At 43.0% G+C, this 60,948-nt stretch overlaps 2 protein-coding genes across 4 annotated transcripts; one reads left to right on the top strand and one right to left on the bottom strand.

The window, feature by feature from the left end:
* Positions 1–5,828: 5,828 nt before the first annotated feature.
* CD40LG (CD40 ligand) lies at positions 5,829–27,620 on the bottom strand. Of its 3 annotated transcripts, XM_025460902.2 has the most exons (7): positions 27,442–27,620; positions 25,713–25,871; positions 17,509–17,559; positions 15,222–15,353; positions 11,754–11,808; positions 9,830–9,892; positions 5,829–6,992 (listed from the first exon to the last, which is right to left on the bottom strand). In XM_025460902.2, the coding sequence occupies exons 3-7, from the start codon at positions 17,557–17,559 to the stop codon at positions 6,616–6,618; spliced, it is 678 nt and encodes a 225-aa protein (XP_025316687.1). In that variant the 5' UTR covers positions 25,713–25,871; positions 27,442–27,620; the 3' UTR covers positions 5,829–6,615. The 3 variants fall into 3 exon arrangements, with proteins under 3 accessions (XP_025316687.1, XP_025316686.1, XP_025316685.1); XM_025460901.2 differs by lacking the exon at positions 25,713–25,871; XM_025460900.3 differs by lacking the exons at positions 25,713–25,871; positions 27,442–27,620 and having other exon boundaries at positions 17,509–17,781.
* A 1,063-nt stretch (positions 27,621–28,683) lies between these two features.
* LOC112668592 (succinate dehydrogenase assembly factor 1, mitochondrial-like) lies at positions 28,684–30,054 on the top strand. The gene has a single exon (XM_025460976.3). The coding sequence runs from the start codon at positions 28,684–28,686 to the stop codon at positions 29,014–29,016; it is 333 nt and encodes a 110-aa protein (XP_025316761.3). The 3' UTR covers positions 29,017–30,054.
* Positions 30,055–60,948: the final 30,894 nt, after the last annotated feature.

The raw sequence follows: 60,948 nt of genomic DNA, 5'->3' as shown, positions 1-60,948 counted from the left end.
CTAAATAAAGGGGGAAATGTTTTATTTTTATTTTTTTTTATTTTTTATTGGTGTTCAATTTACTAACATACAGAATAACCCCCAGTGCCCGTCACCCATTCACTCCCACCCCCCGCCCTCCTCCCCTTCTACCACCCCTAGTTCGTTTCCCAGAGTTAGCAGTCTTTACCTTCTGTCTCCCTTTCTGATATTTCCCACACATTTCTTCTCCCTTCCCTTATATTCCCTTTCACTATTATTTATATTCCCCAAATGAATGAGAACATATAATGTTTGTCCTTCTCCGACTGACTTACTTCACTCAGCATATTACCCTCCAGTTCCATCCACGTTGAAGCAAATGGTGGGTATTTGTCATTTCTAATAGCTGGGAAATGTTAAAAAGATCCTTGCATGGTCTTGAAGTGTTTCCCCTAAGACTGCTCACTTAGTTACAAAGGGGAAAATGGTAACTATGGGGTACAGAGACTGGATGACATCTTCCTTCACTGAGTGATCAAAATTCACATCAGTGACGAGAGACAGATGGCCAGCATGTGCTTCCAGATGGGATCCACTGAGAACACAACATCATGAATGTGGTTTGCCATCTAGGAAAGCATAACTGGGATTTAACCCTGAGGAAACTTCAGACAAATTCAGAAAAGGAACATTCTTTTTTTTTTTTTCTTTTTAAAGGGGAGAGACTGTTAGTATTTTAGGCAAAAATGTCAAAGTCATTAAATGCAAAGAAAGGCTGTGGCAATGTTCCAGATTAAAAGCAATTAAAGAGACATGACAGCTGAATTTAATACCTGACCCCAGACTGGTTCCTGTACTGGAAGGGCAAAGTGATAGCAAAGATATTATTGTATAACTTAACTGAATTAGAAGACAAATGGCAAATCAGTATCAATGTTAAATTTATGGAAGTTGATAAATGTACAGTTGGCCTTTGATTAATCTAAGGGTAAGAGTGCCGACCCCCCCCCCACAGTCAAAAATCCACGTAAAGTTTTGACCTCCCCCACACTAAACTAATGACCTACTGTTGACTGGAAGCCTTACTGATAACATACAGTCAACATATATTTTGTATGTTCTATGCATTATATGCTGTATTCTTACAATAAAGTAAGCCAAAGAAAGGAAAACGTTTTTAAGAAAATCTTAAGGAAGAGCATTTATAGTACTTTATTTATTGAAAAAAAAATCCAAACCTGTGTTATTTGGGGCTCACCTGTGCTGTGGTTATAAAGAATATCTTTATTATCAGCAAATACATATTTAGGGGTGAGACCATGATGTATACAATCTCATGTGGTTCCAAAAAAAGATACACTGTTATTTATACTATTATTTTTCAACTTCTCTATAACTTTGAAATAATTTCTTTAAAAAAAAAAAAGTGAGCTCACGTCTTGCCTCTTCAGGGGATCCAGACTCCCAACAACCTTTTTCCTGCCACTGCACTGCACTTCATCTACTGGGGTCTTCTCCCACACTAAATGTTAAGTACTTGAAGAGGAGAGATTGACTCCTTTCATCTGTGTAAATTCAGGGCCTGGTACAGGGTCAAGCCCACAGTACCTACTCAATAAATATTTGTTGAACAAGCAAACATTCCAAATAATTTGAATGGGAAAACTGAAAACTTGCCTTAGTGTCTATAGCAGAGGCCAACCGGGGGTCCAAGTTTTCTGTGTCCTTGTAGCCTGCACTGTCTGCTCTGTGACCAGCCTCCTGGCCACCTTCTCGCAACATGCCCCTCAGGCCACCTGAGCCCCACAGGATGCTGCGGAGCCAGCCACTTTGGAAAGCATGCCAGAGGGCAGTTTCTGCCAAATGAGCGCTGGGCCTCTTCCTAAACTGGGCTTCCACATGAGCTCTGCGGCCGTACACCAAGACCGTTACTCACGTGAAGCCCCCTGTGAACAGACACCTGCCCCCTGCTGTGCTTCTGTGTGTTCTGCTCTCTTCCTCCGAGGCTCCTTCCCTCCCCAAAACACCCTTTAAGACTCAGTCTGTGCCACCACTCCCAGAAAGCCTTTCCTGACTCCTACTTTCCCCTGCGTGTCTAAGTTGTAAGTCCTTTGCATATATCACCTGTAACACTGGTCCCTAACTCCTGCTGCAGCATTAACTCCAGGCTTTAAATGTTTGTACACCTGTTATGTAGAAGGCTGTAAGCTACTTGAGGGCAGGCACGGGATCACATTTATCTCATGTTTAGCACAGGATGTATAACGTCAATCAGTGTTGGATGGGTGGGTGGATGGATTTAAAAAAACCTTGTAAGAAGAAATGTGAATCAAATCTGAGTTCAAGGTTGCATGTTGGACTTCAAAGAGGTTTACAGCAGAGAAGTAGAACAGATAGTAGAGTTTGTGACAAAAAAAAAAATCATTGGACTTTAAGTGGGGTTACATTAGCAGGGAAATGGGAAAGATAATTCAGTGTAACTCCAGTAGTGGGCAGTGGGAAACCTCCTCCTGGAGCCTGGGAGTCTATATGTTGTTTTCCTTTTTTTTAAGATTTTATTTATTTATTCATGAGAAACAGAGAGAGAGAGAGAGAGGCAGAGACACAGGCAGAGGGAGAAGCAGGCTCCATGCAGGGAGCCTGACGTGGGACTTGATCCCGCGTCTCCAGGATCACTCCCTGGGCCGAAGGCAGGCGCTAAACCGCTGAGCCACCCGGGGATCCCTATATGTTGTTTTCCTTTAACTGGGGTGCCCTATAGCGACAGCTTACTAGGGCACACTGTTTGCCTTTCTCAGACATTTGCTTCCTACCAAGTAACAGAGTAATATTTTGTACTTACTTCATTTTCTCTTTATCTGGAAATCAGAATTATTGGTCATTTCCAGCATTCCTTTCCCCTAACCCTTAGATGGAATGTAAAAGTAACATGTTTATAAAAATGGGATGAACGTAGATAATTTATGATCAGAATATTATAGGTAGATCAGAAATACACTCAAGTTCCCATCTTTGATTAGAACAACTTTGAAAGTGTTCAAATGAAGTTCGGGGCAACTTCACGTACTATTTTGCAAACTATTATGAACCATATAATAAAATAGATGATTTAATTTTTAAAGATTTTATTTTGAAGTTATCTCCACACGCAATGTGGAGCTCGAACTCATGACCTTGAGCTCAAGTGTCACACCACTGACAGAGCCGACCAGGCATCCCAGGAAAAGAGATTTTTTTTTTATTTTTATCTACAGTATAATTCCCATTCTCTACTCCCTGAGTACAGTTTTATCATATACATGTTGATATAAAATATTTTTACAGCATAGCAAATTTATGATTTTTTTAAAATTTTTATTTATTTATGATAGTCACACACACAGAGAGAGGGAGAGAGAGAGGCAGAGACACAGACAGAGGGGAGAAGCAGGCTCCATGCACCAGGAGCCCGACGTGGGACTCGATCCCGGGTCTCCAGGATCACGCCCTGGGCCAAAGGCAGGCGCCAAACCGCTGTGCCACCCAGGGATCCCGCAAATTTATGCTTTAATCAACACACAATTATTTCATGAACTAGTTAACCAAGTTACAAGCAGGGGCATTTACTCATTTGTTATTTTATTCATGCAATAAATCAAGGGCCAATTCTATGGTAGGTCCTGTAGCAGGCACTGGAGGCACCATGAGCAGGTGAATGGGACAAAATCTTGGTCCTCAAAAAGCTCACAGCACAGTAAGGGAAGGGAATGGATGTTCCAAGAAGATCAAACAACATGCCTGGGTCCCAAGGCAGGAGAACATGTGTAGCCTTGCTTAGCGGAACTGAAGGTTGGAACGTAAGCCATTGAGAGGGATGTTGGCAGGAGATGATGAAGCAGGGGAGTGGAGAAATAGACTTATTTTAGAATTCACTTTGGCTTTGCGTGGAGAATGAATGAGAGGGAGAGAGATGATGGTAGTGTGGACTAGGATAGCACCAGTAGATATAGAAAGAAGTAGATTCTAAGGACTATTTAAGGAATAGGGGTGATGTGTTTATGCTGGTACAGTTGGACACGAGTGAGGACAGTGAGAAGTCAAACCAGGCTTGGGAAGCAGGGTAGATGAGGCTGCCATTCACTGGAATGGGAAATACTGAAAGTAAAGGGGGAATGATCAAGAGTTCCATTTCGTTGCATTGGGTTTGATGGCCTGAGCTCAGTGTCAGGAGAGGCAGGCAGTTGGGGACAAACTCCAGGGAGCAGGTCAGGACTAAAGTTTGGCATGAAGGTGGTGGTTGAACCCAGGGGCTGGTGGGGCAGAGGAGATAGCCCGCTGTGGGCATGTAGGACAGGAAGAGAAGAGGGTGAAGGATGGGACTGGAGTTCTCAGGAAGGACAAGGGGACTTCATGAGGAAGTAGTCTGATTGGTTGAAGGCAGTTGGCTAGGTGAGGCTGATGCTCAGGGGAAAGTTCTGTACGGGACCTATGGGAGGTGTCTTTTAGTGAGCAGTAGGAAGCATGAGAGCAGAAGAAATACACTAGAAAATGGAGTTTTTGTATATCTAGCATTCCTTCTGATAGAAGATATTGTTAGCAACTTGGTTGCCAGGGGCAGAGATAATTGGGAGATATGATAACCAAAGAAGAAGGTAGGGCCAAGTGCAGGGGCAATGTTTAGATTAGAGGGTGCAAGTATATGAAGACTATAAAAGTTTTGTCCAGGCTGGATGTGGATTCCCTTTGCAGGAACCCTTAAAGGGTTGATGCCGCTTGGCCACCGCTGCCCCCACATCTCACCCGGGCAAGCTGGGCAAATACGGCTGTCCCTCGGAGTGGGCCTTCAGCTACCGCGAGGGAGGGGAAGTTATGACCTGTGGATTCTCTTCTTTCTGGACTGGGCCAGGCCCTCTTCTCAGGTGGACCTGGGGTCCTGACCTTCCTTAGGGAGCCCCCTACCTATGAGGATGCCGTTACACTGTCTCCTTGCGGCCATGGCTGCTGCCCCGCTTCCTTCAAACGTCCTGTGCAGAGGACAAGGCCGTAGAAGGATCTTTCTCCGGAGGACAAGACAGCAGTGTAGACATATCTGTGAGTCCCTGAATCAACAAATGTCCCCTCTGCCCAAAGTTCTCTCATTGAAGACAGTATGCAGCCAGGTGAGTTCAAGCAGCACAATTTCAGCCCTGTGTTGGAAGTTCATGCTGAAACATCTTCAAAGTCTCTCAGCCCAAAAGGGGCTGTGTGGTCCACAGGAAGGGCAGGGCCAATGGGCAGAGCAGACTCCTCATCGCCCCCACATTCCCCCCTTCCTATTTCTACAGTAATATATTTCTGCTTGAACCTATGGTGTTTGCCTTAAGCAACACTCTACCAGTATAGACGAACCAGCCATTCTGAGTTTCTTCTGTTTCCTGGTCCCTCTATTGGAGGTGACCAAGAATAGGTCTGCTGGCTTTGGTGGAAGAACAGAGGACCAATATTTCTCCCCAGTTCGTCCCAGCTCCATTTCTTTTCACCCCTGAGGTAGAACCACCCAGACAGCTATTAAAAAGGGAAGCCGGTGCTTCTCATTGAACCCTCCCTCCAGCCCCAGCTAGCTGCGATGAATCAAGAACGAAGAGGCGCTATTTAATCCCCTGCAGCCTTTCCAGAGCAGGCAAGAAAGACCCAGATTGCTCTTCCCCAAGGAGCTTCACGTCATCCATCAAATCCTATCACAGGCTGTCAGGAGGGTGCTGTCGCCAAGATACTTGGTGGTGCAAGGAGCTTGAGAACCAAGTTTAGGAACACACCACAAAAGTTGGGAAGAATCCCTCCGAAGGATCCCTCCTCCTCCACCCCCCCTCAACCTGCCCCCAGGGGCTTCAGGTGCTAGATAACAACAATAACGTTAAGGGCGCTTTATTATTCAAAAAATAAATAACAAGATAATCACAAGTTCACTCTGGAAACAATGGAGACTGCAGGTAGGTAGGAGAGATTTCCTTTAAATACAGTCATTTCAGGAGGAGGAGTGGGCAGCCTCTGCTCTCTCCTCCCGCCTACACTGGTGGAGAGGCAACAGGGTTGAAATAAGATAACCGATTAGCAACAGCCTGACTGTGGGGGGAGGGGGGCGGAGGAGGGAGAGAATGAGTGTCAGGGTGGCTGGTGGGGGCAGGGTTTTCCAGTTCTCCGCGCCATCAGACTTTCTGGAGCCTGTCCCCTCCATCGGGGCCCCGGGGACCCCGGGTCAACCGTAACTGACTGTGAGCTGAGGCTCCCTGTTGCCCTTCAGCATCTTCGCGGGGAAATCGAGTACATTCTCCAGTGAAAGACACTGCATGCAAAGAAACAAAACGAAACTGGACTAATTATCTGCCGTTTACTGAGGATTCAATCTGTGCATAATAGTCTCGTCTTTTTCATGGGACTCTCTGGACGTCTGCATCAGTGGGGCGGCTGCTTCCAGAATATCAACTCTTACCGACCGGGGCCTGTTGGCGCTGCCCCCGCCCTGTCATTCCCTTCTTGCAGCCCTCCACGCCTGGGGGTGTATAATAAATAGTTCTCCACGAGGAGGATCCTAGGGTTATAAATAGGCAGTTCAACAGGGGTGGTGGTCTTAACTGCTCGGCCGTATTACGAAGACCACCAACAGGAGCTGAGCTGCAGCCTGTGAGGTGCCAGCACTCAGAGTTTGAGTAAGCCAAAAGACGTGAAGCCGGTCCCGTGGCTCACTTGGCTTGGATCAGTCACGTTGACGAACACCGAAGCACCTGGATGCAATTCAAATACTCCTCCCAAGTGGATGGACTGTTGGCCGCAAGGTTTGGACGAGCCGCGGGAGCTCGCGGCGCGGAGTAAGACTCTCTCCGTTCCACTCGGGGAATGGAGGCATAGGCTGGCGACGAACGGAGCTTGACTCGAAGCTGCCCGATTGGAGCAGAAGGTGACTTGGGCATAGACGTAATAGAGTCCTTGTCTTTTCACGGCCAACTGTTTCCCATTCTCGAGGCTCACCAGGTTGCTGCTTATGGTGTAGTACCCTTTTGGCGCCCACCGCAGAACTGCAAGGAGAGGGGGAAATGCGTGGTGAGACGAAGCGTGCATGGCTCCCATCCCAGCACGACACAGGCCTTAATGGTGGATACTGGCTTCACGCACACAGGAAAGTTTGGGGTGCCAAGCATTCTCAAGGGCCCCTCCACCCCTCCGTCTGGCAAATCAGTAGGGGCTGCGCAGTCGGTGAGAGCTGGGTTCCAATCCAGACTTCAGTCACTTAATCTCCCTGGGCTGTTTACCCCCGTCTGTTACCCTCGTCTGTAACACGGGGATAGTATTATTACAGCGTCTTACAGACTCATTTTGAAGGTTAAACACAGCTGCCAGGCACAGTGAGTTTCCTTCCTCCTTTGGAGCCTTTAAAGCCAATTGGTCCTCGAACTTCAAGTGTGAGTGATTTCAAAGTGCCACATCCTACACTATGCACCGTCAAGCATTCACCGTCAAGCTGATGTGAACACTGCTGTCTTGCCTTCCTTGGATTCCAGAGTGGAAGAGTTGCCAGTTCATCTAGCTCAGCCTCCACTGCCGAAAGACCCCATCTCTTCCTACCTGCTCATGCTGTCACAAACCCAGCTGGCCTCCCACAGCAAGGACTAAAATTAGGCAAGGAAGTATGAAAATGAACCTGTCATTTCACAGTGTTTTGATCTTCCATTGTAGTGGGCGCCACCAACTTGAAAGTACCTGTGTTCTTGTGGCTAAACCTGAGTACCCACCAACGGTATGCCATTTTCTCGGCGGAGATGTTGAGTGGGTTCAAAGTACGGTGTGCGCCTGATTTCAAATCTCAGCTCCCACAGCGAGGTAGACTGCTGGGCATGGGGGCTGGGGAGAAGTCAAAGTATCGATCCTTAGCTTCCTTGAGCCCTCTTTTTAAGTTCCTACTTGGCCATCTATCAAGGTATCAGATTCAAGCTGTTAAGACTCCTCTTTTAGTAATAGGGAAGTCATCCTGAGATGTCTGACATTTCTTGGCCCTCCTGGCCACTCCAGAAATGATACTTCCTTATGATGCTTTCATTTTCAGGCCATTTGAGAAGCCAAGGGCAGGTTCTCTCTCTTTTAGTCCACTAAGATTATCTGTCCTAATCTTTTGCTGTGGGGTGCAGGTCAAGCCTGTGGCAGTGTGCCCGGGCAGGGGCAGGGGGTTTGGGACTGGGATGCAGTGAGGAATGTTGCTGTCCTCGCACCTGCGGACCTTCTGTGAGGCGGACTAGGAAATATGCTGGGACCAATATCGATCCTGGGCCCTTTGGCAGAATCTGAGTGCTGTGAAATATATCCAAGGGCAAGGATTTCTGTACAGGTGGCAAAGACCAGTGGGAAGCTACTCTTCTAGGTGGTGTCTCTGTCGCTGTTATGCAATCCAGGTGTGCAAGTGTCATGTGGATGGCCACCCTGGACATGCCAATACAGCTATGATATTCTCCCATTTCTAAGAATGGCTACCCAGCAGGGTTATTATGTATGGTAGGAATAACTGGTATTAATGAAAGGCTTTATGTTACTCTTCTGACATCTAGACTACAGTAAAGGAAGCTAAGTAATGGCACCTTACATTTATCTAGCACATGACAGTAAAAACTTCTTCCACATTAGCTGATTTGACACTGAAAGTCACCCTGTGAAGTCAGTGAGGCAGGAAACAGCAGTAAATGGACTTGCCCAAGATCACTTAGCAAGTGGTAGTCACTGTTCTGGAATCTCGTTTCAAAAACTTCCTATCCAGGGACACCTGAATGGCTCAATGGTTGAGTGTCTGTCTTCGGCTCAGGTCATGATCCGGGGGTCCTGGGATTGAATCCCACATTGGGCCCCCCACAGGGAGCCTGTCTCTCCCTCTGCCTGTATCTCTGACTCTCTCTGTATGTCTCTCAGGACTAAATACATAAAATCTTTAAAAAAAACTTCCTCTCCAGTGCTCTTCCTTCTGTATTATGATCCATGATAACCATTTATGTTACACTCACTGAGAAGCCCATGCCACCTCAGAGATAAGATGGTATCTCCTCTTCTCTCTCTTTGTCTGTCTCTATCTCTCTCTTGTTGTGTGTCTCACTCTCATACACACACACTGTTTAGAACTTCTTTCTGGAGCACTGTGCTAAATTTTTCCAAGACTACTCTGATGCCATCAGACTGCATTTATATCGCAAGGGGGTTTCATGCTCGCAGGCATGTTTCCATCCATTTATCAAATTCAACACATTCTCAGGCACCAGCTCTCTCAAGGTATATAGGTTTGGGAAAAAAAGATCTAAGAGCTAGAATGATGGCAGAATGTATATGGAAATAAACTCAGAGTTGAAAAGATTATAGTATGTCGTCTGTTGTTACTTCATTGGAAAATCTAACATCCTGGCACCTATTGATCTTTGCAGAATGATTTTACCTTTAATTTCCCTGAGGTTGGCCCCTGTGAGGCTGGGGTTAATCATACAGGGATTGACAGATGGGAGGAAGTACCCCCTGAGGCCCATTTACACACAGCGAAGAGGGGTTAGCATGAGGGATGCTCCTAGCCAGGAGGTCACTACCTGCCATCTCGTCTATGTTCTCAGACTAATGGTTCCTCCATCCAGCAATTCATCATTTAGAATCGGCCATTGAACAAGAACATAATGAGAACATCAGGATTGCTTCCCACCTCCTTTTGTCCCTTCAAGTCCCATCTGTGCTCCTGAGCTCACTTTGAAGACAAAGGAGAGCATAGGAGAGAGGTATGGGTGGATTGGTAAATTGGACCCCAGAGGAAGAGAGGAACCTGATCATTAGGCTTCATTGCTTCCACATCCCAGCTTTCCCACCTGGGTGACTGACTCAGATGTTTTGGACTTACCGGACGCTGGGTTACTACTAGCCTCACTTATGACATGGGCTGCAATTCGAGGATCCTGATCACCTGAAATGAAACCAGAAGTCAACTGTCAGGCCAAAGCAATACAAAACTTCCCACAGAACTATTTGGTCCGGTTCTACAGCTGTGTAATAGAGACTGGGCTTAAGTAGGCTATGCAAAAGGAAGAGCACAGCGGCCTGAAGTCCCTGTCACAGGGAAAAGCTGGTTTCTAGAATCTAAACACCGAATTGACTATTTTCACTGATCCCATTCTTCTAATGGTTGCTCAGTACTTGACTCCTCTTTACCGGATTGACGCAGGCTAAAACTCTGGTGTTCGTGAAACAGATTTTGAATCTTGCTGTTAGAAACAGCTCCCATCCATTGGGACCCTCACTGGGCCCCAATGTGGCGTTTGCATACCTAGCTGGCATGGTGCCAATTGTGTCTGACATCATCAAGCAACTGGCCAAACTATTGTTCCTAGCTCAAGTTGCTTCTCATGTAAAAATCTTGCTCTTTAATTAGATGTGTTCATATCCCATGTGAGGAGACTGTGTGCAAGTTTCTTTCTTATTTTTGTTCTCCAGGAATGAGCCTGGTGTCAGACACTTTGTAGGTGCCCTGTAAATATTGAATCAAATTGCATGACCAGAATAACCAGTTTTGTTCAGTTGATCCTTTTCCTGAAGACTGGTGGGCAACATCTACATGCACCCCATTTCCTCAAATTTCACTGTAAGTCACAGACAACATGATACCACTCAACACATTTTAAAATCATTCTGAAGACAAAACCTTCATGGAGATCAGATGACCCATGGCATCCAGAGCAATAGTTAAAGCAAGCTCTAAGTACTCTCTTTGCCTTGGAAAATACTATCTGTATCTCTGTATGCATATATTTCTTAGTGTGTACTAATTTGCACAAGCCACAGCATCATTTTCACTGGCATTATGAATAATACTGGTCTCCCAATGATGCCCCATCTCTCCCATGCTCAGCTGTTTGGCTCACTCCCGGCATTATTCTTGTGTTTGGGATGCTAAATTCTAAGAGGAACAGGGAGAAGAAAAGCCTTGGAAGGAGTCATGGGAGGAACAGTGGAAGACACGGGGAGGTTTAGCCTAGAGAAAGGGCCATGATTGCTGCTTTCAACATCTGGACAGCTGCTGTGTAGAAGCATTCTACTTTGCCTAGTATGGCCCCAAAGAGCAGGACTGGGTCCAATGAGTGGAGATTAAAGCAACAAATTTCAACTCCAGAGGAGAAAAGACTTCCCTCTGAGTAGTATAGTAATCTTTTTATAATTATTAGAGCCATTCCAAGATGGACCAGGATGAATAATGAGCTAGAAGGCGCCTAGGCGTGTTAGATCAGAGGCCAGATGGTCAGTGCTGTTAAGGAGATTCGTGCTCTGTGGGTGGCGCTGCATTGGAGAACCCTGCCTTCCAGTCAAGATCCCTTCAAGCCCTGAGATGTTCGAGATGTTCTGACATTAAGAACAGGGCAGAGAATAGAACGTTGTCACACAGAATCATTCCTTGATTGCAGACACTCAACTGGTCATGGTTCCCCACAAAAAAACAATTATCACTGAGCGATGAATGCCAGTGATGACTTTCTTGTCATCTTATCCTCTGTAGGCGGCACCAGGCTGTGGGGTTGCTTTGAGGAAGATACTGAAAATAGTGGCATTTCTTCATAGTTGGTATTGTTAGCATTAAAGGAACACAGCCTGCCTCATAAATGTGTACATATAAAGCCCTTCCAAATCACAGACATTAGAGAAGGTGTCGATTTAGCCATTGTGGTCCTGTTTTATTCCCAAGGCTAAAAGTTCCCTAATTCAACAGCTGGTTTGTTCAGTGTAATCAGCTTTAGGTTTTAAGTATTCAAAAAAATTGATAAATAGCAACCTACCTTTTTGCATTGCAATGTTTTCTTCTTTCTTCATTTCGTTGTTTAGCATTATCTCCTAAAATAAGAATTATTGCAAAAGGTCATTTTGACAGGAAACCTGGGGTTTTAGAGGCATCATTCATTTGGCATCTGTCATGACTCTATTGCCTGTTCCTGGTGGGGATTATCACATGGACTTAGATCCTGTTATTAATTCCATCATAGCGATTGGGAGCCTGTGGCTCTGACAGATGAGCTGACAACCCAGAAAGCCCAGGGGTGAACCTGGAAGCAGAATCTGGACCCTATTATTTCCACTGCAGTGCTCTCCAGACCAGTGGCTGTGATGCTGACCCTTCCTGTGACCCTGGCCTCCTTGCCTTTGACAGGTATTGACAAATAATGTTGAATGAGGAGATGTTTCTACCCTGGTTACCAGCATATAGAATATTACTAAACATAAAGCATGGCATGTATCTATTAAAATAAAACTGGTCTGAAATCTCTTAGGAAATGGTAAGAGTGAGTTTGACCTTGGGAAGAGATTCCGGACTATGAAAAGACCCTCAGACATTTTTTATTGTCAATGGGATGAGGAGATTCTCTCAATGCTGATCGCCTTATGTGGCCTGTATGTATAGAATATCAGCATATAGGAAACACAGGTAATCTCCCAATGATGCTGTTGTTCAAAGGCAAATGCAACACTTTTTAAGTGGTTTCTTTTCACTTAGCAATGGGGGAAGGCTAGAGGTGCTCAAAGAAATTTACAAGCATGGCCATCAACTCAAGTAGGAAGGGAATCATGGGTACAGCTGCCATTTTAAAGATACTGAATACAAGGCCTTGATGGCTTAACTGGCTGGCACGAGGTCAACCAAGGAGTCTGAGGCTGAAGCCAAGAGCAGAAACTCTGAGATCACATGCAGAGGCCGGCTTAGCTCACACCATCACTCTGGGCTCTAAGTACGAGGGCAGAGCACAGGAGCATTTTCATATCTGATAATCAGTCTTGGGCACCTTTCCATTACTGGACTCAATTTTCTACAGGGCCTTTCCTTTCGTCCTTCCCCAGGAGGAATCAGTGTTGGGACTGTTGAGCGTCCTGTTGTAGGCTCAGCTAGATTGCCAGATGGGAAGATGTAAGTCACAGAGCCCTAACGGGGAGCCTGTGCCTCAAAATGCTCACAGGGGCCACAGGGCTTCAACTTTCCACTTGAGCTAAAGTGTGGCGCTGAGAAAGTGCAGGGACAGGAAAATGTTTGTGAGACAGCCAGTAAACAAATGAGTATTTAGTGTCTTTTAAAAAATGGAGTGTGATGATCAAGGTTGAGATACTTTTAGGCTACGTGGTTTGCGCTGGTGTCAGGGCTTGGCCAAGATGAAAACGTGAAGTCAGCAAAGTCTTTTATGCACCCAGCCTTGCCTTTCTGTGAACTTTCCCTCAGCCACACTCCCCAGAGGCTTTTTTCTCCCCCTTGCTTCACTCTCCACCTTGACTAGAAGACTTCTTAAAGTTTACTTCCAGAAAATCTCAGATTAGTTATTTCTCTCTTACTGGGAAGTCTACATGAAAGGTATGGACAGGTGGACATTGACCTTGGAAAGGAAATGCTTTGACACCCCCCCCCCCATCAAAGACCGCTCAGGCCTCGGTGGGCAGACAACCCTGGAACTGACCAGTCTAGCGGGGTAGGGAGAGTAGTATGTTTTACTATGAAATTACACTATTTAAGACGCTGCCTGAAGTTACCCAAGCATAAGCCCATCTTCCCCTCCAAGTGACAGCTTGGTGTTACCTGCCTCAGGAGCTAATGAGTTACTCCTCACCAGAGCAGTCCAAACAGAGCTTGGTAACCACTTGGTAGGGATTTTGGGAAGTTCAGGGTTGATCATTGGATCTGGTGACTTCTAAGACCCCTTCAAGTCCTATGATTTGGAACCCCCAAATTCCAACCTTTCGTTGCCCTGGACCAGTCAGACCGCGAAGCCCAGAAAGAAAGCCTGCTAACACTCACTAGGAATATTAATATCCAATTTGGGGTTACTCTGTAGGTGGCCAGTTTGATTTCTTTTTAAAAGTCCAAAATATTGTTTAGAATGAGAAATTTGGGAGAATGGCATTGGAAAGGGAAACAGTGTTTGGGAGAGGACTGGGTGGCCAGAAGACATTTTGTTTAACTACCATGTGTGTCATAGGGCCACATGGCACCAACTAGGATCCCGCCCCTGTGGCAGTAGAGGCCAGGGGCTTCCTCTGCCATTCATGAGGAGCCCTGCTTCACATGCCTGAGACAGGCTGCCTTTCTAGAATAGGAAACTTTGAAGCTGTTTTCCTTGCTCCTACCCTGGGTCGCTGATTTGAGAAATTCTACATGTCTGCCCGGAAATAAAACCATTAGAAATGGGCCATTGAACTGTAAAACTCTCAGAAAGAAAGGGAGAGGAGGGGAAAAAGCAAAGGTGCTCTCACTGCCTTGGAGGGAATGCAAGGTTGGTCACATAATTACAGAATGTCAGAGTGGGTCATCTCAGCCCTCTCATTTGTAGATGACAAAACAGGCCAAGGGAGGTGAAGCCATTTGCCCAAGGTCGCACGGCCAAGCCTATTAAATATCCAATAAATATCTGGATTATGAACTGCTGTTCTGAAAGTGGCTGTCTTCACATTTAAATTTGCAACACCTCCCAACACCCTATAGTACCAGCCAGAATCCTCAGAGAACCAGAGAAACTCAAACCATTTCTAAGCCTAGCCAATAAAGAGGGAGTCTTCATCTAAAAACCTAGATTAGCGTAAAGAACACAAAAGGCAGCCATAGATTGGGGCTGCATTCTGATTCCTGGAGATGATGCAGGAATAGGCTCAGAAAAAAAGATCTTAAACCCTTTACTCCTGGGTTAAATATCATACATTATTTATATGCAAGAGCTAACTGCCCTTGGTTTATCCAGATACCTGCTTCCACCCACCCCCACCAGCTTGGCACAGAGCTGCCTTCTCTTCGGGACCCCAAAGTGAGCTGAGGGCCGAGGGTATTCTACTCAGCATCTGAGAGGGGAAACAAACAGGAAGACTTTTTGATGTTTTGCTTCAGGAGAAAGCTTCTAGACTCCCTCTCTGTGATGATGGAATTCATGTGGTAAGGGCATCCTCAGTAAACATTCTAAGACTTCTTGTTGTCAGTACCTATGACAGGCCCCAGTGACAGCAGTGACTGCACTGGGTCCTCTGTCCACCTCTGGTCTTAACAGACCCTAGAGTGGACTGGCTTCATGTGGGGTCTGGTCTGAGTGGCACCGAGAAAGTCCACTCCCCCAACCCCCCACAACCTCTCCTCACAATAAAAGGAAGAGATCTCACTTTCATATGTATGCACATATGTATGTATGTCTATACAACTTCTACACTTTCAGGTTGCCATTTCCCGACCTAGCAAAAGCAGTAAAAGTTTTCAATGAACTTTAATTAACAGCTGAGCTCCTTACCTTGAGAAAGGCTTCAAATTGGCTTTTAATTTCCTCACAGTTCAGTAAGGACAAGGACCCCTCCCCTTTGTTGCATTTCTGTAACGTTTTCATGAACACAAAATCTTCATAAAGATTCCTTTCATCTTCTATCTATTTGAGAAATAACAGGGACATGAGAAACATAATTCTGGAGAATATGGCTAATGATGTCTGCCTCTACAATTACTTCCACAGCATCAGTAATAGGAGGAGGGCTTTGCAGATATAAATGGGGAATAAAAGTCATTATACCAGATTACTGTTATTTGGTATTAGCTGTTAAAAAATTGACAAAAGCCAGCAACTATAACGTCACATTAACCAAAACTCTAGGTAGAAATCACAGCCATTCTAATAAAATTCCATTACACAGTGTACATTTTGTCCATGTATTATAGCAGCAATATTCTAGAATGATCATATTCCTCATTGCTCTAGTAATGATTGGTCATTGTGAACCCAGTGTATAAAATCATTTTCTGCTGAGCTCGTTTGCCCACCTCATCTTACTTTGTGCTGCAGTGCTTTATAAAAAGAAGTGAATTTGCAATGTGTGTCAATTAACTTGAGTTTCTAATTACATCACTCTTTTTAACTTTAGTATTTGTGGAAAACATTTGCATTTTTAAGGAAATCATCTTTCTTTCCCAGAGCTAACAAGATATTTTAGTTGCCAATGTCTTAGAATAATTAAATGTATGGAATTCACTTGTATAATCAACTGATTCCGTACCACTTTCTTGTTTTAAAATTCAATTTTTAGATTCAAAACAAGATCCAATTAGCCAGCGGCTTCCATTATTATCAAGAATGGGGCACATGGGTGGCTCAGGGGCACATGGGTGGCTCAGCAGTTGAGTATCTGCCTTTGGCTCAGGTTGAGATCCTCAGGATCTGGGATGGAGTCCCGAATCGGGATCCCCACAGGGAGCCTGCTTCTCCCTCTGCCTATGTCTCTGCTCTCTCTCTTATGAATAAATAAATAAAATCTTTAAAAAAAATAAAAGAGCACACCTCAATGCTTTGGTAAATTTGGTCAATGCCTTCCCCCATAGAGGCCAGGCTTGGGTCCAGGCATTTGATTGACAGAGCCCACCAGGCCAAACACAAACAACCAGGCCCAGAACCCCTCTCTTTACTCAACTAAAATGTGAGTTACCCAGTGAGTTGCCTCAACCATCACTGTCTCTCCTTATCCTGATGAAAAACATCCTGGCCTTCATTCTAGGATGGGATCTCAATAGAGGGCATTCAAACATCCCTGAGAAAATGTGGTCTCCAGATGCTGTACATCCACAATTCCCACATCCAGAGTTAGGGGAACAGCCAGATAATTCATCAAATTTCTCCTTTTCATCTGTGCTTGGGTTTCTGTCGGTACAGCCAATAATGCCCCTCAGTGGAAGTGGGTTAAGGCATTGAAACAGGACAAATCCTAACAGTTATTTTTTCCTAAGAATGCAAAAGTACTGAATAATCTACTCTACTGTTTTGTTCCCCTATGTCCCGCCACTTAAGAATGTAAAACATCTCAGAAGGCAACTGAGCAGCTTGCAACTAAAATCAGTGTTTGAAGAATTATAGAGAGAATGCCCTCTTTTACTCTAAGACAGCAAATTCCAGACTTATTTATCCATGTCTATGCTAATCTAAAATGCTATGAAGTTTCAGATCAAAGTCATACTCTCCTTCTCTAGTTAGCAATTAAAAAAAAGGTTGTCTCCATCAAAAAAAAACACAAATTTTTAAGCAAAACTTTAGCAAATAATTATAGAGAGAATGCCCCTTTTACTCTAAGATGGCAAATTCCAGACTTATCTGCATCTGTGCTAATCTAAAACACTATAAAGCTTCAGATCAAAGTCATATTCTCCTTCTCTAGTATTTACTTTGTGCCGGGCTCTGTTCTAAGCTTGCTACAAGGCTAAATTAATGTCATCTACCAGGTGGGTACTATTACCTTCCCCGTTTCTCAAATGTGGAAACTGAGGCACAGAAATATAAAATAACTTGCCCAGGATCGCAGAGCTGATAGGAGCCAGAGTCAAGATTTGAACGTAGGCAGTCTGACTCCAGAGCCCAAGCTCTCGACCAGAGACAAGAATAGGACATCTTACCAACTAGATGGCAAACATAATGCCACAAGACCTTTTTAGCCATTTGGCTTCCTACCATTGTCCATCATCTGGGTAGAACTAAAACCAGTCAACCTGCAAATCAATGAAGACCCCAACTTTCATTAATAAGGACTCTTGGTTCATCTTACCTTGTCCAATCTTCTGTGAAGATATACAGCAAAGAGTGCCGATCCAATCATCTGGGTGATGAGAAAAACAGTAAGCAAATACATAAAAATTTTCATACTGACGGGTGGTCCAGTGGCCACAGATCGGGGAGCAGTTTGGCTATATGTTTCGATCATGCTGTGTTAGAGTTGAAATGATATCTTCAGACCGAGAAGGTGGCAGAGGCAGCATGAAAACACTGTCAAAGTGGCCACCTTACTCAGGATTAGTTAAGAGCGCACAATCGTTGCAGCCCACACTTCCTGGAAAATGTGCTTCGTAGTCTTCTCTCCCAGCAAAAAAAGTTACGTAAAGGTTTTTTTTTTTTTTTTTTTTTTAATTATACCCATATCATTCACTTCCAGGCTTTCCCTTTTGTTAGTAAAGAAGAAACAAGTTTCTTCTTCCATACATTCATTCTTGCCTTGAAATGTCATAGACTTCTTAACAGACAATGGCAGTATTTTCCTATCGCTAGCTTTCTGGGTTCACCAATTTCAAGGAAAGTGACAAATTTGTCCACTAGCAACAGACTTATTTCAATTTCAATCTTACTAATACAAACCGGGAACCTGGCATATGGGGAAAGAAACATGTCAACAAAAGTTTGGATTGATTTGATGACTGATATACCCCTGGCTAATGGCTTCTCAACACTTCTTTAATCTGAAAATCCAAAGAAATCCCAGCACTTTTCAAGTCTACATGGCATGAAGCAAAAAGGAGTGCTGACAGTTATTTTTTTTAATTTAGCTGGAAAAGGTAATTCAAGAAAAAGAAATTTCTCAAAGGCCGAGAGGAGTGAGGTCTTAAAGGAAATTGGTCCAAAACTCTGGGATCAGGAGGTTAAAGTTGGAATCTTCACTTGACTTAGCCCAATTGCTTGTCTACACTGTTCCAGTCTGTCAGATAATTGCTGATGCTGATGTAATGGATCAGAATAGAGAACATATGCTCCGGTTAAGAGACCTGAATTCTAGTCCTTGCTCTATCAACAAATCACTATGGACCTCAGATGAATCACTTTACCTCTCTGGGTCTTGGTTTCCCCATATCCAAAAGGGGCAGTTGCACCTGCCTTGCCTATCTTATAGGCTGCTGCAAAGATCAAATAAAAATGTGTACGAAAGATCTTTGAGACGTGTTAAGTGACAGACAACTCATTCTGAATTTGGGGGAATTTGTTTAGCTGAAGATAATGAGTTTTCCAAATAATCACCACCTCATTACATACTAGTAAAAAAAACAAAAGAACAATAACAACATCAAAAACACCTAAAGTTTTGACAATGAATTGAATCACTGAGGTATGTGGATTATGCATTTCTCAATGTCTTCTGTATCATTTTATCAGATTGCCTTTGAAACAAAAGCAACTGTGGAAATCCCTACCCCACATCCCAACCTGGTCTAGAAACCATGATAAGATCATTTTGGTGATTCCTATAAAATTGTTTTGAGAGACAAATAGGAAATGTAACAAAGTGCTCTTGTAGGCACACTATCTGTATTGTTAGCACCTGCTCTCTTCCCCTCCCACGCGCCAGCATCCTGTCCTGGGCTCAGAGCTGTGTAGCTTTTCACTACATCTGCCAAGTAGGTAGCTTCCACGCACGTGATAAACTTTCATTAGTCAAGTCAGAGGCTTCGGTTCCTAGACAAGTAACCCGAGTTGAACTGAAGGAAAATAATCATGAGATCCAGAATGGGCTTTAGGACTTCTCCAAAGCCCCTGTTTCATACAATTACAGAATGCCAGAAGCGCAAGGGCCCTGCCAAGATCAGCTTGGCCAAATGCCGAGAGGGAGGACGCTCAAGGCACTGCCATAGAGATGTAAGCAATGTCAGGATTTGCTCACATGATCGCCTTCCAGAAAGAGTTGCTGTCCAATCTCCCTGCCTCCCACTTCCCCAGCTTCAGCCTTCTGCAATATGACTTCGGCCCCAGTATTCCCCCGGAACTGTTCCCACCATTATTAGCACAATAGTTTTGGCTGAATACTTTTTATGGTTCATTTTTAATGACCTTTCTATCCGTCCATTAACCTATGATTCTATTGTCACCCTTCTGAAAGCTTGTCCCCCTAGACTCTCAGAATACTTCTTTGTGTGACTCCCTTTTTACTCTGTTCCCCTTAAAACTTTGGTATTCCTCATCCTCATTCTCCCCTCCTCTTTTCTCTTTCCCCGCCCCTCCCCTCTCCCCTTCCTCATTCTACACGTTTTCCTTGGGTGATTCCCATCCACTGTCATGGTTTTCACTATCACCTTCATTGTGATAAATCCAAAATCTATAACTACAACCTTGAAATTCAGTTTTGTAAGTATAGGTACCTCTGAACATTTCCACTTGGTTCTCCCAAAGCCACCTCCTATTTGCATGTCCTATACTTAACTCCACTTCCAACCCAGACCTGTTCTCCCTCAGGGTGCTTCCTATCTCAGGATACAGTGCTACTATATCCACCTAATTGCCCAGGTCAGAGACCAGGGAACTGTCCATGATTCCTCCCTCTCTCTTGCCCAGATTCCTCCCCAATTCCAGTGGCTTCTTCTTCCCCAAAGCTTCTTGACTGCCACCACTTTTTTTCTGCCAATATCAGAGAAGGCCCATGTCCCCTCTCTCCTAGATTACTGATTTGTACTCTTCTAATTTATCTCCTTGCTTCCCTTGCTGCCCTACCCTATCTACCCTTCATACTGCTGGAAGAATGTTAATTCTAAATCTTATAAGTGACCGTATTATCTAATCTGACTTGACCCCCTAAGATTCTGCATCAGATGCAGGGAAACAGAATGATGGAGTGCCCTGGTGTGTTCAACATGAATGGGATTAACTCCAGAAGAGCCCACTTGCACTTCAATCCTTGAAGCCTCCTCTTTCTTCCATCCTTCTTGTGCCTGGTCCTCTACAACAATTGGCTACCTTTCCAACTTCCAAACTTGAGCTCTATTTTCTGATTTCTGATTCTTGATCAAAAATCCTTTGTGTTGGGATGTCCCGTACCTGTCTCTCCTCCAAGAAGGAGTGGCCTTGGCCCTGGTGTTGGGTCCCCTTTAAAAATCCTCAGCTGCTTAATGCATCCAAAAGTGATTCTTAACCTTAGTTTCCAAGAAATCTATGGGTCTATGGAGTGCACAAAAGTGCCTGTAGCCAAAGTCAAATATTGACCATCTTTCTCTTAGTTCACAGAAAGAATAAAGCTAATGCATTGCATTGTTTCATTTTTCAGTTTTTCTTATGCAAAATTTTCTTAAATCTCTGTTATCCTTTTTTACTACCACTTTCCTGCTAGCCAGTGACTGAATTGCAACAAATAAGTATGAAGGGGAAAGTTAAAAAACCAATGGATCATACTTCAACAGTTTGTTTTTGGTGTGACTATGCTTGTGGTTGTGATTTTATATTGATAACCTAGAACACAGTCATAGTTTCTGCTAGGAAAATTATTTCCAGTACATACGAAAGAGTTAAATATATCAGCATTTTGTTTGTTCTACAAACGGCCTCACAGACTCTTTTCCCTGAACATGTCTGGAAAACCCTAGCCTAGAGCACAGCATCTCAATTCTTAGCACAGAACGTGATCTGCCCCTTGCCCACCTTTCTGTCTTCATCTCTTGTAACTTGCTCCCACTCAACCCTGAGCATCAGCCATATCAAGCTAGGTCAATTCCTAAATGTGCTGTGCTTAGTCAAACTGTTCCCCATGAACATGCTGACTCCCTCCACCCTTAGTCATTAAGGTTGATGAAGAGATCACCCCCTCTGAAACATCCCCTCCCAGCAGACAAGGTGGGAGGCTTAATCCACATGAATCCATCTTCTGTACTTCATCTACCCTAGCATTTGCCACATTATCTCATAATTGACTTGTTTGATTTTCCTACCATTAGCTTGTAGAGGAAAGGGACAATCAGAAAAAAAACCCCACCTCAGAATCCTTGCTTCCTGACATTTTGTAAGGAATTAGTAAATCTCGGCCAATTTAGTAAATTTTAAGAGGATGGAAAGGAGAACTATACAACATTCTAATCTGATACAATGGCACTGGCTGGGCTCTCTGGTGATACAAATGAGAATATATTTGTTTTGAGTTTGCTTCTTTTCCTCTAATTGTCTTTGTCTCCTCTGGGGTCAGTTCCATTTGTTTATGGGATCAGTTCCATTTGTTTATGTTGGTCCTTTTCTTTCATGTTGATAGTCTTCCTCAAATATCTGATGACCCTTTATTGTCTGGTCATATTTATGAATGAAAAACTATGTGCGTTTTTATGGGTAGATAGCATGGATTTCCTCTGCAATTGCACTGATCTGTTTCCCCCCACAAACACTTCTCCGGAATGGGAGGGCTGACTGTGGGTTCTGTTTCAGTGGGTAGAGCCTGTCAACAGGCAGGCTTCCCTTTAGGTTATGTGGGTGGAGAGGCAGGAAGGCCTGGGACCCCCACAACTGATAAAGCAAGGAGGGCTTTTCTCTGGGGGGTGAAGACCTTAAGAGGGTTTCACTCTTGACTGAGCTGGTTTTCCTTTTGTTTTCTTTTTTCTATCTTTTGCAAAGGTCTTAGCACTCTCCCTAGAGCCCTCCTCTGGCAACTCAGCCTGAGGGCCTAGGGAGGCCTTATGCTGCTGCTGCTGCTGACAAAGGGCTCTTGGGTGGGGGGAGAGAAGAGAGCCCACCTGTCCCAGCTGCTTTACTGCAGCTCTTCAATAAGTTATCACAATGATTCCTTCTCAGCCTACCCCTGCTCTCTGCATTCATTGTCTCTGAGATTGGTGTCCCCTTGGGAAAACCCACTCTTACCTCTTGAGTACCTGAATTGCAATGCTTTCTACTTGGATTTCTCTTCTAGTCCAAATTCATTGTCTTCCTTACTTGAGGGTATCACTCAAAATTTATTTCACACTGATGTTACCTTTTTTTGTTTCCCATAGTTGTTGTGATTTCACTCTTTTTACGTTTATTCTTGGCCAAATAATATATTCACATGGTTAAAAAGGTAAATGATGGGGTACCTGGGTGGCTCAGTGGTTGAGCATCTGCCTTTGGCTCAGGTTGACCTCAGATCCTGGGGTCCTGGGATCGAGTCCCAGTTTAGGCTCCCCGCAGGGAGCCTGCTTCTCCCTCTGCTTATGTCTCTGCCGCTCTCTCTATGTCTCTCATGAACAAATAAATAAAATATTTTTTAAAAGGTAAGTGATATAAAGTAATGTGCAGTGTAAAGTCATCTTTCCACCTCTTTCTCCCAGTTCTCCATTGTCAACCAATGTTAGTTTCTCACATATCTTCCAGAGTTGCTTCTCTATGCATTCAAGCAAGTACATAGATATTCTCTTTCACCTTTATTTACACACAGTAGTATTTAATACTCTATTCTGCAACTTTGTTTTTTCATTTAACAATATATTTTGGAGATTATCCCATGTCAGCAAAGTGCTTCTTTATTCTTTTTTTACAACTGCATAATATTCCATTGTATAATGACATACCACAATTTATTTAACTAGTTCCCTATTGATAAACATTTAAGTTAGGTCTTATGATATTGAACAATGCTGCCACAGGGGTGCCTGGATGGCTCAGTCAGTTGAGAACCTGACTCTTGGTTTCCACTCAGGTCATGATCTCATGGGTCAGGAGGTTGAGCTCCCAGTCCGGGTCCAAGCTCAGTGGGCAGTCGGCTTGAAGTTCTCCCCCTCTGCCCCTCCCTCAACTTGCACACACAGACTCTCTCTCTCTCTCAAACAAATAAATAAATATTTTTAAAAAGTAATAAACAATGCTGCAACATAAAACCCTGTACTGATTCATTTTTTAAAGTTTCTTTTCAGACATTTCTGTGAGATTTGGAAGGCAAAAAAAAAAATCACATATTTTTTTAAAAACATTGAACAATAAACATGTTAACCTAAACAAGCACATCACACTCAAAGGAAGATAATTTAAAAGTTATTGTTTATTTTCTATTAGTCAACAGACAATAAAAATCTCCATTATCAATGCATAATAAATTATTTGTTATACACTCTCTTCAAAGCCAGATATTGCATTTTAAATTTTTTTTAATTTTTATTTATTTATGATAGTCACAGAGAGAGAAAGAGAGAGAGGCAGAGACATAGGCAGAGGGAGAAGCAGGCTCCATGCACCGGAAGCCCGATGTGGGATTCGATCCCGGGTCTCCAGGATCGCGCCCTGGGCCAAAGGCAGGCGCCAAACCGCTGCGCCACCCAGGGATCCCCAGATATTGCATTTTAAAGCTTCCAACGCAAAATTTCTATCCAGCCTTGAGAATTTTTTTGGCCCCATGAATGATTCTCCACGTAGATCTGCAGCAAAAAGCCAAATATGAGATGCTCTCTGGTGCCTCCATCCACAATACTGCCCTTGTTAGCTAGATTGGTAAGAAGCAATTACAGGAGACATTTCTCTCAACCAGTTCATTTGCTCAGATCAACATTCACTGAGTGCCTACTGTGGCCTGGGTGCTGAGCTGGATGCTGGGGATACAAAGATAAAGACAATAGTCCCTTCCTTGCCAGGAGCTCCCAGTTCAGAGCAAACAACTAATATACAAGCAAACAAACATAAAACAATGTGACAAATGCCCCAGTAGAGATGCATACAGACTGCTGTGGGAACAGTAAGGAGGAGTACCTATGCAGCAGGTGGCTGGGATAGAAAGAATATCAGGGAAGGCTCCCTAGAAGAAGAGATACGTGTCATAACTTTGAATCCTGGCTTCTAGCACTCCACTGACAAATCCCACATTCAGTGCCAATCTACTGTCCTTGGCTTTTCTTTTTTTTTTTTTCTTTAAGTTTCAGTTTATTTTATTTTTTATTTATGATAGTCACACACAGAGAGAGAGAGAGAGAGAGAGAGGCAGAGACATAGGCAGAGGGAGAAGCAGGCTCCATGCACCGGGAGCCCGACATGGGATTCGATCCCAGGTCTCCAGGATCGCGCCCTGGGCCAAAGGCAGGCGCCAAACCGCTGCGCCACCCAGGGATCCCGTCCTTGGCTTTTCTAGTCCAGAATCTTCCATCCCTTTTCATTCTGTAGTAATCTTCTAGTTGACTGTACTGACTCTAACACGGAGGAGTAAGGTAGGAGGGGGTTGGGGATAATCATCTCCAGCATAAACGAATGACATTGAGGACAAGGATGTTTGGAATGTTGGCCTGGTTTTAGGTATTAGTTTTGCTAGTTTTTTGTGACCAGAATCCTCAATCTCTGTTACTACTAGCTGCCTACCTCCATCCTAGATCCCCAAAGTGAATTTTGTTGGCAAATATTCACTCGTTGTTTCTGACTTTTGGGCATTCTGCCTCCACTCCCCATTAGTGTAAGAAAAATACAGCTGTATTTATCTATATACTTAGATTAACACTGATTACCACTGGGAAGTAGAACTGGGGGATGGGGAGGCAAATCTTACTTTTTGCCCTATACCCTCTCCACTTTTTGCACTATTTTTAACAGTGAACATATTTTACTTTTATCATGATTTATTCTTTTTTTTTTTTTTTTAAATTTTTATTTATTTATGATAGTCACAGAGAGAGAGAGAGGCACAGAGACACAGGCAGAGGGAGAAGCAGGCTCCATGCACCGGGAGCCCGACGTGGGATTCGATCCCGGGCCTCCAGGATCGCGCCCTGGGCCAAAGGCAGGCGCCAAACCGCTGCGCCACCCAGGGATCCCTGATTTATTCTTTAATAAACTTTTATTGACAAAAACGTTTACAAACAGAAAAATGCACAAATCATAAGCTTAATGAATATTCATAAAGAAAACATATCCATTGTAATCATCACCCAGATGGAGACATTCACAGTGCCTCTGAAGCCCCCCACTTGTCTTCTCCCAGTCATCTCTACTCACAAAGGTAACCACTATTCTGCCTTCTATCACCAAAGATCATTCTGACTGGAAGTTCCAGTTGCTACTTATCCTCACTAGCTCTTGGTATCATCTGTATTGTTTATCTCGGCCATTCTAATAGATCTATAATATAACCTCATTATAATTTTGATCTGTATTTCCCTAATGGTTAATGATGTTGAACATCTTTGCATATATTCATTTGCTACCAATATGTGCTCTTTGTTGCTAACATTTTTCAAAAATATAGAACACGATCATTTAAAACAATTGCTTGAAAATTATAATGCCACTTACCTGACCAGGGAAGAGTCTTTGAGTGTAACAATCCTTCTGAGAGGCAGATTAGGGTGGTGGAAATAGCCAGAATTTGGTAGCCGACATTCCAGACTATTCTACTTGCTGTGGGATCTTAGGTGAACTATTTAACCATTTTTTGTGCCATAGTTGCTTTGTCTATAAAGTAGAGATAAGAATAGTTCCTGCTGCATTGGGTTGTCCTGAGTATCAATGAGAAAATTATATAAGGCAATATGCTCCATGCCTGAGAGGGGAAATGTTCATCAGTGTTCTCTCTACCTGTCTAGCCAAACCTGGAGACCAGGGGAGGGAAGTTCATTCTTGAGGCAGTCAGCAGCTTAGTATATGAGGGAGACTGGGTGAGTGATTCCTCTATTTCTGGCTCTAAAGATTAAACACTCCAAAGTTGTTTTCTGGATGCAGAATTCTGTCCCCTCACTCACTGCTGTGCTCCCCACCCCCCAAGCAGCTGGAACATCCTACTTTGAGGAAAACTCTAGGAGAAATTTCTGGTCACAAACAACTGGGTTCTTAGATGCTGCTGGACCCCTTTTATGTGTGTCCTAACACCTCCTGCTGTGTGTCTAGCAGAAAGACACGAATCCCACAGCATCTTTCTGTATAATTCCCAAAGGTTTTCCCATTGATGCCTTCTATGGCAAGATGGCTTGAGATGCCTTGTGGCTAACAGCATGTAGTCAACATCTATGTAGCAAATATTTGCCCAGCGCTTAGCAAGCACTAGTCTCTCTGATAGGTCTGAGGAACCAAAATGAAGAAGAAAGGACTGCTAGTTAAGGAGACAGGAAAATGTCACAGTAGGGCAAGTAGATAGGGTTGGCGGAGCATGGAGGTAGAGAGTGGAGTATGAGAGGGTCTGAGAGGGCTCCTGGAGGAGGGAAGGTTAGAGCCCTGAGATAATTGTCTGGGTGAGAGAGGAATGCACTCCAGGTACAGGAAATAGCACATGCAAAGACCCAGAGAGTGAGATGCTTTCTCCTCTTGAGGCTGCATGTTTGGGACCAAAGCCTTGCTCTGGGATCTGCACAGCACCCAACTTCTTCCAATGGGCCCTTAAGGTGGAACACAGAATACTGAGTCTTGATAGTACAAAAATCCCCTTTGTTCCAGACTGAGCATCTCAGGGATCAGGTGCTCTACAGGGAGGTATTATTATTATTGGCACCCATTTTCCTTCAGAAATCAGATTGATATGAGTGAACATCTGTGTGGTTGTAGCCCATTTTCAGCCTCCCTCATTCCAGTCTTAGCCTGCCTTCTGCACCTCCCCTAGAGCTCCAGAACTCTGGTAGCCTGGCCCCTAGCGCCTATGCACCAAGACCCCAACACACAGCCTTTCCTTGGGCCCTTCTTATCTACCCTTATCCAATCCTTCTTCTTGACTTCACAAGTTCAGGGTTCCTTCCCATCTCTTTCACTCTGTCTCTCCCCAACTTCTAACTATAATTGTTCAGGCTGCCCTCTTTAGTTCTGACCCTAGGATTGAGCAGTCTTGTCTCTCATCCTTCCTGTGTTTCACTCCTGGGACTGTTTCTGAAAGAGCACTTCTGCTCCTAAACCGGTTCCTCCATAACCTCACAGGAGACTGTCTTCTTAGCAGAGACATTACTCAGAGGATCTCTAGTTCTCCCACGGGATTTCCTGGGGCCAGCCCCCTGTTTTCATAAGTGGGGAAATTGAGGCTCGAGGAAAGGGGATGACTTACCAAAGTCATGTTTGTAGCAAGTTAGTGGTAGAGACTAGCCCAGGCCACCAAACTTCCAGCCAATGCTCTTTCCTGGGGAATCAGACTGCTCCTCGCAAGGCTCAGATCTTCTAGCCGGCATCGGCTCCCACCCACTGAGCGCACAGTGCACCATCTCTGTTAGCACTTCCTTCCTGAGTCAGTTCATTAAGACTGCAGCTGGCCGGTCCAGGCTTCTGACTCAGCAGCTTAGCAATGAACATCCAACCATGTCTGCATACAATTAAGGAAATGCCAGGGGCAGGAAACATTTTTTTTTCTGGCAGAGTGGGGGTACAAAAGGAGGTGAAGAGATTCAATTAAATTATAAGATGTCAGGGACCACAGTGGGGGTAAGGTAAGGAGTGGAAGGGTTGTATCAAAGGGTTTAGGATTAGTAGTTTGATACATTTTGGTACAGAAGTATATTTACTGGCTTACAAGGAACAGTGCAGTACAAATATCATGGCAAAGATAGAATGTTTCCATAGCTTCCATGGTGTAAACGTAAGTTGAGTGTCCCCAAAATGCCTATGAGTACTAATTAGAAATTAGCTGTATGTTCCCTTCCATTCTCTCCACCCATGTCAATTTTTGCCCACAGGTTAATAGTTTGAAATGATTACCACACCTTTGAAAGCTGTTGTGGCTCAAGTGTTCACCTGCAAATAAAGAGTTGAGAACTTTTCTCCTTCACAAGGTCCCACAGTGAATGGTGCCATCTGGCTAAGTGTAGACTTAGAATAGCTCCCACCAGAGCACATCTACATCTCATCCAGCATCCAGTCCAATCAAAGATTTTAAAACAGTGATATCTATGCCCAATATGGGGCTTGAACTCACAGCCCTGAGGTCAAGAGTGGCATGCTCTACCGACTGAGCTAGCCAGGTGCCACCCCCACAACTGAGGATTTTGACATCAAGATGTTTTCTGACTTGGAGGAGCAGAAAGCCCTGGCCCCCTGTATTGTGACAGAGTCGTGGATGTCTAGACACTGCCCTCCCAACATGGAAGAACCAACCACATTTGAAGCATGTTCAAATAAACAATGGGGTTGACACTTGTGCTGGGTTGAATTGCATCCCCCTAAAGTTCTTGTCCACCTGGAATCTATGGATGTGACCTTATTTGGAAATAGAATCCTTGCAGATATTAGTTAAAATCAGATGAGGCTGACTGTTCGCGGGGCATTGCCTGCGAGCGCCCGCGGCCCAGCCGCTACCATGAGCCGGGCCAGCAGGCTGCAGAGGCAAGTTTTGAGCTTGTACCGCAGGCCAGGTGCCAAGGCTCGAGCACAGGCCGCGTTCCGGCAGCACGCCTCATTGCCACGCTCCGACGTGCTACATATCGAGTACCTGTGCCGCCATGGGTGGCGCCAGCTGCAGCTGCTACGCTCAGGTCACACCAAGGCCATGGGTGCCTTCGTGCGCCGGCAGGGGCCAACCAAGGAGTCCAGCAGCGCGGGGGCCTCAGGAGCCCAGCCTGAGGATGGTGGTGGTCCGAGGAACCCCTTCGACAGCATGGGGTCACCAGAGACCCCTCCGGATGGGCGGTGACAGGCCAAGGAGCTCACCCGGTAGCACAGGGGAAGCAGGGGCCCTCCTGACTGCGTGGGGAGACCAGGGAACCCACTTGATGGAAGGGGAGATGTCTTGAGAAGACCAGCTCGATAGATTGGGTAAATTGGAGAGCCCTCCTCAGGACGTGAGGTCCTAGAGACCCCGATGATGGATGCTGAGAGGTACCTGACCTTTCCCCATCCATGATCGAATTCTCCCCATGAGGGTTTGGGGCGGCTTGGTTGCTGGCTGGCTGAACTGCATCAAGCTGAGAGCTACTTACCCTAAAGCTTGGGGAGCCAGGACGCCCGCCGTGGGACAGAAAGAATATGCCCTTCTCTTGACCCCGGACTCCCCTCTCTTGTGTTTAACTCTGAAAAGAGCAGACTTTTTGCCAAGAACTTTGAGAAGATACCCTGATGGATGGTGAGAAGCCCTGAATCCCCCTTTGGAGAACTTTCTTCCCGTTAATTGAGGCAGACTAGGACTTGGGAGGAAGGGGCTGGGGTATCTTAGCCCTTCTGATCAACTAAAGACCCCTCAAGACCTATACTTGATGGTTCTAAGGGGGGAACCCTGACTCCTCCACCCTTCTCCCAGGACTACTGAACAAAAGGAATAAAATCGGGGATGTTATTTCAAAAGTAAATAAATAAATAAATAAATAAATAAATAAATTCAGATGAGGCTATACTGAATTAGGATGGGCCTTATCCAATGTTTGCTGTCCCTATAAGAAGAGGAAAATTTGGTCACCAACACACAATAAAAGAAGATGCCAACGTGACAGGCAGAGATTGAAGTAATTACTACCACAAGCCAAGTAACAACAAGGATTATTGGCAACCACCAGAGGCCAAAAGAGGCAAGAAAGGATTCTTCCTTAGAGTCTTCAGAGGGAGCATGGCCCTGCTGACACCTTCATCTTGAACTTCTGGCCTGTAGAACTGTGAGAGAATAAATTTCCATTATTTTAAGCTATCTAATTTGTGGTAGCTTATGTGTGGAGTGTGCAAGCTTGCAATGGAAGGCATTGGAACCAAATACAACACTTGTATGGAAAAAGTTGGCCCCATCTTGTGAAATGCTGTGCTGGTCATAACATGAAGAGAAAGATGCTGTGTGACCCTTCTGGTTATGCTCTACACTGATCTACACATGCATAGAGTGATAAGCCTGGAAGGTACAACAAGACTCATCTATGAGTGATAAATTCTGGAAAATTATGATCTGCTTGCTTTAAATTGTCTATCTTTTCTAAGTTTCCCACAATGAATATGTATTATCTGTGTAAAAATTATGTGTCTCTGGCTACCTGTCATCTATTTATCTACCTCCCTATCTTTGATTGTTAGTACTCTCATGTACTCACAGAATACTTCTAAGTGAAATATTCCCAGGGTACCTTCATTTCTTATAGGTCTGCAGTTAGGAACTACTCCCTATAAGCCTTGGCAGGGGTAAGGGTAGACAAAAATAAAGCCATATATTTACATGGTATTTGATACTCTTCAAAGAGCATACATCCATGTCCACCAACCCATTCAACCTCATACCCCTCTGATAAGAATTCTCAGGTTCAGGGAGTTGTTAAAGAACTTGTGCCAGGTCTCATAGCTAATAACTCATGGGGCTGTGACTAGCGCTCATGGTCCTGACACCTGGTCCAGTAGCAGTTTCTAGAATGTAAGATCCATAAGGACAGCGCTTTTTGTCTGTCATGTTCCCCAAGCACTTATATCTCCAGCACTTAGAATGGTGCTTGGCGTATAGTAGGTGATTCATCTCCTTGAATGAATATGACAAATGCAAGTTCCTCTCTAGAAGCATTTTCTGCTGCTAGGAACAGTTTTGTTCTAGCCAAGCTGCTGTGCTCTGCAAAAGACAGCAGTGTTGCTGGAGGGATCCCACTTTCTTCTCATTCTCTGTCCTTCCATAGCCTGCTCCTCCACTCCCACCCCCCACCCCCATGCAAAGAACAGCTCATTTCTAGGGATGACCTCTCATATCATTACAAGGAGGCACCTATGTGGTATGATTCAAGGTGAGTCTAAAAAGAGCTCCTTGGGGCACCTGGCTGGCTCAGTCAGTGGAGTGTGTTAACTCTTGATCTCAGGGTTGTGGCTTTAAGCCCAATCTCTATTTTTAGAGATTACTTAAAAATAAAACCTTTAAAATAGATAGGTATATAGACAGACATACAGATAGATAAAGAATAAAAAGAGCCTGTTGCCCAAAAATAGCATCACCCAGGGCCCAGGGGAGGGCAGGCTCTGCTGATGGGTGGGCTTCTCAATTGCAGAATGATTCATTTGGTCCTGTCATAAGGAGCACCTCAAGAAACAGAGGCAGAGGGAGAAAATGGCAGCCAAATGGTTACAGAAGGGTCTCAATTCAGGAACAGAACAAAAGAAATGCAGAAAATCTCCAAAAGTAAGTCAAAAAGGAAAATTTGTTGAAACAAATAGGAAAAAGGAAGTTGGGCAGGACAGGCAGAAGACATCTCCATCCCTCGATGTACTGTACCCCTAGCCCAACCTCCAGTTCTCCTGCCTTCTAAGGATATCCCCCTCATCCTCCACACAGGTGACACCTTCCCATCATTCCCACCAGGGCCTGCTGGGGGGGGGTGCTCCCCAAAGGCAGGATTTGTACCCATGTTTTCTTTTCAAGGGCAAATTCCCAGGAAGCTTTAAAGCTACCCGCTGCTCTGCCTGGGCGGGGGAGGGGGGGTTGGAGGAGGGGTAATGTGGCTAGTCTCAATGCCAAGAACAGGGTCTCTGGAAGCTGGGAAGCCAGCCAAGAAATTGGAGAAGGGAAGGGAGGGTCAGGGGCCTCCAACCACTGGGGTCAGGAGCAGAGTTCTGGGGACCCTGTAGGATTTCACAATTCTTCTCTTTCCTGGCCTCTTTCACACACACCAGGACAGGAAAGGGAAGCTAAAAGAGGATTATGAGCCAATTAATTTAGGAAAGGAAGTTGCCTTAAAAAGGAAAGCTCACACCTCTATCTTAATTAAGGATCATTCCTGGCTAATTTTCTAGACAAGGAGAAGGTGCGGCTTTGAGCTGCAGGTTTTGAGAGATCACACATTTCTGTGTCCAGGTGGAGCCACATGTATTCTGGAAAAGGAAGCCTTCCAGGTCTTTGAGCACTATGGGAGGGGAGTTGTGAGAGGGTTTTCCTTCTTTTCCAACACTGCATTCTTCTGCCTGGGCATTCTGGGGTTTACAGCATTAGGAGCCTCTAGATACAAAATGCCAACCCAGAATATCACTCATGTGGCAAAGTCCAGGAATTAATGCACTATATCAATTACCAACGTCCTAATTTTCATTATTCTTAACAAAGACCTATCTCAAAACAAAGACCTATCTCAAAATCTACTCCCATCTGAAAAGCACAATGTTCATTTGCAGCTTTAGGACTCAACAGAATTTTCTTTCAGAGGGGTGGGTTTGGGGAGTATCCTTCACAAAGTTGGTGAACAATGAAAATTACTGCATCTTCAGAGTTAGCTCCTCTGAAACCGGAAATGTGAACAGAGCTAACTTAGTACTAATACTTTCTCTTACTCTTGTAAGAAAGAGGAAAGACTGTGCTCAAGGTAACAGTGATGTGCGAAAACCACAGTAGAGGTTTTGTAAAGAAGAGCAATTGTGGCTTTTGCACAAGTTATTCCTAAACCGAGGCTGGGGACAGCATATGACACGTTTCAAAGTAGCTTCTGGACTGGTATTTCACTGAAATGAAGATGATCTTTGAGCAAGACCGGAAAGCCAAAAATCTACATTTCATGACCTCTGCAGGAAAGTAATAATTGCATTATGGAACATTCTAGAATGGCAGGCTCAAACCATGGCCCGGAAGAAATGTACACCTTTTTGGGTAGGAGGGGGAAGGCAGGAAAAATCTAATTCCCAGTGAAGGTTTCTGATAGTTTTCCACTCTCTCCCCACCCCCTCACCTAGTTCTGTGGCTCTTCTTTAGCCACCTCCTCTAGCACAGGAGATTTGATTCAATAGATGGGGAAAAGGAAGTAGAGGAAACAGAGAAGAAAATTTAACGTCAGCCTCAGGAAGTCCAGAACATTGTTAGCTTAAAAGTTGCCTGCAAATGTTAGCAGAAAAGAGGAAATAACAAAGATCAGAGAAGAAATACATGAAATAGAAAATCAATAGAAAAAATCAACAAACCTAAGTTAGTTTTAAAAAAATAAACAAAATTGATGAATGCTTAGTTAAAACAACTAAAAAGAGAGAGAAGACTCAAATAAGTAAAACCAGAAATGAAAGAAGGGACATTACAACTGATGCCAAGGAAATAAAAAGGATCAAAAGAGTCTAATACAAAGAATTACAAACCAACAAATTGGATAAACCAAAATAAATGGATAAATTCCTAGAAACCTACAACCTACTAAGAATAAGTTATGAAAAAATAGAAAAATCTGAACAGACCAATATGAGTTAGGAGATTGAATCAATAATCACAAATCTCCCAAGACAGAAAAGCCCAGAACCAGATGGCTTTACAGGTAAATTCTACCAAACATTAAAGAAGAATCAATACCATTCATTCTCCAACTTTTCCAAGAAATTGAAGAGAAGGGAACACTTCCAAACTCATTCTATGATGCCAGCACAATGATACCCAATACCACAAACAAACTATAGGTCAATATCCCTAATGATTATAGAAGCAAAAATCCTCAACAAAATACTAGCAAATTCAACAACTCATTAAAAAGCTCAAATACCACGAGCAAGTGAAATTCATCCCTTGGCTACAAGGATGGTTGAATACGCACAAATCAACCAACATGATATTCCACGTGAATAGAATAAAAGATAAAAATCACATGATCATCTCAGTGCATGCAGAAAAAGCATTTGACAAAATCCAACACCTTTTCATGATAAAAACTCTAAACAAACTAGGAATAGAAGGAAACCACCTCAACATCATAAAGACCAAATACAACAAGCCCACAGTTACCATCATACTCAACAGTGGAAAGCTGAAAGCCTTTCCTCTAAGATCAGGAACTAGGCAGCAGGATAGCCCGGGTGGCTCAGAGGTTTACCGCCGCCTTCAGCCCAGGACCTAATCCTGGAGAGACTCAGGATCAAGTCCCATGTCAGGCTCCCTGCATGGAGCCTGCTTCTCTCTCTCTCTCTCTCTCTCCCCTCTCTCCCTCTGTGTCTCTCATGAATAAATAAACTCTTTAAAATAAAAAAAAGGAACAAGGTAGCAATGCCCACTCTTGCCACTTCTATTTACCATAGAACTGGATGTTCTAGCTGGAGTGATCAGGCAAGGAAAAGAAATAAAGACATCCAAATCAGAAAAGAAATAAAATTATCTCTGTTTGCAGATGACATGATCTTAAATATAGAAAACCCTAAAGATTCCTTTCATTTTATTTTTTGAAGATTCCTTTTTAAAAACTGTTAGACACCGGGACACCTGCACCCCGATGTTTCTAGCAGCAATGTCCACAATAGCCAAACTGTAGAAGAAGCCTCAGTGTCCATCAAAAGATGAATGGATAAAGGAGATGTGGTTTATGTATACAATGGAATATTACTCAGCCATTAGAAACAACAAATACCCACCATTTGCTTCGATGTGGATGGAACTGGAGGGTATTATCCTGAGTGAAATAAGTCAATCGGAGAAGGACAAACATTATATGGTCTCATTCATTTGGGGAATATAAAAAATAGTGAAAGGGAATAAAGGGGAAAGGATAAAAAATAAGAGGGAAATATCAGAAAGGGAGACAGAACATGAGAGACTCCTAACTCTGGAAAATGAACTAGGGGTGGTGGAAGGGGAGGTGCGGGGGGGGGATGGGATGACTGGGTGACAGGCACTGAGGGGGGCACTTGACAGGATGAGCACTGGGTGTTATTCTATATGTTGGCAAATTGAACACCAATAAAAAATAAATTTATAATAAATAAATAAACAAACAAACAAACAAACAAATAAATAAATAAAAACTGTTAGAACTAATAAGCAAATACAGTAAAGTTATAGGACACAAAATCAATACGCAAAAATCAGTTGCATTTCTATATACTAACAACGAACTCTCTGAAAAGGAAATCAGGAAAATGATTCCATTTATAAATAGTACCAAAAAGAATAAAATGCTGAGGAATAAATTTAAGTAAGGAGGTATAAGACTTGTCTACTGAAAACTACAAAACATTGATTTAAAAAAATTAAGCAGATACAAAACAATAAAAAGACAACATTGCATGTACAAGGATTGAAAGACTTAATAATGTGAAAATGTCTATACTACCCAAAGCAATTTACAGATTCAATGCTACTCTAACAAAATTACGATGGAATTATTTACAGAAATAGAAAAAAATCCTAAATATCATGTGGAACAATGAAAGACCCTGAATAGCAAAAACAATCTTGAGAAAGAAGAACAAAGCTGGAAGCCTCATACTTCCTGATTTGAAAATATATTACAAAGCTACAGTAATCAAAACAGCAAGACACTGGCATGAAGCCAGTCATATAGACCACTGGAAGTAAATAGAGATCCCAGAAGTGAATCCACATTTATACTGTCAACTGATATTTAACAAGGATGCCAAGAATTCACAATAGGAAAGGGATAGTCTCTTTAACAAATGATGTTAGGAAAACTGGATATCTACCTGCAAAAGAATGAAATTGGACCCTTATCTTACACCATACCTAAAAATCAACTTAAAATGAATTTAAGGCTTAAACATAAGACCCCAAACCACAAAACTCCTAGAAGAACACATGGAGGGCAGAGAAACACCTCATGGTATTGATCTTGGTAAGGACTTCATAGATATGACGCCAAAAGCACAAGCAACAAAGCCAAAACTAAGCGAGATGACATCAAACTAAAAAGCTGCACAGCAAAGGAAACAATCAAACAGAGTGAAAAGGCAACCTCAGAAAGGGGGAAAATATTTACAAGCCATATATCTGACAAGGGGTTAGTCTCTGAAATATTTAAGGAACTTTTACAACTCATAGTTTAAAAAAAAAAAACCAAACCTAACAACCTAATTTAAAAATAGGCTAAGAACTCAGATAGACACTTCTCCAAAGAAGACATATAAATGGCTAACAGGCATATAAAAAAATACTCAATGTCGCTCATCATCAGGGAAATGCAAATCAAAACCACAATGAGACATCACCTCACACCTGTCATGATTGCTACTATTTTAAAAAAAGGTGACAAGTGTTGATGAGAACATAGAGATTGGAACCCTTCCACATGTTGATGCAAAATGGTGCAGCACTATGGAACACAGTATGGAAATTCCTCAAAAAATTAAGAATAGGACTACTCTGTATCCAGCAATCCCACTTCTGGGTATTTATGCAAAATAATTTAAATCAGTATCTTGGAGAAATATTAGCACTTCAATGTTCATTGCAGCAATAGCCAAGATATGGAAACAAGTTAAATATCTAATGACAGATGATAGGATAAAGAAAATGTAGTATATACATACAGTAGAATATATTCTTCAGTCTTAAAAAAGAAGGATGGCTGAGGAAATTATGCTAAATGAAATAAGTCGGTTGGAGAAAGACACACAAACACAGCATGATTCCATTTATATAAGGTACCTAACATAGTCAAATTCAGAGGCGCCCAGGTGGCACAGTCAGTTAAGCATCTGATTCTTGGTTTCAGCTCAGGTCATGATCTCAGGGTGGTAAGGTCGAGCCCAGCTTCGGGCTCTACACTGCTTACTGCTGAAGACTTCCTTTCTCTTTGTTCCTCCCCACCTCACCCTCTCTCTCTCAATCTCTCTCTCTCTCACTCTCTAAAAATAAATAAATAAATCTTAAAAAAAAATAATGAGAGTACCTGCATGGCCCAGTCAGTTAAGTGTTTGCCTTCGGCTCAGGTCATGATCCCAGAGTCCTGGGATTGAGCCCCATATCAGACTCCTTGCTCAGCGAGGAGCCTGCATCTCTTGCCCTCTTTTGAGTGCTCTCTCTCTCAAATAAATAAATAAAACCTTTTAAAAAAAATAAATAAATAAAATAGTCAAATTCATAGAATCAAAGACTGGAATAGTGTTTGCCAGGGGCTAGGATGGAGGAAATGGGGAGTTACTAATCAACGGGCATAAATTTTCAGGTTGAGATGAGTAAGCTCAAGAGATCTACAGTACAGCATTGTGCCTATATTCATAATAATGTATTGTACAGTTAAAAATTTGTTAAGAGGTGGGGATCCCTGGGTGGCTCAGCGGTTTAGTGCCTGCCTTTGGCTCAGGGCATGATCCTGGAGTCCTGGAGTCCCAGAATCAAGTCCCACATCGGGCTCCCTACATGGAGCCTGCTTCTCCCTCTGCCTGTGTCTCTGCCTCTCTCTCTCTCTCTCTCTCTCTCTGTCGCTCATGAATAAATAAATAAAATCTTAAAAAATAATAATAAAATTTGTTAAGAGGCTGAATCTCAGGTGTTCTTACAACAATAAAATAAAATTTTAAAACCTGAAAAAAAGCATAAAAAATTAAACTGCCTATCATCAGTCTCACACATAAATATTTATTTAAACTATGTCAAGTAAAATATTAGTAAAGGAAATCGAACAGTGTGTCAATATACCTTCACCAAGAGGGACCCATTCAAGTCATGCAAGAATGGTCTAATAGTGGAAAATCTATTAATCAAATTTATTTTAATAACAGAACAAAGAAAGAACACTATTGTAATCCATGGTGGAAAAGCAAAAAATTCACTATCAATCCGTGAGAATGATTTTAGAAAAAGAATATTGACATTCATAAGGTACATGTATCTTTCAGTCCTATTATCTCTACAACCTTGGCCATATCCATCCTGTTTGTGCCTCAGTTTCCAAATATTTTTTAAAGGTTTTATTTATTTATTTATTTATTCATGAGAGACATAGAGACACAGGCAGAGGGAGAAGCAGGCTCCATGCAGGGAGCCTGACATGGGACTCGATCCCGGATCTCCAGAATCATGCCCTGGACCGAAGCAGGCGCTAAACCGCTGAGCCACCCAGGGATTCTCAGTTTCCAAATATTTTAAACAGGGATAATAATATATGTTTCTTTTTTTAAATTTTTATTTATTTATGATAGTCAGAGAGAGAGAGAGAGAGAGAGAAGCAGGCTCCGATGAGGGATTCGATCCCGGGTCTCCAGGATCGTGCCCTGGGCCAAAGGCAGGCGCCAAACCGTGGCGCCACCCAGGGATCCCAATTATATATGTTTCTAATGCCATGAAGATTCAACAAGATATAGAAAGTTCGACCACTCAACACCAATTCCTCCCACCCTCTTATGGCCTTTTTTTCTCTTGTGTGTAACAGTCATTAACGCTGTATGACATGCACTAAGGAAAGTGATGTGCTCTCATTTTTCTGTTCTCTGGGTGTTTTTCATCTGCACCAGTGGATTAGGATGCTTTCACTGCTACTCTAGCTTGTGTTTGCTCCTGCATGGCCTTGACAACAAAGTAACACTCTTCATATCTGCCCCTCCATGCTAACTCCTAGACCCCCTTAAAGGAAGATTGTACTGATTGGCTTTACTGGTATTAAGTCAATGGTTCCCAGCCCTGGCTACACATTAGAATCACCTGAGCAGCTTTCTCAAGCAATCCTCCTGGGTAGCCAGAATTGCAAGCTGGTGCAGCCGTCATTCCTCTCCAAGTTCCAGGTGTGTTTACTATCTTTACACAAATTGTCATATATGCTATTTGATTTTGAAATTAGTTTTGATTCATTATTCAAAATTGACCACCTGACTCCATAAGATCCTAAAAGACCATTCATTAGAGTAAGTGCGTTTGCAGAAAGGAAGAGGACATTAAAAAGAGGGCAGAGAGGAAGTAACCAAACCTTAGGGGAATCTCAAATTTAGGTCAAAGAAGAAAAAGAAGCAAGCAGGGGGTCGAAAGAGAATCAGGACTGGGTGGTACTGTAGAAATGCAAGAGGGGAAAAGATGCAAGATGAACTAAGCTCCTCTTTCTTGTCTCCCGTGAAGCTCCGCCCACCTTCCTACTCAGGGAAGGCTTTTCCTGGCCTTATTGGCTTGGACTGACCCTCAGCACCAGAAGGATGCCACCTAGCTTCCCAATTCCATCCTTTTCCAAGCACGTGGCATCAGACAAGTTAGTAAATTCTTTGTGTCTTCATCTCATCATCTACAAAACGGGGACTATAGTCTCGGCTCCTAGGGCTATTGCAAGTCCTAAACAAGAACAGCAATATACTATGTGGAGAGTTAGCTATCGTTTTATATATATAAAGTTAAATAAATATGTAAAGAGTTAAATATAAATATATGTAGTTAAGTAACCCCCATTGTAGATCTTCTTAGTGCCCTACATTTCCCTTCTGTAATATTTGTCCCAATTGTCATCTGACAATTTCTCTTGCTGATTAAACCAGCTCCACCAGAAGAACCTCCCTTTTGAGTAACTCAGAGCCAACTGATTTGAGACCCTAATTACATCTGCAGAATCCCTTCACCTTTGCCATACAACATAACATAATCACAGGAGTAATCACCCATCATACTCCTAGGTCCTGCCCACATGCCAGTGGAGGGGGTTATACAAGGCATGTAACCCAGGGTGTAGGAATCTCCAGGACTGTCTTAGAATTCTGCCTACCACAGTGATGATTTGATCACTCTCTCTCCCACTAGATCATAAAGTCCACAAGGGCAGGGGCTATTTCTGTTTTGTAGAATGAATGAACAAATGAATCAAAGAAGAATGCAAGACAACTAAGGGAAAATAGTTGTATATGTATGTGTTTTGATTCATTGAAAGCCTTGCCACCGTGTTCAAGAAGTTGAGGTATCCTTTACAACTTCACAAAAGCTTTTGGAAAACTGTAGAGTATATAAACCAGGTAGGCATCAAAGCTGAACCCCTCTTTGGTGCTCGTCCTGGTATCAAAGGCAATGGGGGTGCTACCTGGGGCCTCTGCTGGCCTGAGCAGTTCCCCAACCACAGGGTCTACACACACCCAGCTAGCTCTTGGCCAGCACCCAGAACTTAACACCTGGCACTCCTAACACAGGGGCACCATCTGATCTCAACTGTTTATGAAGAGATCAAGGGCATTCTGAGGGAGGGAAGGAGGGGGAGAGATGCATCTAAGGCCAAACCAAAGAACTTCAGAGAATGAATTAGACCTCACCTCAAAGGCACCCAGGTGTTTTTGCTTGGTGTGTATGAAGTTTTGCAGTTCATAAATGGTATTTACTGTACAGCATTCTATTGCCCTGCTATTCACTTGCCCCATTCCTCTCCTGGCAACTGGGCCCTGTTCTGGGCTAGGACCCAGGATGGGCGCAGGGGCTTCAGTACTTTTAAAAAAGATTTTATTTGTTTGTTTGTTTGTTTAAGAGAGAGGGAGAGGTGGTGGGGAGGGACAGAGGGAGAGGCAGAGAATCTCAAGCAGACTCCAGGCTGAGTGCAGAGCCTGACATGGCGCTCAATCCCAGGACTCTGAGGTCATGACCTGAACCAAAATCAGCCACCCAGGTCCCCCACTTCAGTACTTTTTATAACACCTTTATCAAGATATAAATCCCATACCATATAATGCCCCCATTTAAGGTGTGCAGTTCAGGGGCACCTGGGTGGCTTGGTCAATTGGGCAGCCGACTCTTGATTTTGGCTCAGGTTATGATCTCAGGGTCCTGGGATTGAGCCCCGTGTTGGGCTCCACACTCCATGAAGAGTCTCCTTGAGGATTCTCTCTCCCTCTCCCTCTCCCCCTCCTCCCAATATTTCTCTCTTAAATAAAAAATAAATCTTTACAAAAAAAATCTTTAAAAAAATAGCATAGATGGACATCTGAGTGGCTCAGCAGTTGAGTATCTGCCTTCAGCTCAGGATGTGATCCCGGGTTCCTGGGATAGAGTCCCGCATTGGGCTCCCCACAGGGAGCCTGCTTCTCTCTCTGCCTGTGTCTCTGCCTCCCTCTGTGTGTTTCTCATGAATAAATAAATAAAATCTTTAAAAATAAATAAAATTTTAAAATAGCATAGAACTCAATGGTTTTTTTTAGTATATTCACAGAGTTCTACAACCATTGCCACTACCCAATTCTAGAACATCCTCTTTTGCAGTCATGCCCCACTCCCTGCTCTGATCCCCACTCAATTTTGACAAAGGCAGAATCCCTGCCTCCAAGGCTATCCCTATCTTGTTCCTTGTGTCTGGGCAGGGCAGAAGACCAAGGTTCTAGTCCTGGCTGTGCTGTTGACCAGCTGTGTGACTGTGTGGCCTTCCCCATTTGAGTCTCAGGGTTTTTTTAGATGTAAAATGAGGGGATTGGATTACAAAATGTTCCCTGAGGGACTCTACTATTTTTATATTTTACCCACAAACTACTGCTGTAAGCAAGGTATGAGTTTAGGCCAACATCCCAGCCTCCTTTATGCCTTCACTTCATTCACCCCATGCATTATCTTCCTCTCCTTTTACAGCTCCCCACACTCCTCTCTCCAAGACTCAACCCCAGCTGTACCTCCTCCAGGAAGCCCTATAGAATTCCTCTTTTTTTATCTAAGCTCCTATGGCAACTAAATAATCTACCACCCAAGTTGGCCCTTCCTTATATAAAGAAAGTCTGTGCTTCTTATGGATGGCTAGGAATGGTATCAAGTATTTGCACTGCATCTCACATTACCATCCCCCTTTTCCCCACCCAATGCCTTGTATTGCTGTTTCTGTTATTCTTTCCTGTTTGACCCCTGGCAAGATATTGCAGTACTTTAGAACTTGGAAGTGTCAATGGGAAGGAAACAGGGTGAGACTAGCATAGTTGGGGTACTTATGATATGCCAGTCCGTGTCAAGGATTTCATATACTTTATCTCACCAGAGGCTCCCAACAGCAACTCATGAGGTAGAAGTGAAGCTGAGAAGGGTCAATTTACTTGGCCAAGCTAATAAGCAGTACCGAATAGAAGAAAATCCAAATCTGATTCCTGTGTTTGTGCTTTTTAATTTGCTGTTACAATAGCTCTCCCTATAGTAGAAAATGCTGGAGGAGGCATGGTCAGATAAAATCCAAATTCCTCCCACAGCTAATGGGGGCTGAGCTCACTCTCAACAGAGAGGAGAGATCTCTGCTGCCCAATCACACCCAGTGCAATGCTGGCCATGCCATATGCCCCCAGATCCTGCTTGCTCAGGCCCTTGATGATTGGTCAAGGTACTGAAATATTAGGGCAAGATTTGAAGGAGAGGTGTGTGGCTGCCCCACTAGATCTCAGCAGAAAAATATTTACCTCAAAGAGAATTTCTGTGAAGAATTCATTTTCAATTAGCCAGAAATGTCTTTAAAATTGTTCTTAAATCCATTTTATTATTTTCACGTAAGGCCCTTCATTTTAGAATGCTTCACCCACCAATGCCTGATGGAGCTCTGGTTTTCTGATGAGAAAACTGATAAGTGCTCATTGTGGGAAACTTTAAAATGCAGAAAAATATAAAGAAGGAAGCAAAAAGCACCCGCAACCTAAAGATAACCACTGATAACATGTTGGAGTATTTCCTTCTAGGCTCACTGGCTTGCATGCACTGTCTCTCAATAAAGAAATAAATATACATAGCTTTTGCATCAGTGTATTCATACTGGGCATACAACTTCATACTCACTTTTCCCTGAACACTGGATGGGGTGAGTATTTTTCTGCTTGTTTCCAAATTTGTCTCTATTAGGAACTGATTTTGTAAACGAATAAGACGATTTTAACACCGGCTCTCAGAAGTATGTTCCATAACTATTAAATACCAAATCTTAATAAATGAAAACAGCTCTGGAGCCCAGAGGGTGGCAGAGTACTTAGGACGTTGTTCTGATAGACTCAGAGTGCTCTTCCATTCACATGGCACTTCATTATATCGTACCAGGCACTGGCACCTAGCTGTTTTTTTGTCTCCTCAACAAACACTAGGTATTAAGCATCTATGGCTGACCCTTAACTCTCCACATTTTCCAAAAAAAAAATTGTAGGATCGATTCAAATGTGGTTTTGAGATTTCGTGTGTGTGTGTGTGTGTGTGTGTGTGAAGGTAGTAAGCAGCCCTTCCAAAAAGATAAAGATTTTGGTGAAGCTGGTGATTCACTTGATGATATGTGGTGACAGGGAAAGTTCTAAATGGCAAACTTAGCCACAAAGGTCATCTTCCTTCCCAGGAAGAGGAGACACCATCTTTTACCCAACATGCTCCATTTCCCTTTCCCTATTTCCGGCCCGGCCATGATGAGCCAAAATCAGGGGCTTCTAGCTGCTCTTTATCCTCCTTGAGACTCAGCTTTCTGAAACCATGCTGGCAGGCACACAGAAGAATAGGTTGCACCATGGCCTTGATTTAAAAGGACAGACGGGAATGAGGCTGCTGGCTCTTATTTCTGGGATGACTCAGGGTTTCTCTGGGCCTACTCACTGAAGCCAAGAGCCTAGCTGAGCCCCTTTCCTGGGCAACCTCTTTAGGATGAAGAACTCACCTCATTGAGAATCTCAGTTTCTGGAAGATGGCGTTAAGCAAGGGGAAAAAAAATCAACTCATGCTTTCAACTTGGAGACTTAACTTTATAATAACTATACAGAAACCCCTCTTTTAAATAAAATGCTGAAAAAAGTACTATTTCATGATATTGCCCAAAGGAGAGAAAAGGAACAAAAATACTCATAAACCTACCTTCCTAGCATAACGGTTGTTATCATATTTCCTTCCAGTCTTTCCTTCACATAATTTTTTTATAATTGTGATTATAGAATCTATATAATGACTACATGGTGCTTTCTTCACATAGCTTTTTTTCAGCTTTATTGAGGTATAATTGACAAATAAAATCATAAGATATTGAAAGTGTGCATTGTGATGATTTGATGTACATACACACGGTGGAAGGGTGCCTCCATCGAGTTAATTTACCACACCCATCACCTCACACAGTTGTCTTAGCCTTTTCTACCGAGCATCTGATGTTGTTCCACATTCTAATAACCACCATTCTATTTTTTTAGAGATATATTTATTAATTTTAGAGGAGGGAGGGGCAGAGGAGGAGAGAGGGAGAGACAGAGAGACAGAGAATCGTAAGCAGACTTCCTGCAGAGTGCAGAGTGGGATTCAGGGCTCAATCCTACGACCCTGAACTCATGACCCTGAGTTTATGACCTGAACTGAAACCAAGAGCTGGATGCCTAACCAACTGAACCACCCAAGTGCCCCTAACCACTGTTTTAAAAGGCAACATAACAGTGCTTTCTTTTTTCATAACATCGCATCGCTGTGAGATTATGGTTTTTCTCCTACTTACTCACAAAAGGCACAGGATTAAGAGACTGGAGCCATAGCTGCTACTGTCAAAGAGCTTTTATTCCATCTGGTAAAGACGGTTATTTCTCCAAATACTCTTAGTTTGCAGCCCCCAAGCATAAGTACCATCAAGCTCAGGATGGTCTCAACAGATAGCCCTCTATGAACAATGGAGTATATATGAGAGCAATTGGATGAGCCATTTGCAGTGCTCAGGTTTACAGCCCTCAGACTCGGATTCTGTATTGGCACCTATATCACCTACTCCTAGCTAAAGAGATGTTTCAGTGGCCTTGATGTGGAGGCTGTGTATGTGGAGGCCTCTCCCACACCCTTTTAATCTGGTTGGTTGGTTTGATAGAGAGTTTACCCTGATGGGTTTACACCTTACCTCCGTGGTAACCTAGTGAGAAGATTCTAGCATCTTGGAGGGCATCAAATGAAACCTTAATGAGAGCAGTGGAATCTTTTTGACTCTAAGTGGCTCAGCTGATGGAGGTGTTACCCAGACTCTGTAGTCCTGAGAAGGGTTACTGCATTTTGTCATATTGCTGAAAACTTCGAACCCTAATTTCACTTAGAGCCTGGTAAATGTTTGGAAATGTTTGCAATTTGTAACTTGTCTTTGTTGATTTGCACAAGCATTATCATTCCAAAATCATTTGCACTTTGAGCTTCTTTTATAAGCATAGACCCTCTTTATTATCCTGGATTCTATGAAAGAAAAAGTTTGATCTTGATACAAGAAAATCTTCATCATTGGCTGCCAATGGTCAAGAAATAACAAAGCTACCATCACCAGTATATTCTCAACTGAAAAGAGCCATTTGAACATTTGGTGGCATTACTTATTCTGACTTCTACACAGGGTATCACTCCTTTAGCCAATACTCAGCTTTGCTAAAAACGACTTTTCTAACTATCTCTGTGGTACGTGTTTATACTGAGCCCAAGGTCATGTGTGTTGTGAACTTACTATTGATACTATTAATAGTATCTGGGACTAGTTGAAATAAGCCTTTTCTTGAGGCACCAACCCAGTACACTGGGGCATGTAGACCATGCAAGATCATCTGGAAATGAAGGTTTAAACATAGAGTTATAGAAAGATTGTGAAAACAAAAGCTACAGAAGGGCCCAGGAAGTCATCCTTCAATGCCATTCCCTACAGCCTGTGAGAGTCTTAAATATTCATATTTTTCCCTCTTTAAGATTTCCCTGCTAAAAGGTGATAGACTGTACCCCACTATTGTAAAAAGACATTTTCCCATTTCAATTACCTATTTGGCTTCCTCAATAAAATATTTTACTACTTTTGTCCACAGCCATTAGTGTTCCTCTAATCGTTCTGACTCAAATGGAGGTTGACTTTGTGGTTGGAAATTTTGTGACATTACTAAGAAAGCTCAGTCAGTACCAGGACTCTTCTCAAACTCCTGTTTGCAAACCCAAGGAAAGACCTTTAGCAGGAAAGGCCAAAATACTGATATGCAAAACAATTATGTGATGTTTGGTAGAACTTAAATGATTAGTGAACTCTTCTCTCCATTGTGTGTGTGTGTGGGGGGGTGTTCTTTTTTTTTTGTCAAAGTTTTTGTTTTGTTTTGTTTTGTTTTTGGTCAAAGGAACCAGTTCAAGGAAATTTTTAGTGAGGCTACCTACTGATTATTTGTGTCCATGAGGGACAAACAAGTTCTGGAGAATTGAAAGCCAGACAATATCAAAAGTTTATGTTAAGCTAGTAGTTTCTTTTTTTTTTTTAAGCTAGTAGTTTCGAACTTATTTCCCACCAACTCTTTATTTTTGCTTTTCTCCTTGCTTAAAGGTACAAATATGGCTTTTATAGCTAAAAGCACTTGAGGACCTCACCAGCTGCACTAAGGATCAAACCAGCAGCTAAGAGTAGCAAGGGGTCCAAGCAAGAAAATGATCCTTAGTTCTAAGCATATAAGGGGGATAGGCAGAGTGGATAGTAATAGGTCATAGACCCGTGAGATATTGAGTTTAAAGAAATCTTGGGGGCACCTGAGTGGCTCAGTTAAGCGACTGACTCTTAGTTTCGGCTCAGGTTGTGATCTCATGACTTATGGGACTGAGCCCAATGCCAGGCTCCATGCTCAGTGGGGAGTCTGCTTGAAGATTCTCTCCTTCTGCACCCCCCCCCAAATAAATGAATAAATCTTTAAAAAGATAAAGAGACTTTGGAGCAACACAGTTTGTTAAGATGCAGATTCCAAGGCCCCAAAATAGGAGATTCTGAATCAGTGGGTCTGGGATAGGGCCCAGGATTTTACTGGAAACAAATGCCCCAGTTGATTGTGTTACAACTGTTTCATGCTGATCCCACCCTGAGAACCTCTGCCTTAGCAGGAAGAGGATACAACTCATTCATTTTATATATATGAGCAAAGAGGCCCTGAGAGGTTAAATAATTTATTCAAGGTCCTGAGAATAAGATTAAGAAGACAGGTTTCTCAATCTGGTAACTCTCTCTTTCTGCTATGGTTCTAGAGCAAGTTCTTTTTCCTTCTTCTGTGCTCATCACCTGAGTTTATGCCAGTGGCCAAGGCAGTCAGGCCTATTGTATCAAGTTAGGGCTGGTACTTCTTCACTATAGGCCTCAGACTATGTGGGCTGTGATCTTAGGAGAGGAGCATCCAGAAAGTGGATCTGGCCCCCTTAGCTTTGTTGTTCCCCATAAACAGAGAGAACCAAGACACAGACTTTCCTCATGCCAGAATGCTAGGCTGTAAGGACAAAGTGCTGAGATCTATAGTCAACTATTGGTTAAGCCAGACAACTATTTCACATGTGTGACCCTGAGCTCTAGAATATATCTGTACTGTTGCGGATTTGCCCTAGGATTCCTGGCCCCTTGGCATATATAGGTCATTAAAAATTTGGGTGCTGGGTGTTATACTATATGTTGGCAAATTGAATTTAAATTTGTAAAAATGTAAAAAAAATAAATAAAATAAAATAAGAAAGTTAAAATTTTTAAAAATTTTAGGGTGCTTGATCTCCTTACCTATCCAAGAAGGATAATATTAATCGCCCATACATGTAGTGTATTAGTTTGCTAAGACGGATGGAACAAAAGACCACATACCAGGTGGCTTAAACACTAAAAATTTAATGTCTAAGAGTTCTGGAGGCTAGAAGTCCAAGGATTGGCTTCTTCTGAGGCTTTTCTTCTTGGCTTGTAAATCTTCTTTCTGTGTCTCCACATGGTCTTCCCTCCATGTGCATCTGTGTCCTAATCTCCTCGTCTGACAAGGACACCAGCCATATTGAATTAGGACCCACCCTTATGTCCTTATTTGACCATAATCACTTCTTTAAAGATCCTATGTCCAAATATAGTCATATTCTGAGGCACTGGGGGTTAGGATTTCAACACTTGAATTTTGAAGGACACAATTCAACTCATAGCATGTTGTCTTTGTTTCTACAATAAATAGGGTTGAGCAACTGATGGTGGAGGTGGCATAGGTAGGGAGGAGGGAGTGGAGAAGAGCAGAAGGGTGATCAGCCCTGGTGGCTCAGCAGTTTAGCACCGCCTTCAGTCCAGGGTGTGATCCTGGAGTCCCCGGATCGAGTCCCACATCGGGCTTCCTGCATGGAACCTGTTTCTCTCTCTGTCTCTCATGAATAAATAAATAAAATCTTAAAAAAAAGAAGAGCAGAAGGGTAAACAGAAACCTAGGGGTGCCTAGTGAAGGGAAATGTGTTTGTTGAGTAAGAGAAGTCAGATATTGGGGAAGCAATGCCATCAACTCAATACTAAAATCATGCACCATATACTACTACTTGCACAAAATACAGCATTTCATAAGGACAGATGAATTTTTCATGAAAATGCTCCACATGCATGAATTGATTTTATATTTTACTGATAAAATGTGCTCTTCTGAATAAAAAAAATGACAACCATGCCTTTAATCTTTTGGAGCTTTCTATACATATGAATTTCCCCAATATCTCTTTTTTTAAAGATTTTAAAGTCATCTCTTCACCCAGTGTGGGGCTTGAACTCGCAACCCCAAGATCAAGAGTCGCATGCTTCACCTACTAAGCCAGCCAGGCACCCCTTTCCCAAATCTCTTAACTTTAAGAGAAAAATAGCTAACAGATTACCTCAGAAATTTTAAAAAAATATATAAAGGCATCCAACATTTCCCCACTGCGAACATAAGTGGGGATGTTATAGACCTATTCAGATGCTCCGAAGATGTGGTTTAGTATGGCTAACTTTGAAAAAAAGAGAGATCATAGTTCTCAAGGGTGGCCTGGCAAGAGGAGGGAGGAGATCCTGAGAGGGGTGGGAAAACAAAACAATCTTGGATCAGTCCTGCAAATCACTAATAAAGATTGGGAAGCTATGATAGGCAGAGTTGATTTGTTTTGTGAATGAAGGCTTAGGCCTTTTGAATCCAGCTAGCTACTGGAGAGGTAGGTTTTGCTCCATCAGAATCCCAGATGAGAAAGGCCCATAGCCTAAGTAATGTCTCTGCCAGGAGCCCTGCCTAACCAGGCTCCTACTAAGGGCCCTGAGTGCCTGTGAGATTGGAGAAGGGAGACTATGAAGGAAGGAGTGAGAGGAGCTGCCTGATACACACTGCCAATGTCACAAACTGCCAATGTCACCCGCTGCTGTGGTTTGGGCTCATCTGGGACTTAAGCACTAAGGGGGAATTAAAGTGAATGCTGAGTCACCCAGCTGAGTTGCTAGAAGACAGAGGTGGGCACTTCTGAGTTTTGGTGGCCACAGAGTGTGGCTTTCGGTGGGCCACAATCTGACTACACTGGAGCTCACCAACAAACGATGGAAAGAGGAAAGAGAAATAGTTGGTGCCGGAAGTTTTACTTTCCAAGCTTGCCCTTCATCCTGCTGCTTTTACTTTGCCTATTTGGTGGCCTATCTATGAGCCAGTTTGTCATCACAGGGTCATTTCGTACTGGAAGCCACGTGATAACTTATGCAGTTGTTTACTACATGATAGGTTCTGTGTTAAGTGCTTTATGAAGAATAACTCATTTAATCTATGTGACAGGTGAGGAAACAAAGATGCCACAAAGATGAAGGAATGTGCCTAAGATTATAGTGCTAACAAGGGGTAGAGCCAATATTACAACCCCCAGCATTCTGACTTCAAACCCTATGCTCACGATCCCTACAACTGACTACTGCCTCATCCCTGCCTAGGAAGGGAGGACAGTGGAGGCAATCAAGCCCAGCTGTCCAGAATTGACAGGGCATGGTGGGGGTAGAGAGCCACTCTTCTAGAGAAGCTCACTTTCCATATAACTGAAGGCCCACCCTTTATGTGTGGGAACTTACAAATTACAGTGTTGTTGGATAGAGATCTTTCTAAAATATTACTTCCCAACAGAAGATTCTAAACATGTGGTCACCCATTCTGAAAGATTAAATGGCTTCATTACCAACATTATTCACACATTCATTGCACACTTACTGAGTGGTTGTGCTGTTGATACCAGTGGTGATTGTGTGGGGCTCTCTCTGGCTGAATGAGCTTTTAATTCTGTGTAAGAGGACAGATTCCCAGTGCTCTCCCCAGATGCCATAGTATGCTGGTGGGTATGTCTTCAGCTGGAAACAAATGCCTTAAGGTTCCCTCCAGAATGAGGTAGACCCAGGTGATTCACATTTAAGTGGCTCTGCCTCTTATTAGGTTTGTGACCTTGGGCAAGTCAGTGACCTTCAGTTTCGTCATCTGTAAAAGGAGGTTAAAGAGACTTCCTACCTCAAAGGTTATGAGAACCCAGTGAGATAACACAAGGGAGGCACAGTGCCTGGCCCCAGAATGAGCCTTGTGATCACAAACCAATCAGAGGGTCCCTTTGATTCTGTACAGGAAACCCACCACTCTTCAGCCCTGGGTGTCATCACAGGGGCTCTGGCCTTCCCAACTCTGTTTTTTTGTGGCTGTGTGCTCAAGTGCAACGTCCAGGCTATCAGAGAAGCCTTTCCCAGTCCTGAGCTAAGCACACCCAGGCCTATCTGAATGAGAAAAATAACATGGGCTATTTGTTGATACAGCTTGAAAGTTGTGCCCATACAAAGTAGGCACTCAGTGAGTGGCAACTTGAATGGAATACACAGTAGGCCACCTCGTTGGCTCACCTCACCTACCTTGGCTATGTCTCACTTTCTCCATCTGCACATAGGCCTAATAATACCTGCCACCTACACGCCTTACTATTGTTGTCGGGGAGCAAAAAGTCTTAGCCCCTTTAAGGGTTCTTCTAGTTGGACTAAGAAGCCACAGACTTGAGACAGGTTGACAGGAGAAAATCTAATTTAATACTATACCTACAGGGAATCCACACAGACATGTAAATTCCAAAAACAGTCAAGCAAACTGAGGTCTATCTGTCATCCTGAACTAAAGAGAAGAGGGTAGGGGTCTGGGACTTCAGAGGAAAGGAAAATACTTCACAGGGTGATAAGAAGAGCAGATAATTAGATGTTTGCTCTGCCATCCAGATGGGTCACTCAGATAAAATGGATCTCTGCTAATAACCCTTATTCTGGAAAGACCTTCCAATTTAGATTCTTCTATGTAGTTAAGGGAAGGGCGAAAGTTTCTCTTGAGCCCGCAGGGTCTCGATTGTCATTGGCTCAAAATAATCCACATGCCAGAGTGGCACATTTGGTCCGGGGGAGGGGGATCGCTGTCCCAAACCCCCTCACTGTTGTGAGGGTTATCGTAGGCAAATGCCATGGAGAGCGGGGAGTCATTAGAAGATGTACATCTAACAAAGTAGAAACCTTTGAACCTTCAGAGCTATGGGGCTGTCATGTGGAGACCTGCTCTCTTCATCTTTCAAACTCCTCTTCAGCATTTCAATTATGTTAGAAGTGAAGTGCTCCCATCTGGCCCCAAGCTGATGTGTACATATCCAGGAGAGCATTCTGGCCCCTGAAAGCCCAAATTCCAGCTTACTTCCTGCCAAAAGTCCTTTGAGTGATAAAATAGCTTCTTAATACCACCACAGCCCTGCTATTTAATGTACAGAAAGGACAGTCTTATTTGTTCCATAAAAAATTTATGGAGTCTGAATTGTCAAAGGCTATGTGGAGATGAACAATTTACTTTTAGGAAAACTTGCTAAAAAAATCACTTCAGTTCATTATTTCTTCATTCACTTCACTTCATTTATTGAGCACCTATTATATGGTAGACCCTCTTCTGGGTCCTAAAGGATATAGGGGTGAATGAACTAGACGAAGTCCCTGTCCTAATGTATAGTATGTTCTTAGGAGGGTAGATAGACTATAATCAAATAAATAGATAAATTAACAAGATGTTTTCAGATGGTGATAATGGTTATGAAGAAAACCAAAGGGGGTTAATTGGTTAGAGATTGACCAAGATGGGAGAAATGGTTTAATTGGGATACTTGAGAAAAGTCTCATCCAAACCAGCTCATGTTATTTTGGGGCTTGGGTACTAGAAGTCCCAGGGCTTGGGTGTCCTCTGCTAGAGATTTCAGAACCTACCTGGGATTCCCTTCAAATTGTAGATCCTACTAAAGGGGTCACACTCAAGACTGCTAACACCTTGATGTGAATTTGGTGTCAAACCCTTTCCTCCCCATCCTGAGCAAGGAAGCCCTTGTGGGCTGTGGGATGGAGCAGAGCATAGGATGAGGCAGGGTAGAGGGGGAGCCCTTTGCAGTTTCTGTGTCATCATTTCCGCCTTCTCATCAAGGTGCTTTACCCTCAGGAAAAATCTTTAGATGACGAGTGACTATAAATTGGTTTGAGAGGTTTCCAAAGCTGTAGATCTTGTGATCACTGTTGCCATACCTGCATTCTTCCCTTCCTATCAACAAACACTGGAAAAGCTCTGATTCATGGCGTCGGGCTTGCCATGCAGGCTTCTTGTTCTGAGTCAGAATGGAAGGGCTCAGGGGCCTTCGGTTGGTAGGGCTTAGTAATGAGGAAGGAAACGGTTACTAGGAAATGAAGAGTTGCACTCATCAAAGTGATCAGTAACCAAAGAACGGTGACTTGGTTCTTTGTTACATGGTGGAATAGAAAAGAGTAGGTGTGTGACAGAAACAGACCCAGATGACCCCACACTGCTCAAAGGGCCAATGCCAGCTTCCCATGAAGCTGCCTAGGAAGTAGGTGGGGACGGCCCCAATTAAATCTCCATGTTGTTTGTTTTTGCTTTTCCCGAAATAAGAAATTTTAATCTTTCATTTCCATGTGGAAATACTCCCACTTTCCCCGTCCCCCAAATGTGTAGAAAAGTTAGATTTTGCGAGTGGTAATCAACAACCTGAATTTGGAAGTCTTCCTCATAGCAGCTCTCCTCGCACCTACCCATGAATTGCTCTTAATGGCTGCTCACTAAACTGGCATAGCAGCTGAGGTCAGTAGAACATTCTAGAAACATTTAGAACTCAGAAACAATAATATATAGCACTTAACACATGCTTAGCTGTACTGTTATAATTTTCTTTTTTAGAAACAATGATATATTGTATTTAGCAGGTGCTTAGTTGTGCTATTATAATTTTCTTTTTTAAAAAAGATTTAAAAAAAAATAAAAATAAAAAAGATTTATTTGAGAGAGAGAGAGAGAGAGAGAGAGAGAGTGAGCATGCAAGAGCATGAGTAGGTGGAGGGGAACAGGGAGAATCCTTGAGCAGATTTCCTGCTAAATATGGAGACCCTGGGGCTTGATCCCAGGACACTGAGATCATGACCTGAGTTGAAATCAGGAGTTGGCCGCTTAACCAATTAAGCCATCCAGATGCCCCTATAATTTTCTATTTAATAACACTCACTCTTGCAGTAACGCCATGAGGTTGTCCTGTTATTATCTCCTTTTTACAGATTAGGAGACTGAGGCCTGAGGAGATTAATGAACTTGCCCAGCTGTGGAATGGCATGGCAGGATCTAAGTCTAGGCAGCCCACTTCCTCTGCTTGTCTCTTGATTATTATGCTATTCCTGTTTCTTCCACTATCTGCAACAAGTGGTACCAAGCTCTCTCAGTGTTCTTGGCTGTTCTGTGTGTTTGTGTAAACTCTGTCTCTGCTGCTCATTCCATGTACTATCTCCTTCCCAACTACTTCCAGAAAAGATCAGAGGTGGTGACTTAGCTCCTCAGGATTCAACCCACTTAGAATAGTTCACCAAATGTTTACCAGCTGGCTTATAATTATTTGTTACCCACCCACACATTTCCCTCCAAGTGTTTTTCATACTTGCTCCTTCCTCAGAGAATCAGGGCTGTGAACTTCTGAAGCCCAAATGAGCACCATAGCATTCATTATCTGGAAACTATGAGTTGGGGGGCCCCATGCCCAGAGATGGCCCTGGCAGATATTCTACTTTCAGAAATGACTGATTTCATTTTCAGACACTAAGCCAAGGCAAAATTTGGCTGAATACTCAGATGAGAGACCAGATTTTGGTTATTATATACAGCAAGAAATCCTGTTGGGGGCCCTTGGGGTGAGCAGTTGTACTGAAGACTTGGTTGGCTTAGTTGTACCTGGTTAGCTGGTCCAAGCAGTGTGTTTATGAGAGGACCATGAGTTTGCTATGATGGTTGGCTGTGGTTTGTGTCTTGCCCCTCAGGACACATTCTGAGGAGGAAAATCTGAAATCTTCAAACCAAAGATCCATGCACATTCCCAGAGGAATGGGACAAAATAGTCTCAGGAAGCTAGGTGCCAAACTTGTACTCACTGACCGTGATCCATGGGTCAATTTCAAGATGTCGCCTAGAAAAGACGATAAACAGGATTCTCCCACCCTCAGGTGATCTGGCAGTTTTCTCTCCCTTCTCAACCACTTTTCTTCTAAAACCCCTTCTTAAAATTCACTTATTCCATGCTAATAACCCATTAAAAGGGTTTTTACCTAGGGGAGGATTAAAAACTTGCCTTCTTTTCCACTGGGAGAATAAGGCGGCAGAAGCTTATAGTTAAGAAAAAGGGATTTGTCTGATTACCACAGATTCACACCCAACATCCTCTCCACTCATTAATTAGGTATCACTTCAGCACTTGAATCATTAATTTCCAGTTTATTACCATGAATGGCACGTGACCATTCATTGCTTCATGATGGCAATGTCTGATTTTTGTTTGCTTGAATGTTTGCTGTCCTGACGTCTTTAGGAGCTTCTTGCAAACCTAGGTCAAGTTTGAAATACTCAAAAATGTTGAATGACATGAAGCAAAAACCTAGAGGCATTGTTTTCCAGTTTAAATAAGCAAATGTTACACGTTCTCCTGTGGGACAGTCGTGCCTGGCTTGTGGTAGTGGTGGTTCCCCAGGCACATGGCAGCCTTTAATGAGCCCTTTATACTACTGTGTGCTCTGAAGCACTGAGAAGAGTCTAGAAAGCTTGAGCCGACTATTTAAAGATGCTAGTCTTCACTACATAAGAACCACCCCCTTCACTGAACACTGGAGGGGAAGGCCCTTCATCTGAGCACTCCAGGAAGTCAAATGAGAGATGAAAATGGTCTCCATTTATTGAGCACTTGCTGTGTTCAAGGAAGTTCACATACATCATCTCCTTTTATTGTCACAGCAGCTCTGTGAGGTAGAAAATGTTATAACCGGGGTGCCTGGGTGGCTCAGTCGATTAAGTGTCCAACTCTTCATTTCCCCCTCCAGTCATGATCTTAGTGTCTTGGAATCAAGCCCCACATCAGCATTAGGCCCCCTGCTCAGCAGGGAGTCTGCTTTTCCCTCTCCCTCTGCCTGCTGCTCTGCCTACTTGTGCTCTCCCTCTGTCAAATAAATAAATATTTTTAAAAATAAAAAAATAAGAAAGAGAAAACGTTGTGATCATCCTCATTTCAAAGGAAACTGAGGATCAGAAGAATTTAAAAACTCTCCTGGGCAGCGCGGGTGGCTCAGCGGTTTAGCGCCGCCTTCAGCCCAGGGCCTGATCCTGAAGACCCAGGATTGAGTCCCACCTCAGGCTTCCTGCATGGAGCCTGCTTTCTCCCTCTGCCTTTGTCTCTCTCTCTCTCTCTCTCTCTCTCTCTCTCTCTCGAATAAATAAATAAAATATTAAAAAAAAAAACATCTCCTGAGCTCACCAAGCTTGTAAGTGGTACAGATGGGACTCAACAAGTCATATAGTGAGACGCCACTGCCTGTGCATTTTGCCACTGCCCTATCCTGTCCCTCACAGGGCCCAGTGCATGAAGACGGGACTGAAATTGAATTATAGGGACTGTTTAACCACCACTTGGATTTCCTCAATTCTAAGATACCGGGTATCTAAGAGCCAGGCACCATTGGTTTGGAGATAGCCTTGGTAAAGAACACAAGTGCCACTATTTTGGTAAATTGGATGCCAATGTCATGGTTAGGGTAACGGCTCTGCACACCTCTGCCTCTTAATAGATGCACGCGTGTGACACCATGGAAAATGTACCTCTCCTTTTTGTGTCTCAGTCTCCTCAACTGTCAAAGAGGGGATGATAACTGTAGCTAACTCACAGGGTCATAAATAAGTTCATGCAGATAAGGTACTTAGAAGAACACCTGGCGCACATTGAGTTGTATATAAGCATTAACTGTTATTATATTATTATCATATTCATCCTCATCACCATCATCATAATTATACATCCTGATTTCAGAAATAATCAAATGTGGAAAATGTGCTTTTTAAAAGTGAAAAAATACAGTAAAGATACCGATTCAATTCAATGACTGCTGGCATGGATTACATGGATTGTCTTACAATATCATCATCAATGTGACCTAAGCCTTAGCCACTTCTGCCACCCCACGGGTCTCTCTTTTTCTAAAATCTTGGGAAAGAAAGCTTTACACACTAACATTTACTTCTCAGTTAAGCATTCATTGGGGAGCCACTTTTGTGGAGTTGGATCCCTCTAAGCCACTCAGCAATTCTTCCATATAGGCCACGGCTCACCCCCAAACTTGTCACCATGCAGAGATCCTGGACAATGGCCCTTCCTGGGGTGCTGCTGCTCCTCTGTCTGGCCATCAGCTCCAAGCTGAACATGAAACAGGCTCTTCTCCCCTTGTAGTCCTCCCAAAACTCCACCACACAGAGTTCTGTTGGACTTTAGTGGAGGGGTGGGGGTAAGGGTAACTGGAGAGAATTTCACCAAGGGACAGTGAAGGTAAACCATACATTAAATGTGGCTTTCGCCTTGGTGTTGTGCAACAACAATAACAACAACAACAACAACAACAAAAACAGGAAAGAATTAACTCCCACACAAAAATCCTTTGTGAACACATTGAGTTCCTAGCCTTGCTCTCTCTTGTAGGTTGTGCACTTCTCTTCTCAATAAGGCTTCCATATTCAAGCTGGGAATGACTACTTTGCTTTTGGGAAATGCCACTCCCAAATAGCAAACTTTAAGCACTCACTATATGCAGGCATTACTGCAAGTGCCTTATCAGTATAAACTCTGTATTTCATTAATCAGGAAATGTGCACATTTCATATTTTAACATTTCTGAAACCAGGGTGTCTCAAAATCAAGGTGTTCAAGGTGTATACAGTTTAAAGGGTAATCTGTCTTTTCCTTTTGAGTGGTCCATAAAATAATGGTCTATCTTACACTCGATGATGTCTTAGATTCACTGACATGACAATTTAATCCTTATGACTCCATCATGGAGGGACTATTGTTTTTTAAAATTTAATGTTTAATCCTTTTAAACTAGGCTCCACCCCCAGTGTGGAGCCCAATGTGGGGCTAGAACTCATAACTCTGAGATCAAGACCTGAGCTGAGGGACGCCTGGGTGGCTCAGCGGTTGGGCATCTGCCTTCAACTTGGGATGTGGTCCTGGGGTCCCAGGATCAAGTCCCACATCAGGCTCCCTGTGTGGAGCCTGCTTCTCCCTCTGTCTGTGTCTCTCTCACTCTCTGTATCTCTCATGAATAAATAAATGAATAAATCTTTTTTTTTTTAAAGAAAAAAACCTGAGCTGAGATCAGGAGTCAGCTTGACCTACTGAGTCACCCAGGAACCCCATTGAAGATCTTATTTTTAAGTAATCTCTCCAAAGTGGGGCTCGAACTTACAACCCTGAGATCAAGAGCAGCATGATCCACCCACTCAGCCAGCCAAGTGTCTGCCCATGGAGAGACTATTTTTATCAACATTTGACAGATGATGTATTTGAGGCTCAGAGAGGTTACATGGTAAATGCGAACATAGGCTGACTGACTCGAGAGCCTATATATACCCTTAGGAGATGATCTGATCCTCTGGGATCAACATGTCTCCTATTGGACCCCATTAATTATTAAGGATGGTCCAGTCCAACTCAAAGTGAGAAATGGAAACAATTTCCAAAGGGTCACAAACAAACATTATATGATCTCATTCGTTTGGGGAATATAAAAAATAGTGAAAGGTAATAAAGGGGAAAGGAGAAAAAATGAGTGGGAAATATCAGAAAGGGAGACAGAACATGAGAGACTCCTAACTCTGGGAAATGAAAAAGGGGTGGTAGAAAGGGAGGTGGGCAGGGGGTGGGGGTGACTGGGTGACGGGCACTGAGGGAGGCACTTGATGGGATGAGCACTGGATGTTATTCTATATGATGGCAAATTGAACACCAATAAAAAATTAAAAAACAAAACAAAACAAAACCTGCCAGGCTGGCCCTGCCAAGTTATATTGTTATGCAAAGCAAGTGCCAGGGTTTTGTTTCTCCTGCTTTCAGACTGTGCTCCAGAGGCAAAGAAGTAAACGGCCCACAGAGCCACCTACCCCAAAAATTGGCAGAAACTTTGAAGTGGAAAATTTCTTGCTTTATTTTGGAGGCTAGGTCAACTTCTAGGACAACGCTACCTCTTGCAATCTCTGCAAAGGAGGGCTGGGTGAGGATTTACTAATTCTGTGCTAACACCATCTCTGGAATGAAGAGGTGAAGAAATGGGCAGTGGTTGTCTCTCTAGTTCCACAGATTTATGATATTATTATTTATCATATCTTGTCTATTCAATGTGTATATTTTGGCCACTGATTTTTTATGAGCTTGTGACATAAAGGAAGAAGTTTGACAGCAGAAACAGAGATTCATGTCTTCAAACTGTGTCTGCATCAAGCAAGCAAGAAGCCAGAATACTTCAAAGTGAGGATGGCCTAGCCCTGTTCCATTTCTAAAAATTGGAGGAAAACAGCTGTAGAATATCAAATAATTAATGAGTTTTAGAGTAGTCTATTCTAAGAGTTTTCCAATGCTGCCAACTGCACCATGTGTGTTCTTCCTTCTGCAACACCGACCTTTGTAAAAGAGGATTTTCATCTCACTGAGTAAGCAACATCTAGTTAAGAAATAAATTTAATACAAAAGAAAGAAAAAGAAAGAAAGAAAGAAAAGAAGGAAGGAAGGAAGGAAGGAAGGAAGGAAGGAAGGAAGGAAGGAAGGAAGGAAGGAAGGAAGGAAGGAAGGAAGAAACTTAATTCTACACCTGACATGGAGATCAGGAAACTTCATTCCTCATTATAGTATGTTGTGGGGAAGTTTTTTAAAAAGAGCACCTCATGGGGATCCCTGGATGGCTCAGTGGTTTAGTGCCTGCCTTCGGCTCATGGCGTGATCCTGAAGTCCCGGGATCAAGTCCCACATCGGGCTCCCTGCATGGAGCCTGCTTCTCCCTCTGCCTGTGTCTCTGCCTCTCTCTCTTTCTCTGTGTGTCTCTCATGAATAAATAAATAAAATCTAAAAAAAGAGCACCTCATGGTTCTCATTTTTACATGTTTTATGATATTTATCATATTTTATGCAGAAACATAAATATGCATTGCTTTACCTTATTCTATGTTGTACTTTTCAGTGTAGATTAAAGTAATTTAGTTTCTGTATTTTAAAATACCATGATAAAGGCTAAATAAGCATATGAATCTCATCTTGGTGTTGTTGTTGTAGGATTTGTTGGGATTTTTTGTTTTGTTTTGTTTTGTTTAGCACCAACTAATTGTAGAATCCAAGTTTTGCTCTTTGCTGTTTCCATGAGCTCTCTGTGAGCCCAGGTTGGTGTGCTGGCAATAGGCTCTAATTTTAAAGATATTTAATAAAACAAAAATAAAAAAAAATAAAAAAAAATAAAAAAATAAAAATAAAGATATTTAATAGATAGATACATTTTAAAACTTTTTTTTCATTTAAAAACTTCTAGGCACCTAGGTGGCTCAGCAGTTGAGCATCTGACTTCAGCTAAAGTCATGATCCTGGGGTCTTGGAATCGAGTCCCACATCGGGCTCCCCACGGGGAGCCTGCTTCTCCCTTTGCCTGTCTCTCTGCCTCTCTCTGTGTCTTTCATGAATAAATAAATAAAAATAAATAAAATAAATAAAAACTTCTAACGGGGGCATCGAACTTCTAAACTGAGAGCTAAGTAATATAAACTAGCCTTTCTGAAGTTCAGGCATGGGAAAGTTTGCCTCACAGTTGGTTCTGTCCTACATGACGTACCCCGTCTGCACTGCTCTTTCCTCTATATTTCCTTTCTGCTGTTAGTCTTGGAAACACGACACTGCTCTGCTTACCTTTAAAAATACTTGGAGATAATATCCTGAAGCGCTACAAGTGCAGCTGTGACATGGAAAATCACTTGTTGGTCAAACGAGTTGGGCCATTTTCCACTTTCCAAAAGAAATTCTGCCCTCCTGGCCACCACCTGTCCCACATCTAAATGCAACACCTCCCACAAGCATAAACAATTGCTCTGTTCACTGTAACAATTCCTTGGAAAACTCTAATGCTATCACCCACACATCTACCTTATGCTTTTAATCTTAAAACTAGCAGAGGATGGCTGACACTCTGGGATGGAATCTCACCACCACACTTGACTACCTTTGTTGGGATTTGCGCCTCCATATATGTCATGACTCATCTCCCGAGGAGGCAAAATTCATCGGAAGGTAGAGTGTCTAATATTTTTCCTTCACTTGAACAATTTCTCACTAGTCTGAGAAAGGATTTCTGAAGTTCTGCCATTTTTAGGTTTTTGAGAGATGTGACTTTCAGCGTGTTCTCAGATATATGCAACTATCACCAGAGTTGATTTTAGCAATTTAGAATTTTCTTAACCTCAAAAAGAAACTCCATACCATTTAACAATCACTTCCCCACCCCCACCCTCCACCTCCCTTTTCAGCAACCACTAATCTTCTTTCTGTTTCCGTAGATGTCTCTATTCTGGACTTCCATATGAATGGAATCCTATCGTATGTGTTCTTTAGTGACTGGCTTCTTTACCTTAGCAGGTCCTCTGTGTTATAGCACCTTCTGGTACTTCATTCCTTTGCATGGCTGAATTATATTCCATATTATGAATTTATCACATTTTGTCGCAATGAAGGGACTTAAATACCAGTGAGCAGGGGCAAGGCCAGGCATCAGTAGGCTGACTGAACCTTAGAACCTAACAGTTCTGGGAGTCTCTGAGACTACACGGAACACACGAGAATCATGTAAGATTTGTAAGTCCTTGTAGGTGGACAGAGCCCTTTGGTCTGGGTTTGTATCAGGCTACAGTTTCCAGGCTTGCT

Source organism: Canis lupus, chromosome X, assembly GCF_003254725.2.
Source record: "Canis lupus dingo isolate Sandy chromosome X, ASM325472v2, whole genome shotgun sequence".
Lineage (NCBI taxonomy): Eukaryota > Metazoa > Chordata > Mammalia > Carnivora > Canidae > Canis > Canis lupus.
The sequence above is the reverse complement of the archived record's forward strand: the minus strand, read 5'-3'. Positions and strand labels throughout refer to the sequence as shown.

Bases quoted from the DNA above. Each gene is read 5' to 3' on its own strand.
- LOC112668592 (XM_025460976.3), top strand. From the start codon at position 28,684: ATGAGCCGGGCCAGCAGGCTGCAGAGGCAAGTTTTGAGCTTGTACCGC.
- CD40LG (XM_025460900.3), bottom strand. From the start codon at position 17,664: ATGATCGAAACATATAGCCAAACTGCTCCCCGATCTGTGGCCACTGGA. The intron at 11,809-15,221 runs GTAAGGAGCTCA...TTCTTATTTTAG, and splicing joins AATTTGAAGCCTTTCTCAAG to GAGATAATGCTAAACAACGA. The intron at 6,993-9,829 runs GTAAGTCCAAAA...CTCTCCTTGCAG, and splicing joins TAGTAGTAACCCAGCGTCCG to TTCTGCGGTGGGCGCCAAAA.